Source organism: Impatiens glandulifera, chromosome 3 (assembly GCF_907164915.1).
Source record: "Impatiens glandulifera chromosome 3, dImpGla2.1, whole genome shotgun sequence".
In the NCBI taxonomy this organism is placed as follows: domain Eukaryota; kingdom Viridiplantae; phylum Streptophyta; class Magnoliopsida; order Ericales; family Balsaminaceae; genus Impatiens; species Impatiens glandulifera.
Genome location: NC_061864.1, coordinates 22,447,228 through 22,519,316, shown reverse-complemented (window position 1 = coordinate 22,519,316; position 72,089 = coordinate 22,447,228). Strand labels below are relative to the sequence as shown.

The window sequence follows — 72,089 nt, the reverse complement described above, 5'->3', positions numbered from 1 at the left end:
TCTTAATCTGCTTCGTAATCTTTATTTGATTCAATTGACTCTTCTTCTTAACATCTCGTGCACTCTAATAGACGCTTTATCTGTAATTTTTAAATAAAGAGATTTAAATGGCCTAACATTAACAGCTTTCACCCATGAAGGGCCACAACTCTCTCTCTTCTATTTTTGCAATCAGGTCACATTTAGTCTTCATCTCTAATATAGAATATGGTGAACCCTCGGTAGGAGTGACAATTTGAGTCAATTTCAGGTTGGCGGATTCGGGTTGACAGGTTAACGGGTTGAACGATACTAACTTGAACCTGACCTGTTTAGTAATCCGGGTAAAAAATTTCTAACTTGAACCTGACTTATTTATTTGTGATTGACCCGAACCTAACTTCGTTTAACCCGATTTACTTAATTCAACTCAAATCAAACCCGATGCAATAAATTCACATATCTCTATTTTAAATTAAATAACATAAAAAAAATGAAGTTAGATCAAAATTTGTTTATAAAAAAATTTTAAAAAAAATGAGTGAGTGAATGAATGAATGAATAGGAAAGAATAACACAAAACTCAACAAAATAAACTTATAAACGGGTTATCGGATCTACTTTGGGTCATTTTAGGTTGACCCAATTTTGATCTGTTTATTAATCAAGTTAAACAGGCTGACCTGATTTTGACCTAAACAAAAAAAATACATGACCCTAACTTAATTTTTCCGTGTTCAGTCCGGGTCATGTTTTCGTGTCGGGTCCAAAATTGTTAACCCTACCCCTCAGTTCTTGATACATACCACCTGAAACATATTATGAGGTTTATTAATAATACATGAGTGTAGTGTTGACATTTTTTAAGATTATTCTTTGTATTTGTTTTGCTCTAGATTCGCATGAGAAAAACTGAGACGACATTACTTGTTCCCCACTATTCGGAAATAAACCAACCATCGACGCAAGCGACGCAATTAACGGCCTTTCAGGCCACACTACAACTCGATCTATAAACGGACATACCCTTTTCCACGTCAATCATGTTAAAAAAATGATCAATAGATCCCACGTGAATCCTTACCCACACGACCTCACATTTTAGCCTTATATTTTCATCCATCTCCATAAATCTACCTAACTCATCTCCCGCACTCTTCAAACATTCACTGACAACTTTCCGCATGCATTCTAATATTTGCAATATTAGTGCATCGTTATGAAGACGACGAATTCCTTTATCTATCAAATTTATTAAGATATTGTATGATGCATTATAAAAGTAATGTGAGATCCAATCCAAAGAACAACATACATTCCCTAAAAGTTAAATCAAGACAAAAACTCACCACCCAATGAGCCAGTTTTAAGTCGGTTTCTCGCCCAAACAGACGAAGACAAGAACTTGTAAATCAATTTCAAATGGCCCAATCCAAACTCGATTGTCCTCCGTTTACCATTCTTTTCAGTAATATCTACTATTCACACTAACGAAAAACCAACATTCTTTGTCATTTTACTCGTCGTGCGGACGCACAACCATCAACTTTCACACCAAACTTGGGCCCGACTTTTCGAGTACCCTACCCTACTATTTATTTTTTATTGTTTGATCAGTTAAATCTACTTAAAGACTAACAATGAATTTAAACTTTTATTTTTGTTTATTTATATTATATATTTGCTATTTTTTTGAAATAATGTGAACACATTCATACAGAAACAAAAGAAGTTTCCTCAAACAGTGTCAATAATTTACAACTAAATATCAATTTGGTTAATCATGCAAAAATATAATATATATATAGTATTTTGTGTCCATCTTGTTTGCATTATATGTGATATATCCCATTTCACATTCATCCATATAACTTTTCACTTATTTATCATTATTTGAAAAAACAAAATTGACTTATTTTTATTAATCATTGTACAACTTGGAATGCATTTTATGATTAAAATAGTGCTAAGTTACATAAAAATCAAAAACAAATTCAAAACCAAGTACATATATAAAACTCAACTATCCCTTCATATATCTTATTACCCTTTAAATATATAAAATACAAAATTATCATTTATTTAATTATTTTCTTATTCATTCAAGATATAATATAGAGAGAAAAAATTGTGGATATTTGTCTTTCAAAAATAAAAAATAAAATACTAATTTTATTGAAAATTTAATCAAACTATGTCCAATAAAAATCCAAAAAACCAATTATCAAACTAGAACACAATTTTCATAATTGTCATTGCTTGTCATCCTTCAACTTCCAATTATAAGTGTACTCAATGAATGTCTTTTTAAGCTATGATTTTTTCGGTGTTTGATGATCCATAACGTTTCGATGAATAATTTTAACATCGCTACTTTTTTTCTCATTCATATATTCCTTCACTTAATTACTATTATTACTATTGATGTGATTTTTATTTTTAAATATTAATGTTTTTCTAATAAAATAAACAATATTGGGAATACATTCAATATAAATATTATTAGTTATGTTTTCAAATAAAACGAAAAAACACTAAAAAATTAAAAGGATAGATGCCCCCATCTCATTAATTATATGGTATAATTGTATGTGTTATATTGATATTAAGACGATTATTCACCTCTTGTTACATTGTGAGAACGTAGTTAATATTTATAGATTTTTTTATAGTATTATCAATTGGTGATACGAGATACTATTGACAATATTGAAGAGTTTGAATTGAAGTGACAAAGATGGAATGTATTATCAGTGAGTGGAGTTTTATCCTAGTTATGTTTTAGTATACTATTTTTTTTTTTGTTGTTGGAAATGAATCCCACATTTTTGGAAGGTATGAGTTACCATATTTATATCATTCACAATGTTGTCACTATCTCTCAAGGAACTTGTTGTCCTCTTAGAGATTTTGGATGCATATTGTGGATGGCATGCCCTTTCTATAACAAGGAGATTTCATTCGTTGTGTGAATATCCTTGTTATTATTATGAATTATTTAACGTCATTTTTAAATCTAATTGTAATATTAAAATTAAGTTATGTAATGTAAAATATCTAAAGGATATAGTAAATTATAACTCATATTCGTTCCATAGTTCATTGGGTTGGGTTATTAGTTAACCCATAATATGTCTCATTCTTATTCAAAGCAAAAGCAAACATCATTATAATGTAAATATCAATTCCAATCCATATTTAATGTATATTCATGTTAATGCAAAATTGATCGTGTGAAACGAAATAAAATATGTAGAAAAATTGTTTTGCCTTAAAAGTAACGTGCCGATATGTTTTAAAGAATAAATATGAACTTTTAAAAGTAACGTATTAGTCTACTTTAACGAATAAAGCTTACTTACGACTCACGTAAATCATCAAGTACAGTTCAATTCACGATATAATTAAATTGCAAATGTTTGATGGTGCCTAAATGTGGAATCTCTATACCAACGAATAATTTCAAGAGGGAAACTAAAGTCTCAATTAATGCCCTAGTTAGTCATTTCCTAGTTTGGTACTTAAATCTCATTTGCCCACTATTTTTATATTGTCCATTTTTAATATTTAGACTAAATTCCGATCAACCACTATTTTTTTTTTACTAACCCGTCTTTAACGTTTATTATCATTTGATATTAAATCTTGTTGCACACTATTTTTTGTTACCCGTTTTTAATATTTATTATTTTATGGTACTAAATTCCGCTTACCTAATATTTTGTTCCGTCTTCCATACTTAGTATCACGTTTATAACTAAATCCCGCTTTCCTACCATTTTTATGTTCTCGATTTGGTACTAAATTTTATTGGCCAATATTATTTTTTTATTTTATCTTGTAATCAACCTATTATACATTGAATTTTAAAACATAGTTCCGACCACCACCGAAAAGAATAAATAAATAATATTGTATTTTAAAACAAATTAATAAATAAATGTAGTGACTATTTGTTTATTATTATTATTATTATTATTAAATTTTATAAATAAAATTTAATATTTTATTTCCCAAAAAGACCCTACCTTGTTACTAATAGACGAAACCCTAATTTAGAAGCTATATATATATATGTGTATGTATGTAAGTATTTTTTTTTATGCACGGACAGAATACTCGTCAAGCTCCTTGAAGTCGCAGCCACCTTCACCATCATCGTTGGTCCACTTCTGGTAATCCGTAATCTAAACCGTTCTCTCTCCTAAAACCTAGCTATCTCTTTCAGCTTCTTAGATTGTTGTTTTTTTTCATATTTGCGAATTCTCTGGTGATTCATTCTCCCTATCAGTTCATCCAATTCCGCCGCATTTGCTTTTAGTATCGATCAACTCGTGCTTTCATTTCAGATGATTCTTAGTGTGTGTGTTATTTTATGATCAACAGTTGTTAGAGATTTATTCAGCTGAGAACCATGTCTGACGACGAAAGAGAAGAGAAGGAGTTGGATCTTACATCTCCTGAAGTTGTTACCAAATACAAGTCCGCCGCAGAAATCCTCAACAGTTAATCTCTCTTCCTTATCTATGAAATGCATTTGTTTTTTTTTTTAATTTTAAGCGTCAAAAGTAGTAGTCTTTTCATTTTCTTCATGAGTAAAAACCTAGGTATAGGTTGATAGAGAATTTTGTTCAATTTGTGATGCTTCTTGGTAATTTACGTGACATTATTCTTCTTAACGCAGAGGCCTTGCAACTTGTATTATCTGAATGCAAACCGAAGGCTAAGATAGTTGACATTTGTGAGAAAGGAGATTCTTTCATCACAGAGTAAGCACTTATATCCTGTGATGAATGTTTATATAGCCCATTCATTTGTATGCTTTGATGACAGGCAAACTGGAAACATGTACAAAAATGTTAAAAAGAAGATCGAAAGGGGAATTGCATTTCCAACATGTATATCAGTAAACAACACTGTTTGTCATTTCTCTCCTCTTGCGAGTGATGAGATTGTCTTGGAAGGAGGTGACATGGTGAAGATGTAAGCTTATTCACAAGTATACTGCATAGTCATTTAACTTGATCTTCTGTGATCAATGAATTTTAATTGATTTGTTGTTTGTCTCTTTCAGTGATATGGGGTGTCACATTGATGGATTCATCGCACTAGTTGCTCATACTCATGTCATTCAGGATGGAGCAATTACTGGCAGGCAAGCTGATGTAATTGCAGCAGCAAATACTGCTGCAGAGGTTGCCTTGAGGCTCGTCAGGCCAGGAAAAAAGGTGAGCTTCTTTCTTTGAGCTGCAACTGGTTTAGGTCTAACTATTTGTGGAGTTGTCTTACGATTAAACAATATAAATGTATTTCTATATAAAATATCTATTTGCAATATCTTCGCATTTACGGCGGTGTGTTTGATAACACATCTTCTCACTTAATCTAAATGCCTAAAGGGTTCATTGATATCGGTTACCTAAACAACTTATTTATGTACTAAAAGCGTCCAAAAGACGACTTTTAACTCTGAAAATTAATCAACAAAACGACAAAAAAGTCTTTTAAGTATTTTCCAAACATTAGTTCCGTGTTTTATCAAATCAATAAAACGACAAAATATTTGTTAAGTATTTTCCAAACATTAGTTTCTTGTTTTAACTCAGTCGACACTTCAAATTCCCAACATTCAGACTTTTATCAAAATTTACTTAAATTGCTCCTTCTTAATGCATTTTTCTTATTTATCCATTTTTTGAGTTACATTCAATGATCAGAGGCATAGACTTTTGTCATAATTTGTCTATGATCTTTCTGAATAAAGATTTCCAAAGAACCAGAATACATATGTTTCAATAGTAGTATGGCTTCTTATTGTTCTTTTTTCTTTTTACAGAATAAGGATGTTACTGAAGCAATTCAGAAGGTTGCTGGTGCTTATGACTGCAAGATTGTTGAAGGTGTACTCAGTCATCAGCTCAAACAATTTGTGATTGATGGGAACAAGGTGGTACTAAATGTATCAAATTCGGATACTAGAGTCGATGATGCAGAATTCGAAGAGAATGAAGTTTATGCAATTGACATAGTTGCTAGCACAGGCGATGGAAAGGTAGTTATCTTGTTGTTTGTTTTTTTGAATAACAACTCCCATCACTTTTTCCAGTCGTTAACAAAAATCTTCACCTGCAGCCTAAATTGTTGGATGAGAGGCAGACTACCATATACAAAAGAGCAGTTGATAAGAGCTATCACTTGAAGATGAAAGCATCTAGGTTTATATTCAGCGATATAAGCCAAAAGTTCCCCATAATGCCCTTTACTGCAAGGTTCTTATATCCACTTTAAAAACTAAATATTATTCTTGTATATATCATGATAAATGCTAATACGATTATCTCTCAAATGTATATCCCATCCTAGGGCTTTGGAAGAGAAACGTGCTAGGCTAGGACTTGTCGAGTGTGTGAATCATGGACTTTTGCAACCATACCCTGTTCTTCACGAGAAACCTGGTAAGCAAAATCTCAAACTCCATAATGCTCATCCCTTTGAAAGTGCCATTTATGTCCCCCCATTATTGTTTTGGATACATTACCATCATTAGAATTAAATAAGTGTTTCCAAATGGGATTCTGCCTATAATATTTTAGGGAAACGAAATTAACATTGAGATACGCAATTTGGTAATGCAGGTGATTATGTTGCTCATATTAAGTTCACGGTTCTGCTTATGCCAAATGGATCAGATAGGATCACGTCGCATTCATTGCAGGCATTGGAACCTACTAAGACTATCGATGATCCAGAAATCAAAGCATGGTTAGCTTTAGGGACTAAGACAAAGAAGAAAGGTGGCGGTAAAAAGAAGAAAGGTAAGAAGGACAATAAGGCCGAGGGGTTGACAGAAGCCGAGCCAATGGATACAACATTGAACGGCGCGGCTCCATCTCAGGAATGATAATCTGAAATTGTTTAAAGAAACAAACAGGCGCCCTAAAGAAATTGATATTGAACTTCTTTTTTTTTTTATTTTGTTGTCAGTTAATTAAACTGGTCCAAATTTTGGGTATGTTCCAGTTGTATCGGTTTGTGGCTTGTTTCTGAGACGTTTTGTTTGCAACTGTATCATGCTGCTTTTCTCTTTTTCTTTTTCGGGGGTCTACCTGAAAATTGAAATAGAATGTTTAGACTATTTTTTTTATCGGGTTTATCTGTGTCATGTTTGTGTGTTATTTTTATCGGTTGATCTTACTTGCATTAGATTTAAGGCAGATATTGTGAAGATTGTAGTAGGGAAGTTTTTATTATCTTGATTGTAGGTAGGTTATTATCGTCTTTGTGTCTTTGTTAAGCATCATACAAAGGAGAAGTTTAATGCGGGTTTCAACAAGCGAAGAAGAACCCGATAAGATAAGAAAGTTTTTTTTTTCTTTTCAAATTAAAATGTATTTTATAACCATCTTTGTTAGATTTCTTATCCAGATAGAATGTCTGAAAATATTGTGTATCTTAACTTTATCTTATAAAGATTAAAATAATATATTGGATTGAGTTTCTATTGGATAACATTTCTTTTTGTTGCAATGATCTCAATATATATATAACTGAAAACATCACTTTCTTTATGGGTTATATGTTATGGGCTGTGACTTTTAAATATATATGAGAGTGTTTATTGTCCTTCTATAATGACAAATATTAAAATTTTATATATTAATTATCATAAAATAAGCTAAATTGATCATATATCATTTTATTCTTCAATAAAACAATTATCCACAAATAGTAAAAGTGAAATTTATTAGAATATGATTAATAAGGCAGGTCAAAGTCAGTCAAACATGTCATTTCTATTATTGGCTTCACGATATATTTATATATTCAATTAGGACATTGCTTTCGTTTCAAACATTATTTCTTATTAATCACGTCCCTCCTCAATTGATGAATTAAAATTCTATAAATTTTTAAAAAAACACAAATTTAAACAACACCTAATAACCTAGGGTGTTCTAAATTCAATTATATATTAACCCCATTTATAATTAAATCAATCTTCATAACAATTATATTTTGTATTTATCATTTTTGTTATTCTGTCTGATATTCAAGAGTGTTATTTTATTATTATTATTAATAATTTTAAAAACTGACCCAACTTCATACTACTTAGTGAGACTACTTGTACAATATTATTAAACATTTGTTAATGTTTTACATTTTCAATAAAAAATGGATAAGGGAGGTGAACATACATATGAATGGATAAGAAAAAGAAACATTATTATTATTTTTATTTAAATGAAACAACATTGACAATTTGACAGAACAATATTATAAAATTGATCCTTTCTGCCCACATGCACAATAATAATACAAAAAAAATCAAAAACAGCTCCAGTCAAAAACGAATGTTTGTGTTTGTGTAGGTTTGGTTCGAATTTTCAATTAAATATATATTTAAAATATTAATTGGGTTATATTAAATCTGAAATTCATCATCATATTTCATATCTTAATTTTGAAATAGAACGTTTAGTTGGCTAATTCTGATATTTATATATTATTTTATAATTTTTTTTTTTAAAATTCTAAGATTTTAAACAAATAAAGAAAGACATATTTATACAATAATCTAAAACTTTACAAGTTACATCAACCATAAATTTAATTTAGTATAAATTTTTAATTTTTTTTGTACATGCAACATATAAAATTTGATGTAATCAATTATTTATCAATATTTAATTTTTTAAAATATTTTGATGATTCTTATATAAAGAAATTGGAAACAACTACATTAGTAATATATTTAAATATATATTTAAATATATATATATATATATATATATATATATATATATATTAACAAATATAATAATATTTATTATTTAAATTATTATAGAACAAAGTTTTAATCTTTTTCAACTTTTAATTAATTATTCTTTCTGAATAGAGTTAAATAATTATATAGATTTTAAACTTTTTTTTATTATTTTGATATTAAACTTTTTTATTTTTTATTTTGTTCAGTTAATTAAACTTGTCCAAATTTTGGGTATATTCCAGTTGTATCGGTTTGTGGGTTTTTTTTTTTTTTTTGGGGTGTTTAACCTGAAAATTGAAATAGAATTAAACTATTTTTTATCGGGTTCATCTGTGTCGTGTTTGTGTGTTTCATATTTATCCGTTGACCTTGCGTACATTCGATTTAAAACAGATATTGTGAAGTTTTTTCGTATTTATAGGAAGGAAGTTTTTATTAACTTGATTACAGGTAGGTTATTATTGTCTTTGCTCAGCATCATACAAAGGAGAAGTTTATTGCAGGTTTCAGCAAGCGAAGAAGAATCCGATAAGATAAGAAAGTTTTTTTTCTTTTCAAATTGAACTGTATTTTATAACCAGCTTTGTTAGATTTCTTATCCAAATAGATTCACGTCTGAAAATATTGTGTATCTCAACTTTATCTTATAATGTTAAAATAATATATTTATTGAGTTTCTATTTGGATAACATTTCTTTTAGTTGCAATTATCTCAATATATATAACTGAAAACATCACTTTCTTTATGGGTTTTATGTCATGGGCTGTGACTTAAATATAGGAAGTGTTTGTTGTCCTTCTATAATGACAAATATTAAAAATTTATATATTAATTATTAATTCTCATAAAATAGGCTAAACTGATCATATATGATTTTATTTTTCAATAAGACAATTATCCACAAATAGTAAAAGAGAAATTTATTAGAATATCATTAATAGTATTGAGTAGACTTCAGTCACACCATTTTTTTTTACCTATCTCTCATTAATCAAACCAACTAAAATATCTTCTGATTTATTTTTTTTTATTATAAATTAATACTTTGATGCAGTTTGAAGAGGTGGAATAAAGCTAAGGCAGGTAAAAGTTAGGCAAACATGTCATTTGCATTATTATATATATATATATATATATTCAATTTAAGACATTGTTTGGTTTGTAACATTATTTTCATCATTTTTTTATTAATCAAATCAAACAATTTATTAATTAAATTTTTTCAATTTTTTAAAAACAAAAATCCAAACCACACCTAATAATCCGAGCGTGTTAAAAATTCAAGTATATATTAATCTCATTTATAATTAAATCAATCTTAATAACAATTATCTTTTGTATTTATCATTTTTGTTATTCTGTCTGTCTGATATTAAGAGCGTTATTTTATTTTTTTAATTTTAAAAACTAGCTAGCCCAACTGCATACTACTTAGTGAGACTATTTGTGCAATATTATTGAACATTTTTTTATTGTTTTACATTTCCAATAAAAAAATAGATAAGGGAGGTGAACATACATATGGGGAAATTTGAGGAAATGACCCCAAACTAATGCCAAATAGCCGATGGTGCGGGCCCATGATTTTTATAGCGCTGGTGACCCCCAAATTTTTTAATGACCATTTTACCCATGCGTCACGCACCCTCCAGGTGCGTGACGCACCCTCCAGGTGCGTGACGCACCCTGAACCCTATAAAGACTTAATTTTTTTTTCATTTTCGTTTCAGTTTCTCTCTCATACGTCTTCTCCGCCGTGAAACCCTAATGGTGGCGGAGAAGATTTTCTCTTCTTTTTCAGCGGCCATTCCAATGGAGGACGAATCGAAGAGGATTTCGAACATATTCAACAGCCTATAGCTTCGAAGAACATCCAATGGAGACGAGTTTGCACAGCGCTGAGGATTTCGAACAAATTGACATTTCATTCGACCATTCCACTATATTTTGTCTTTATTTCGTTATTGTTTGTTTTGATTTCCTATTCAGTTCGTGTATATTTCATTTACAGAACGTTCCTCATTGATTCGCTGATTCGTTGAATGCAGGTTGTTTGTTTGGTAGGATGCGTCACGTAGGATGCGTCACGCAGGGTGCGTCAAGATGGATGCGTCAAGAAGGATGCGTCATCTCCGATGCGTCAACTCGGATGCGTCAACTCGGATGCGTCATCTCGGATGCGTCATCTCGGATGCGTCAAGTAGGATACGATGCGTCAACTCGGATGCGTCATCTCGGATGCGTCAAGTAGTATACGATGCGTCACATTTATTTTTATTTTATATAAAAACCCAAATAAGCTTCGACCACTATTCAGGCTCTCTCTCTCTCTCGTACCCGACGACGCACCTGCCTCGACGACGCACCTGCCTCGACGTCTCTTCCTGCTCGTCTTCGTCTTCATCTTCTCGTTCATTCATTGACTTCATGAGGTTAGTTTTAGTTATGTTTGTTTATGTTCATGTTAGGGTTTAGGGTTGGTTGCTTCTTGTTTGCAAATGGTTCATTCATGGTTTATGTTAGGGTTTAGGGTTGCTACATGCTTGCAAATGCTTCATGCATGTTTTATGTTATGTTTTTAGGGTTGCTTCTTGCTTTCAAAAAGTTCATGCATGTTTTATGTTAGGGTTTTAGGGTAGGTTGCTTCCTGCTTTCAAACGGTTCATGCATGTTTTATGTTAGGAATTAGGGTAGGATGCTTCTTGATTTCAAATGGTTCATGCACGGTTTATGGGTTGGGTTGCGTCAAGCAGCTGCGTCAAGCAGCTGCTTGACGCATCTGACAGTTGTTTCTAGCTATTTTGACGGTTGCTTTTCTTCTCGTTTGTTTATATTTGTTGTTTATATCTGTTTACATTGTTGTTTTTCTTTTCCCTTTTGTAGATGGCAGACTTCACGGTTCATGATTTTCCTGGTAGGATTTCATTGAAATCTGTCCTAGCCTTGAAAAAAGTATCTGATAGGTTTGAAGCGCTGGGTCTTATGGAGAGGGCTCTAAATTCTCAATTTCAGTATTTATTGAGAGGAGTCCCAGACTTGTTGTTCTCAGGGACCATTTTACATCAGTTGCTGGTTCGGAAGGTGAAGGCCAATTTGAATAGGATGATTTTCAACTTTAATGGGGAGGAATATACTTTTGGTCTGAAAGAGTACGCATTGATTACAAGCCTCAACTTCGACAGATTGCCTGAATACAAAGATGAATGCCGAGGTTGTCCACCCTTGCTGATAAAATATTTCAAAAGGAATACGTCAATTCGAATGATGGATTTGGAATCTATTTTCATGAAATGCACCGATAAGGAAGACGCATGGAAGATCGGGTTGATCTGCTTGATTAACCAGTACCTCTTCTCATATGACCCAAAACGGCTTTTAAATCTCAAAATCATCCATATGGTTGAAGATGTTGAAGATTTCCTCCGATTTCCATGGGGGAAGGTGTCCTTTAGATTCACCATGAGGGGTCTTGACCAGGACATGAAACACCACAGGTCCGTATATATGTCCAGGAAAGGGAGTGGAGTTACTAATTCTTTTGCTTATAACGTGTATGGGTTTGTACTAGCACTACAAGTGTGGAGCTATGAGATCATTCAAAACCTGGTCCCTAAATTCGCCACAAGGAAAGACGTTGATGGCCCTTTTCGCCCAAGGATACTGTTGTATCAATCGAAAAGGAAGAATACATTTCAGGAGATGCAATCTGCCTTTAACAGCGCTGTGTTTTCTAAGATGCAAGAGTCCTCCGAGGAGACGAGTTTGTACAGTGGGGAGGATTTTGAACACATTAACAATTCATACGATGATTTGTTTGAGGGAGTTACTGATGGGGGAAAAAAGAGAAAGGCTGATGAAGATGTTGCTGAAGATGATGATGATGAAGATGTTGATGAAGAACCTACTACTGTCCAACCTTCCAAGAGGAAGAGGAATGTTGAATATGATGATATATCCCCCCCCAGCAAAGCAGCCATCAAGCGTCGTAGCCTGCGTAACATGAGTCCCCCATCCGCAACTTCAACACCTCCATCATCACCTGCACGTGAACCGGCACCAGCATCTCATGTTCAGATAAAGGATGCCGAAGTGATAAAGAAGGATGTCGAAGAGATAAAGAAAGATGTCGAAGAAATCAAGAGAGACATAAGAGACATCAAATTGAATCAACAAAACTACTTTACGAGGTTTGAAAAGATGATTCTCAGTCTAAGCAACCAGTTCGCCAGCCATGTCACCAACCAGGTAATTCTGTTAGAGCTTTCTGTTTTTTACTACTTTATGTCTTTGACCCCGCTGCTTGACGCAGCTGCTTGACGCAGCTGCTTGCTTGACGCAGCTGCTTGACGCAGCTGATTGACGCAGCTGCTTGACGCAGCTGCTTGACGCAGCTGCTTGACGCATCCTTGATTTAAATTCTTTTCACTTTTGTAGCAGGAGCAGAAGGAGAATGACATCGGTCTGAATGACAATCGTGACAATGAAGAGGAAGATAAGCAGAATGATATTCGTGTTGAAGAAGAGGAAGAAAAGCAGAATGACATTCGTGACGAAGAAGATGAGAATGCCATTGGTCTGAATGACATTCTCGATGAAGAAGAGGAGCAAAAGGAGAATGAGAAGGTTAATAATGTTGAATTGGAGCAAGACAATGTTGAATTGGAGCAGAAGAAGATTGAGAATGAGATTGTTGAGGATCCGCCGATAGAGAATGTTGAGGCCGTTGTCGAGAAAGAGGCCGTTGTTGAAGAAGGGGAGAAGAAAGAAGAAGGGGAGATTGAAGAAGAAGGGGAGAAGAAAGAAGAAGGGGAGATTGAAGAAGAAGGGGAGAAGAAAGAAGAAGTGGAGAAGAAAGAAGAAGTGAAGAGAAAACCCATACAAAAGACTTTTCAGAAAAAGGTTAGGAAGAAGAAAGACGAAAAGGACGAAGATGAAGTGGAAATAATGAATACTCCTCCTCCTCTTCCTAAGAAAGTAGTATTGGTCACGAGAAGGAGTAGGAGGCCGAAGAATGATCCAGATTTCACCGACCCCAATCTGAAACAGCCCAAGTTAAAAGATCCTATCACCGTCAATCCACTTCTAAAATATGACGATCAACTTCTTCATCAATTGCAAACATGGCTTAAAGATCCAAAGACTGACAACAACAGAATTGAGCTCCATACTACAGAAGGTGATAAGGCATTATTTCGCCGAATGCTAAAAAGGTTCACCTGGCTGAATGATGATGTAAGTAATATTTATGTTAGAATAATTTTAGATTTGCAGATTGTATTTTAAATGTGTTTCTCTTGTGTAGGAAATCGATGCATGTTGCTTCATTCTGAGAAGAAGAGCTTGGGTATATCCAAAGACATATAAGAAGAACTTCTTTATTGGAGATTGTTGGCTCCACACCAGGTTCACTTCTTTATAATGTGCCTCATTATCATGCACATACAACTCAAATCGGTTAAGGGATGATATGGTATAGAATCTTGCTTTCTCAAAACCATCACATAATAACTTTTCATACGTTGGAGATAAAAATTCTTGGTGGTTGGACGCTTTTTCTCTTCTATCATTAAACCACCCTTGTAATGTTGTTCTTAAAAACTCAAGCATTGCTGAAATTGGATACTTTCTGGCTTCCCTGCACTGACTATTCAAACTCTCTGCATAATTGCTTGTGAGTTGATTGTATCGTTTACCGGGGAAATATGCTCTACTCCATCTTTGAAACCCAATCTCTTCCAAATAGGCAGCAATCCTATGATCTTTAACCCTGATCTTGTCAAAAAACCGATTAAATTGGGGGATAGTGTACGCACGAGAAGCCAAATCAAACTCGATATGGCAATTATCAGTTTTGAATTTGGCATTAATATTCATCTTTATGTGATATGTGCACGCACCGTGGTCTGCTTCTGGAAAAACAGCACACAAGGCATTGGCTATACTTGGGTGTCTATCGGATACGAAGACGAGATCATCAACTAATCCAATTGCTTCTCTAAGTTTTTGCATGAAATAAGTCCACGAGTTATTATTCTCTGAATCAACAACGCCGAATGCAACAGGATACAGTTGCTAATTGGCATCCAATGCAACAGCCACCAATAGTTGACCTCCCACCTTGTGCTTGAGAAAACTTGCATCAACACACAATACGGGACGACAGAAGGCTTTGAAACCCCTAATTGAGAGGCCTAGAGACATGAACATATATTTGAAATGCCCGTGCTCGTCTGTCTGAATATCTGTTATGGTACCCGGATTATTCTTCTCCAACATGTATAGGTATGAAGGCAATTTTCCATAGGAATCCTCTACCGTTCCTCGCACCGCCGTTAAAGCCGTTTCCCTTGCCCTCCAAGCCTTATTATAAGTCAAAAACATCCCATAATCTGACTGCATGTCTTCAATTATTTTTTTAGGCAAGTGGTTATGGTGATGATCCATGTACTTACCCTTCATGCACTGCCCAATAACCCATGCCGGTGTTTGCATTTTTTTTTCCGGCCTCGTCAAAACTGAGCATGAGTGTTGTCGATTGAATTTCCGAATCTCAAACATCTCGGAAAACTTACCTTTCACAGCACGTAAGCTCCACTTGCATGTCTCATCCATACATTTCACATACCAAAGATGTTTTCGAGACTTTTTCACTTTGAATTCAAAATGATAAGTCATCGCATATTTATATAGCGTCAGTTGAAGTTCTTTTTTAGTATCAAATAACGTACCGACTTCCAATACGGTTTCACTAGTTAACGCCAATGCAAATGAAGGGTCTGTCGGTGATACGTCTGTAGGGTCTGTCGATGGTGTACCCATTGACGCTCTTGCACTAGATGGTGTACCCATTGACGCTCTTGCACTAGATGGTGTACCCATTGACGCTCTTGCACTAGATGGTGTACCCATTGCTCTTGCACTAGATGGTGTACCCATTGGTGTAGGTATTGACCGGTGCGGCGTGCGTGCAACTACTGATGCAGGACTAGTAGTAGCTTGGAAATCACTAACCCGTTCATAATTAAAGTCAATAACGCGTTCATGATTAATCAGTTCATGATGAGCTCGTTCATCTTCTTCTCCTCCTCCTTCATTATCACTTTCAAATAAAATCTGTTGAGAAACAACTCGAGAAACAACGCCGGGTATACTTTTTTGAGTAATGATTGGTAGTGTAGTATCTTGACTTGGGTACTTCTCTACTAATGAGACACAAAGTGGTGACGAAGATGACGAACTTCGACCCGATATCAACCGTGATAAATACATGCCCACATCTTTATCTCCCTCAATAACAACAGGGGGAAGTTTTGCAGAAAGATCATACATGACTTTAATCACTAAATCATATGCAGACTTTTGCACGTTAATCGTCTCATAGATTGTATCAACTAATTGAGCAAATGTAGTACATTGAGGTATATCCATGGTTTTGCATGATTGTGCAGAGAAAGACCTGGTACCATTGGCTGCAATTTGTCACTCTCCATTGTACACAACAAATACGTCAGCAAATACTTCAGCTGCAATTGAAAAAATTATAGTATCAATCGAGAGACACCGTAACAATGAAATGCAAGTAATAGTTATAAATGGTCTGGGGTGCGTTACGCATCTGCGTAACGCAACTACGTGACGCAACTGCGTTACGCAACTACGTGACGCAACTGCGTTACGCACCCGGTTTCCGCCGCGACGGTGGCATTCCACCTACTCATTCCCTAATCACTACACCCTAACAAACAAAGCAATCCAAGAGATAAATGAAGAAGGAGAAGAATACCTGTAGCAGCAGAAAGAGACATGGTGAAGGAAGAGAGGATTCCGCCGTCGTCTTCGTCGATCGGTGGTTGGGTTTTTTAGAGAGAAGGAGGAGAAGGGAAGTGAAGAAAGAGAAGAAGAAAGAAAGAATGAAAAGAACTGATATTTTTTTTCTTATATAGTAAGGGCATTGTGGACTTTTCACAATGCCCTCAGGTGCGTCACGCAACGGGAGGGTGCGTGACGCAACGGGGGTATTTTCGGCAGAAAAATGTTTAGGGGTCACCAGCGCTATAAAAATCATGGGCCCGCACCATCGGCTATTAGGCCTTAGTTTGGGGTCATTTCCTCAAATTTCCCTACATATGAATGGATAAGAAAAGGAAACATTATTATTATTATTTAAATGAAACAGCATTGACAGAACAATATTATAAAATTGACCCTTTCTGTCCACATGCACAATAATAATACAAAAAAAGCAGCCGCTAGCAGTTTTTTTTTCCTATAAAAAAAATGAATGTTTGTGTTTGTGTTTGTTTAGTTTGAATTTTCAATTAAATATATATGTAAAATATTAATTGGGTTATATTAAATCTAAAATTCATAATCATATTCTATATCTCTTAATTTTGAAATAGATAGTTTAGTTGGCTAATTCTGATATTTATATATTATTTTATATATATTTTTTAAAAATTCTAAGATTTTTAAACAAATAAAGAAAAAAACGGATGTTTATACAATAATATTTTATAGTTACATCAACCATAAATTTAATTTATTGTAAATTTTTAAAAAAATTTTTTGTACATGCAACATATATATAATTTGATGTAATCAATTATTTATCAATATTTAATTTTTTTAATATATTATTGATGATTCTTATATAAAGACATTGGAAACAACTACATTAGTAATATATTTAATTATATATATATATCAATAAATTTAATAATATTTATTCTTTAAATTAAATTACTATGAAACAAAGTTTTAATCTTTTTCAACTTTCAATTAATTATTCTTTCTGAATAGAGTTAAATAATTATATAGATTTTGATTATTATTACAAGAAAAACTAAATTAACTAGCAATGAAACAAAACAACATAGGACTCTTTTTTAATTTTATTTTTATTTTTATTTTAGAAGATTAAAAATATGTACAACATGACTGAGTTGATGAACTTAAAGCTATCATCTTCTTCAGCTGTTCTATCTAAAAAACAAGAAAAGAAAAGATGGCCAAAAATTTGAAAGTGGAAAGAAGGAAATCTCTCTCTCCTTTCTGTTTGATGGGTCATAACCTAATTACGAAAAAAGGCCAAAAAAACACCAACTTTTGACCTAAGATTGCAAAAATCAAACGTTAGTTGAGATTGGAACATCATCAACTTCCGGGTGAACAACAGAGTCAACTCGGACAACCGATCCTCTACAAAGCGGGCAACTGGGTCGATTCTTGAGCCACGTGTCAACACATTCAGAGTGAAACCCATGTTTACAAAGTGGCAAAACCTTCACCTTTTCTCCTTCCTGAAAACAACCCAAACAAATTGAGCATTCACCGTCTTTAGAAGGACCATATCCATGGCTCGACCCGTAAGAAACGACGGGAAGACGATCAATCTCCGCCTTGTCTAAGCCACCGGTGGCGGGACAACTGGTTCGAACCCTAGACAAGAACATGTAACGGCGAGTGCAGGAATAGATGAAGTAAAGGAAACAGAAGATGGAAAGGACGATGAAGAACAAGAAGAGGATTAGAAAAATTAGTGTTTTGCCATCGGCTTTGAAGGTTTTGGTACTGATTTCGACGAAATTAAAGGGATGTGGGTCTTGAAATCCCATGATTATCAGACATGTGAAGTTAGTTTGCAAATTTGGATCAAGAACAAGAGAGAGAGAGAGAGTGGGGAGTGTTGAGTGGGGGGAGAAGGGTTGATTTATAATAGTGGGGAAGGTGATGGGTATTGAGTGGTGGGGTATATCATCCATGTGAAGAAGAAGAAAAAGGAAGATTAGACCAATGGGATTCTTCATCACATCACATGGCAATGAGTTAGCTCAAAGTGAGAAAAAAAAAAGTGCTTTGCAAAAGGGAGATGGAAGGAAATTCAAAGTTGGTAAAATGACCCTACTTACAATTCTATTATATTGTTTTCTAACTTTTGTTTTTTTACTTATAAATATATACATATACCCATTTCAAATCATTTTCTATATTTTGTATTTGGATGAAAAAATGTCAATAATTATAATAGTTAATTAAATGTGATGATGGTATCTCATCCAAGTCAATAGTGAGATATTGTCTAAGAAAAACTAAAACTCAAACTTAAATCTATATTTAGAGAGTTATTTCAATCTTATAGAGTTTATATTAGAAAATGTAAAATAGTATTGTTTGAATTTATAACAATTGAGGTGTTTGATTTAGGTGAATTAATGTTCTAGAATATTTTTTAATTATATATTATTAAATTTAATAATATTTGTTTGTTCAATAGTTTGCGTTTCCAAACAAAGTCGTCTTAAAGAGGTTTAAAGCTATAAATTCAAAAGTAAAGTTAAGATTTTAACTAAAAAAACATTTATAAACTTGTTAAAGTTTTCTTGTTTAAACTTTAACCGAATTGTTAAAATGGACTCTTTATTGTCTATGTAATTCAGTGGCTGTAATTTTCAATTCGCTAAAATTTAATAGTTAAATTAGTAATATAAACATTTTATTTATTTATAATAAATAATAATTTTGAATGAAATAATATAAAACTGATCATGACAAAATTAAAATTCAATTTAATAATAGAATATAAGAAAGTATAATTATTTTCTCTTTTATTTATTTTATGAAATTTAAAAAGTCACAATGAATTAGGACAATTAAAAAGATAGTGGACTTACTATCTTTGCCCCCTATTTCTTTTGGTATTCGTTTTTACTGTCATCTCCACTCGGTTTTATTACGATGAATTTTGCCAGCATAGTTTATTTATTTTTTTTAATAAATTATATTTGTCTATAATAAAATTATTTTTAAAATTATAGTTCATTAGAGATGAGCTGATTTTGAGGAGGCTAGGTGAGAATGTTTTTTATTAAAAAAAATTTAAAGGGTCTAAATATATATAAATAAAATAAAAAATAATAATTTTAAATAAAGATATTTTAATAATTTAATTAATAAATTAATAATTTATTTTGGTTAATTATTTAAATAACTCAAAACATATAATATGACATATGAAATTCATATTATTACAAAAAAAATAATTTAATTAATTTTTTAATAAAATATAAAATATATATATATATATTAATAATGTTATATATTTATTTGTTTTTAGTGTATATTATTTTGTCCAATTTTCGGTCTGGTCAAATCGGAAAACGATGACAAATTGAAAGTTTAAGATGATTGTGAATGGAGTTATTTATAAAGTATATAATTATATATATTTTGAATATTAAGATGGTAGTGATCTTTTGTTATCATATACTTCTTGTTTAGGTATTGTCCAGCATCATTTTCCAGCATTAACTTTTCATCATGTCATCAACATTTTCAGAAATAGATTAATCGTGTCACTTTCTTTGCCGTTCATATTTATCAATGCGGGTTCGATATGATAAGTAAGTAGTGCATATGCACACTTTTTGTTCCAAAATAATTTTATAAATAAAATAAAAATAGTGTTAAAAAAAACAAAAGATTAAGAGTTAGAAATTGTTTAAATAATTTTAATTTATTTAAAAAATGTAGAGTGGAACAACTATACAAGTATATATATAAATATATATATATATACTTTTTATATAAGACTTATAATAAATTAATTTATAATAATAATATATATATATTTTTAAATAGAGAATAGTTTAATATTTTGATTAATAAATTTAATTATTTGATTGAATTTTAGTATTTTAAGTAACAAATTAAGTGATTTAATTATTTGATGAAATATTGATATTTGAGTATGGTTTAATTTTTTTAAATACAATCATAATTATACATTATTTTATTTATTCTCTCACAAATTACATTATTCAATTTATTAATCAAAATACGTCTTTCGAGTTATTTGTATAACATATTGTATTATTTAAATAATTCATCGTGTTCTCACATATTTTTCATCCATTAATTAATCAACCAAAATATTATAATACCTTTAACAACTTAAAAAAAAGTAATATTAAATATCAATACATTTTATTTTTTTAAACAAATAAACTAACTTTTAATAATCATAAACAATATTATTTAAATAACTCCAATTAATTGTTTAAATAGTCTTAATATGAAAAGGCTTAAAATATATCCGGTCTTCTGTTTAAAACAAAAATATTTTATTATTATATAATATATATATATATATATATATATATATATATAACTAATTATGTTTAATTTCAAAGTGTTTGTATTGTTGGGTCGAGAGTTGCGGTTAATTTGAATATATATGTGAGAGTAAATTAATACTTGAGTTGGATTGTGGGTTGAACCATTTATAAATTTAAAACGGTTAAAAATAAAATTAAAACTATTATATGTATGTTTCGAATTTGCAACCTAACAAAAACAAATACATTAGAAAAAAATATGTGATGAAATATGTGAAAAGATGAGTTATTTGATCAAAGTGAATAAAATGTAGAATAAAAGTGTTTTATTTTTTATTTTAATATATTATTCATAATTTATTAAAAAAATCAATACATATTATTATAATTTTTTTAATTAATTTTATTTATATTTGGTCTTTGTGTATAGCCTTGTAATCTTTCTAGTATCAATTAAGTATTTTTTTTTTAAAAAAAAAACCATTACTTTCAAAATTATTATTATTAAATAAATTAAAATTTATTTAAATAAGTTATCACCGAACAAGTTTTTTTTAAATGGTCCAAGTATATTAAAAATGATAAGATTCGTTTAATAACAACGACAAAGCATGATATTAAAAAAAATGTTACTTAATATGTTATCGAGTTCGTAAGTACTCGAGAAAAACGATTAACTCTTTGATCGACTCTACCGATTTTTCAGAACGAATATCAGAAAACGTCATAATATTAGCATTATGAATGATAGACATCGGATGACTATGTTCATTGAAAGTTTGTCGATTTCTCTCTAGTCAAATATTCAACCAAAAAATAATTTGAATGGTAACCCAATTATGTAGGTCTGCCATATCATTCGCATCAATTCAAACTTCTCAACAACTACCTAAAGACTCGGAAATCACTCAATAAATCTTCGTAACACTCTATAAAAGACTCTAGATACTGATCACCCCTCAACAATGCAAAAGTAAGTGAATCGTCGATTCAACCTCATCATAACACATACGATAACGACTAATTACAATACAATATTTTTTAATGCAAATATCATCCGTAAAATTCCATTTTGAATAACGTTCCATCCAAATAACGCAGTCTTAGATAGAAATTTTGACTCTCAAAGTTTCTCCCAACAAAAATTATATGAAATTATCTTAACGAATAAATTATAGCAATGTCTCACATGAAAATTATTCATGTCTTGTCAATACATAATGTCTTGTTTAGACGTGTACACTTGTTTACGTCCTACTAAAAATAAAACTTTATTATATGACGAACTTTCTATAATATTTCATCTTTTTTTATATCTAATTCAACTAGTGAAACTATTAAATTGAGGGACAAATATATTATAAAATATATAAAATTGTAAAAGAAAATTAATGAATTAATGAATGTCATCAATTTTCAGATTTTATAATCTATAAAGACATCAATACAGAAAACACTGACACATCAAAATTTTTATAAAAAAAATTGCACACCCATTGATATCATTTAAATTAAGTAAGATTTGCATTGATACTATATAATTATATATAGTTAAGAAAACTTAGTTTATTTTAGTAAAGTAGATAAATTAATATATTCAAGTTTTAGTGATCATTTTAAAATATAATATAAAGAAAGAGACTTGCATTCTTAATAAATCAATTTCATGTAATATTCTCTTAATATAAACTTTTGAGAGATTATACTAGAAAGCATAACTATCTTAGATTTACTATTAAGAAAAAAAATTATTCAGTTAATCAGAGACCTATTGTTGAGGTTCATGTTTTTTTTTTTTATAATTTGTAGAGTTTCATGTTAATTTTGTTGTTGTTGGTTTTATGTTATTTTTTTTAATTGTTGAGTTTTATGTTTTTTTTTTATTGGATCATATAATGTGTACTCATATTTTATTGTTTGATAAATAATTCACGAATTCATAACCTTGAGAACATGAGTTCTAACACTATATCAACGAACTATGAGTCTCCATCATACATATTTTATTATTAATATCAATGAAAATATTGGAATTTTTTTAAAAGGATACAAAGAACTAATGAAAAATATTATTCTTTCACCTCATTTTTTCTTGTGTTAAATTGCATATCGGTTGATCTGATTACTTATAACACTCCTTTCATTATTATCCCAAATGTAAAAACATTAACTTTGAGTGTTCACTTGGTTAAATATACCATTCATTTTAATGAGAAACAACTATATAGATGAAGTGTTCTTTAAGATATAAAAAACACTTTGGACATCTTTAATAAGATCCTAACACAAACTCTAGTTCTATAATAGTTTTCATCTTTAATATGGTAATATTCAAAATGAACAATAAAATTTCAAATTCATAATCATAGTAGTTAAATATAACAAACAACTGTCACCAAAATAAATATTCTCACTCCACAGATGAAAACTTAGTCTTGTGACTATTATGGATGGATTCAAATATTATAACATATACTTATAGTTTTGTATCTCACATATAATCCTTCTTGGTATGACCAATTTTATATAGTGACAAAAATCTAGAAAAAATAAAATACAATTGGCATAGAAGTGATTATGTGAACTAATATTTTTCTTCATTAATCATTACCATTCAAAAATTTATCAACTTTTGTAATATATTTTTCACCAAATGAAATTGTAACATTTTTCACTGAATAAAGTTTAAAGAAAATCACTTCACGAACAAATGCAGGAAAATTACAAGACCTATTTACAACTCTTTTTTAGAGTTGTATTTCAGTCTTATCGAAAAAATATTAATAAATTTATAAATAAATTATGCTTTAAAATATTATCTCATCTAAATAAATATTCGATTTAGATATTTGTTTCTAAGTAAATTATAAAAAAAAAATCTTATCCAAAGATGTTGTTTTCAAATAAACCCAAAGTTAATTATAAATTGGGTTTCCCTCAATAATGTTTATCATTGAGTTTCACAGGTATATATCAAATCAAAGGACCGACCAATTCATATTCGTTTACCAAAACAATTCTTGTACCAGATTGTATTTAGGTCACTTTCACTAATTAAAAATAATTATTAATTTCAAAAAAAAAATATTGTTTGGTAGTTTGATTAATTAGCAAATGAAATACATGTAGGCTTACATCATACTCCTTGTCCTATATTCTCTAGTTATTGAACGACAAACGATGAATAATAAATTTAGAATACTAGTGAGTGCGACACTACATTTTCATGTAAAAACGTTAAAAAATGTATGAAAATGGAATCCGCAAAATGACACTCAAACACCCACTTAGTACTAATATTACTAAGTAGCTAGTGTTTGTTACTTTTTTTACCATTTATGGACCATGTCATTGATATTTGCTTAGTATGTAATGTAAGGTATTCAAATTTTGTGCGCAATTAGGTTTTCCTTTTATAATAAAAAGAGAATATAAATTATACAAGCGAATGAAAGAACGGAAAAGATATTTCTTTACTTTGTTAAAAGAGAATACGAGAGGGACGGTTGTGCATAACACGAAAGGATCATAGTGAATGTCCTTTTATACAATTATACAATTATACAATAATCAATGTCACTATATATAGTATATATATAGTGACATTTAGTTTTTCACGATCTTATTAATTTAAATGGGTGTTTAATCTTTTTTCTAAATCATAAAACTATTTTAATTAACTATTTGATCACTAAGGTTGTGAATCCTTGAAAAACAAATTAAGAGTGACAACATCACAAAATCATTAGACATACAAACACTCAAAGAAGATTCTTACATTTGTTTATTTATTTTTTGTAAGTGAGACTTTCATTTATACATAGTCAATATAAAACTTGTATCAATCTTAAAACAAATTCAATATAACTTATCTGAATTAAGTTAAACATAAAAAAAAAACATAAATTAGAGAGCTCATACTGAAATCATATATATTCTCAAATGATATTAGGTCAACATATATGTTTCCATCACCGAACTTAGGTTTTGTAACCATCTCTACTAATATTTTGTTTTGTTTTCTTATTAATTTTCGATTTTGCAGCACTTACTTCTCATTCTGAGACGAACAATTAATATAAATTAAACATAAAAAAAAATATAAATTAGAGAGCTCATACAGAAATCATATAAATTCTTAAATGATATTAGGTCAACATAAACTTTTCAACAATTCATACAAACCATAATCTCGACGCCTTTTTACATGATAATTTATCTTCTCTTAGTCAATTCAGACTATTTTTTCTTCTTTAAACTTCAATATAATATGAATAAATGTATGTGATAAGAACAGTATAAAGCACTTAACATAAATACCATCCAAAATACGTCTAGAATAAAAGAACATCAGGCAAGAATACCATCATATGAGCCCTGATATCTTTAAAAGATGGATCTAACATATATGCATAAAGAATATTGTGAAAATGAAAAGATAGTTTATAACTTAAAAATATTTTGTTTTGTTTTCTTATTGATTTTCGATTTTGCAGCACTTGCTTCGGAGACGAACAATTCAATATAAATTAAACATAAAAAAACATAAATTAGAGAGCTCATACAGAAATCATATAAATTCTCAAATGATATTAGGTCAACATAAATTTTTCAACATTTCATACAAAATCATAATTCTCATCGCCTTTTTACATGATAATTTATCTTCTATTAGTCAATTCATACTATTTTTTCTTCTTTAAACTTCAATATAATATGAATAAATGTATGTGAAAAGAACACTATAAAGCACTTAACATAAATATCATCCAAAATACGCCTAGAATGAAAGAACATCAGGCGAGAATACCATCATATCGAGCCCTGATATCTTTCAATAGATGGATCTAACATATATGTATAAAGAATATTGTGAAAATGAAAAGATAGTTTATAACTTAAAAATATTTTGTTTTGTTTATTTATTGAGTTTCGATTTTGCACCACTTGCTTCTGAGACTAACAATTCAATATAAATTAAACATAAAAAATTATAAATTAGAGAGCTCATACAGAAATCATATAAATTCTCAAATGATATTAAGTCAACATAAACTTTTCAACAATTCATACAAAATCATAATTCTCAACGCCTTTTTTACATGATAATTTATATTTTGTTAGTCAATTTAGACTACTTTTTCTTCTTTAAACTTTAATATAATGTGAATAAATACACTATAAAACACTTAACATAAATACCATCCAAAATACACCTAGCATGAAAGAACATCAGGCGAGAATACCATCATATTGAGCCCTGATGTCTTTCATTGATGGATCTAACATATATGTATAAAGAATATTGTGAAAATGAAAAGATAGTTTATAACTTAAAAATATTTTGTTTTGTTTTCTTATTGATTTTCGATTTTGCAACACTTGCTTCTGAGACGAACAATTCAACATAAATTAAACATAAATTAGAGAGCTCATACAAAAATCATATAAATTCTCAAATGATATTAGGTCAACATAAAATTTTCAACAATTCATACAAACCATAATTCTCAACGCCTTTTTACATGATAATTTATCTTCTATTAATCAATTTAGACTATTTTTTCTTCTTTAAACTTCAATATAATATGAATAAATGTATGTGAAAAGAACACTATAAAGCACTTAACATAAATATCATCCAAAATACGCCTAGAATGAAAAATGAAAGAACATCAGGCGAGAATACCATCATATCGAGCCCTGATATCTTTCAACAGATGGATCTAACATATATGTATAAAGAATATTGTGAAAAAATATTGTGAAAATGAAAAGATAGTTTATAACTTAAAAATGATAACTTGTATATGCTATAGAAAAGTAGGAAAAAAGTAGTATGAAAAAAAGAAAGTGAAAGAAAAAGCAAAGAGAAATGGCTTTTTACTTTGTTGCAACAGTTTTAAAGTCAAGGGTATCTCTCATATCATGTCCTTTGATCCCCACTTCCACTACCACTACCATCCCCACTATCCTACACCATCCATTCTAAACTTCTGCCACGTGTATCTCTATTCCTCATCACACGTGTCACTTTAACCTATTTCATCTCATTTTTCAATTATCATATGTTTCAAAACTAATCCTCAATCTCCACCTTAGTCTTCATATTGTCTAAGATATTTTAGTTCAATTCTTACTAAAACACCTAAACTGAAATGAGGGCTCTTACTAAGAACGCCTAAACTGAAAATGAGGGCATTAATGGTAAGAGATCAAAAAATGGATTCAAGTATTCATATTTCATAGTAGAAAGAAATAAAAATAGAGTAAATTCTTGAACATCTTTTCAATTACACAACCTAATTTCTTCGACATTAATAGAGTTGATATGAAAAAATGATGACATAAACCTTTTGAAAGGATACGTAGACACAAATGATGAAAATAGTTAATTTGAAAACTTCACTTTAATATACATTACATGTGAAGCTTTGATTAAGAGAAGATACATCATCAACACAATTGTCTTATTATTTTTTTTTAAGTATTCAAACAAAATGCAAATTGACATTGACATTGAAGAAAAAGAAGACAATATTAAAACTTGTCTACACTTACCCCATCTCTAAGGACCTCATAAGCAGCACGGTTTCTGGTTTTCTTCATTCCAGCCGAGAAATGAAGTTTCCCTCCTTCCGATGTTATCGATGTGACTTTCACCCAAATCAATACCTTCGTCTTCATCCCTTCTATATCCGCTAGCTTCCCTTTCTCCAGATAGCCGCTAACTGTCGTTGAAAGCCTCAAGACTGATGAATCTTTGTAACCAACCTCACATATTGAAGGTACATATACTGTCAGCTTCCCTGTTTCTTCGTTGAATTCATAGTTAGTTGAGTCTCGTGGGAAGATTCCTACTGCCATGTCATACTCTTTTAACAGATCTGCTAAAGGCTTCTGCATTTTCCCTGCAAACATGAAGTTAAACTCCCAAATGATACAACATACAGATAATCCTACTTATCCATCAGTTAAGAAAAAGAGAGACCAACCTTTGATTTTGTTAACAAGCCATGAGGCCCCTCCTTCTATGCTTGTTGACAATGACTAAAGAAGAATTATGTCCATGACAAAAACAGGGAACAAGTTAGGATACATTCGATCAAACTGTAAGTTAAGTGTCAGATTAGTTAAGTATCTAGAAAATAAATGTTGAATAAACCAAATCATTTAAGTACTTGGAATTGGAATTGGAATTGGAATGTAAGTTGTTTTGATAAAATGTGTAAGCTTAAAAAAGGTCTTTTGGATGTTCTTAAACTAGCTTAGTTTGGACTGAATCTAAATAATTAAGTAACAGCTATCAATTAATCATTTAGATTAAGAAGTATAAGTTGCGTTATCAAACAACTGCCTTAGACTTGCATCATAAAGCTCGAGTAAATCAAACAAATGGAACACAAATTTGGCTACTGAAAAACACTTTAATAATCCAAGCAAATGTGTTTTAATATCATCTGATTCTTTATTGTTAGAATTTTGGGTTATCTGGTGATTGAAATTAGTTGAAGAATCCCAAAGTAACATCATAGAATCCAATCCAATCCAAACCAAATCCAATTCAATCCAAGCCAAACAATTCACTATTCTTCTAAGTTGGAAAGTTATTAATAGATGAAGATCCCTTGTTCATCATGTCATTATATAATAATGCATTTATATATAATTGATTCAGTATATCACAAAATCATCCTCTTCCTCTCTCCACAGATCAGAATCTGAGAATAAACAAGCTCTTACTAAATCATGCAAGGCTACATTAGCAAATTCATTTAACCTTAGATGGTGGATACATCTATCTGTACTCAATTCGGGGAATCATACTAAACCTAATTCCATCAAAGACGATCGACGGAATTCTTAAATCACTTTATTAATTGACAATTTCCCCAAATCGAACTTGTTACGAAAACCCCTAGATTGTTTAGAACGTAATGGAAGAGAATCAAATGAACAAGTATGGCTAATTGATTAGAGAAAAGCAAAAAGAAAGAAAGAAAGAGAGGAATACATACGTTGATATCACTTCCGACAGAATTGAACTCCTTGTTCGCTTTCTGACCTATCCAGTATGATCCAACCTTGTTCAATATCTGATCCATTGTTGCATACACAATTCAACAACCGGATGATCTTCTTCTTTCTCTCTCTCTCTGAAGCGCGATTGATACAAGATCAGATTCAACTCCTTTCTTCAAATTGAAGAGAGAGAGAGATAAGATCAGATTCTTTTAGAAACTTCTCTGTGCCTGGTTAACTATCCTAGTTGGGATAGAAAATGGAAAAACTAGGACTTTAATTTTTCATCAAATTTAATTGACAATGACAAATTAATTTACTTTCTTTTTTTTTATAATTTTAAATTTATGAAATTAAAAATTAAAATGAGACATTAAATAAATTATAAAATGAAGAAGTATCATACATCAAACATTATATAGTTTCATTTTGATCTCAAAACTTTAACTTTGAAATCTGTTAAACTTTAGTATTTCTCAATATTTATTATTTCAGAATATTGTATAAGATTAAAATAAGAATAATTTAATATTTTAATTGATGGGATTGAAAAAGTAACTGTTGATGGGATAATTATTTATTTGAAAATAATCTTAATTTATTATCGTTAACACTTTCCAAATTCGGCTAATAAGTGTTTCTAAATGAATATAAAAATTTTAAAAAAATCTAGAGGTTGTGCTGATAGTAAGGGAAATTTGATGAAATAACCCAGGGTTATTATCGTGTATATAGTATGTATTTACTAATTTTTTCATTTTTAACCTTTTGTCAAGGTAAAATGTCATTTTTGTCTTTTATTTAAAAAAAAAATTGATGAAATAACCCAGGGTTATTACCGTTTCCCTTTCCTTCTCCTTTCCCCCCTCTCTCTCTTTTAACTTCCCTTATCCCCGAAGACGATCGATGACGACGAAGCGGAAGGAACCAACGAAGCCACCATCATCTTCTTCTTCTCCTCTCCCCCGACGACGAAGCCGAAAGAACCAACGAAGCAACTCAGAACGAAACCACCATCATCATCTTCTTCTTCTTCTCTCCCCCGACGACTATCCGGACCCCGACGACGGAAAAAAGCAGAACGAACGAAGGTTGAGGTTGAGGGTGAGTTTTCTCCGAAGCAACGAACTCCGAGGTTGAGCCCCCGATCCTGTCGTAGACGAATGCGCATCCGTCTGCGACAGATGCGCATTCGTCTGCGACAGATGCGCATTCGTCTGCGACAGCCTGCAACAGCCTTCGACATATGCATTTTAAACCCAAAACGATTCAGTCAGCCAATAAACTTAAACCTAAACCTAAACAATAAACACTAAAACCCTAAACCTAAAACGGGAAAACTCGGATAGAAACGGGAAAACATGAAAGATAAACTCACCTTTGTCGTTCTGATTCTCGTCGGAGGCTCTTATTTGTCGTCGGAGGCTCGTCGGGGTTCGGAGGAGAGGACGCCGTCGATGTTTCAGGGGCTTTTCATTGTCGTCGTCGTCTTCGGCTTGATCGATCGTCTCCGGGGTAGGGGAAGTTGAAAAGAGAGAGGAAGGGAAAGGAGAAGGGAAACGGAAAAGAAAATCAATTTTTTTTTTTTTTTTAAAAAGGGCAAAAGTGACATTTTTCCTTAGCAAAAGGTTAAAAATGAAAAAATTAATAAAAGAATGCTATATATGGTAAATAACCGTCTTTTCATCAAATTTCCCGATGGTAACTTAAATTACAATTATAAAATCTAGAGGATGTGCTCCCTTCTAAAAAAAAAAAATTAAATACTTCGGTCTTAAAAAAAATATATTTAACCTGATCCCCTATGTAGATTGGCCTGTACACTCAACCAATATAAATATAAATATTTTTTTTTTATTTTAACATATACTGAGAAGCTTGAGTTGAGAAGAAAATCATTCAAATTATAAAAAGATAGTATGAACAAAAAAAAAAATCAATAATCATAATAATCCAGAAAGATAGATAGCTAGATTTATGAAGATGATAGTTAGTTAGATAATTAACTAAATAGAACAAGAAAAAGAAAGAAGCTAAATTTTCCTTTTAAGTTCATCACCTATGCAATTGTATCTATATTGCATTCTGTATTATCAACAACTTTGAAATCCCTCAAAGATCAAGCAGCAGCAAGCAGCAAATAGATAGTTATGTTCATCAACCATGCAACTAAGGTCTTGCTTTCTAATAAGCAATATACTCTTCCAATCAGATCAATCGATAAATAAACGTTAGTGGCTGTTTACCTAAATAATCTAATATGGAAAAAACCAGTTAGTCAAATAACCCAAAATAAAACAAGGACTAGATTTATACTACAATTTGGAAATCCTTCAAACAAAGATCAGCAAGCACATCTGTTCATATCAACAAAAAAGAGTCTGATATGATCAAATATTCCAACATCAAGACAATAAGAAAGCCATTTATGCTTTTAACATTATCCTTCTAGTGGGGACTTGTTCTAATTAAAACAACACACATGAACATTTTACATATATTATATTACCTTTGTTGAAGGAAATTACAAAAGAAATATCCGAACTACTACTACTACTCCATACCAGCAACCTTATACCTTAACTTCATATTCAGATTCTCCTGAAAACATTAAACAAATCATTAACTATCTCCTCCATTCCATTAGAGATAAATTATTAAGGCATGATCATTTCTGCTTATAAGGATCAGGATTCTAGCTAGTTTAGTATCAGCAAATCAACAATTTTTACCTGCTCAGACACCTTAGCCGAGCTCTTCTCCACAAGTCTACCCAACTTTTCCAATTTAGCCAGCATTTTCACATACAGATTATCCAATTCGGAAGTGTAATTTGCAGCTTCTGGACCCATCAAGCTGTTCAAACGGCTGATATGAAACCCATCAGCAACCATGTCAAGTTCTTTTTGATCCTTGGAGAATTTCTTCATACCCATCAAACTTTCTTTATCAATCTTTCCATCATCAGATGTGGAGGAGCCGGATGCTTTCATTTCACAATGGATAGCTGGGAAAGGTGAATTAGGGCTAAACGAACCATAATGCCCACGAAAAGCCGGACCAAGGTTAACCACATCAATGGTCTTCGGCTCAAAGCTATCAGTAGATAATCGAAACTGATAAGCTCTATATTCATGAGTATGGATAAGTTGATCTTGAATCGGAGTAGTAAATAGAAAGAATAAGCAAGGGGGAATGTTGTAGGAGGAGTTATCAACCTGTAGAGAGAACTGGGTATCTGAAGAGAAAGAAGCAGTGAGAGATGAATCACGAAGAGAAGGTCGAATGGGGGTTTTGCGGCGGCCGGAAAACCATCCGAGGAGGGAATTGTTGTGATCGGAGAAAGGGGGTGATGAGAGAAGGCGGCGTACGGAAGTGGGTGAGAGATCGCCGGAAGAGTTGAAGGAGAGAAAGGAGGTTACTGTTGCGAGGAGAGTAGGGGAATCGGGAGTGGAAGTGGAAGTATCGTCGGAGAAATTGGTGATGGTGAGATGAGTAACTCGGCCGAAGAGAAGACCTTCGATGTCGCCTGGGGAAGAGATGAATCGTTGAATCATTGATGCTAAGATCGGACCTGAGATCGAGACTTTATGCAATGGAAGATCGTCCATGGCTTTTTGCCCTTTTGCTTTGCTATAGAGAGAACCCCTCCTCCGTCTCTTATGAGCTTTCTTCACCAAGTGTTCGTTTTTTTATTAACCTTCTTTTATTCATAGCTTAATTTATTTTTAAATGACTAATGACATATAAGATTGTGCGAAATTCAGCGAAAATAAAATATTCAAATAGTGAATATTATTATTTATCTCTTTACTATCAATTAATTAATTTTTTTCTTTTTTTTAACGAATTAATTAATTTATCTCTTTCATCTCTATTTAATTAATTTATTTTCTGATTAATAAATTATATTTTTTTTTTTTTTTATTTTTTACTACTCATATTTTTTCCAATAAAATCAACTTAAAAATTAAAAATAAATTTTACATATAACTCGAAAATTAAAAATAATATCATAATAATATTTTTTAAATAAAAAATAATGTGATATAATAAAATTACAAGAATAATGAACACAAAATTAGAATGAATTTTATCATTTCACGAGTAAAGAGATATATTAATTAGGGTTTAGAGTTTAAAATTTAAAATTTAGGGTTTAGATTTATCGAAAAAAAGAAATTAATTAATAAATATAACACATTATATTTTATTTAAATATATTATTAAAATATTTAATGTGAGAGATGGTTGTAAAAGGTTAAGTTTAGTTAAATAGTTAAATAAGAGAATAAATATCAAAGAAATAAATGAAAAAAAATTCATTTATTAATAATTAGTTATCAATTGAAGGAGAAAATAATTAATCGTGAGAATAGGGATAAATTAATTGGTAGAGGTAGAGAGATAAATTAATTACTAAAACGAAAAAAATATTAGGTGTTTAAATAGAATATTCCGCAGAATTCCGCGACTTTCGTGTTCCCTATCATTACTCTTTTTAAATATATATAAGAAAGGATAGCGGGTAAGAATTGAGGTGTTCAACCTGTCGGTTAACGGTTTAAAAGTCTGATTTTATCTCTTATTTTAAAAACCAGTTGGTTAACTAATATTGATATCGGTTTTAGCCGATTGATTGATCGGTTAACCGATTTAACCATAATTAAAAGATGCATAGAGAAATTTTAAATTGTATAATATTAAAAACAATTTAAAAAAGTTTATTTGTTTAGGCTTATTACCACTTGTATTATTTTTATTAATTTTTCTATATGTAATAATGTAACTATTACTTGAAATTAAATAATGCAAGTTGTAAAGACTCAAAACAAACAAGAGTTCATGTATTAGTCAATTAAAATTATAAAATTACATTATTCTATATAATAAAATTTATTTATTTTTATCAAATTTAAATCATTAATTAAGTTGTTTAATATTTTGAACTAAAATGAATAATATAAAATATTTAAATTCATATATATATTTATATATAAATACAAAATAATATATATAAATTAATTTAAAATTTACAAAGTAACAATAATTTATTTATCTTATAAACTTACAAAATTACCTCAGTTACTATTTAAATGTTAAATTTTAATCGTTTCACAGTGGATTTCTTAAAAATCATTCTTACAGTGGATTATTAGTTCAATGTATCTTCCAAGGAAACATAACCTATTTTCAAAACAAAAGTTTGTTGCTATTGGTTTACGACATAAGTATTTGCAATCTCCTTTTAAGTTTTGTTCGATGTTCCAAACCTCGATTCTCTTATGAATGTAGGGCAAAACCAAAATGAAGCACAAAGTGCAGGCTTTGTGAAAAATCATAATACTCTATAAAATTGATACTATAAATATAACCAATACCGTGATCAATGATCATCAATCATAAACTGATACATCTGTGAATTAATTTGCACCCCTTTTAATCTCATCTCTTTAACAATCTCCCTTCCTTTATCCAATTCCCCGCCTTCGCACAAACTCTCGAGCAACATATTATACGTCGTCGTATCAGCCTTACATCCTAACCCTTCAATACTAGCAACCATCTTCATCCCCTCATCAAACTTCTTCTGTTTACACAGCCCATTAATATACACATTATAACACTCAATATCAGGAACCAAACCTATTACAAGCAATTCATCGAACACCTTATCTACCAACTTAAACTCCCTTTTTTCAACAAGTCCTTTCATAACTAAACAGTAACAGTTAACATCAGGCTTAACTCCATCACTCTTCATCTCCTCCAGACAATTAAAAGCTTCAATTCCTTTCCCTTCTCTACATACCAAAACCCTAATCACATTACACCAATCCACTCTTCCAGGACAAAACCCTAATTTCTTCATTTCTTTCAAGAACCCTAATATGTCAACCACACTCGGGCATCTATTCTCAACAATTGACGATAGAATCAAAGAACATAATTCACCATCAAGATTGTACCCACCTTCAACCACATTGTTCAATAGCTTTACTGCGTAATCCACCTTCCCGATTCTGCAGAGTGCTTTTACTAATATTTTGAAAGTCGATTCATCAGCACGGATTTGCATTGACTCGCTCTTGAGAAGAATGCGCGGCGCAATTTGAATGCCCTCGCGGTTCCAGCAAAGAATGTTGAGCAGTGAATTGAGAGAATTGACGGTTGGATTGCATCTGAATTTGGGTATTCTGAAGAAGATGTCTATGGCGTCTCCGATCATGTTTGCGTGACCGTAGATTTGGATGAAATCTATGAGGATTTCTTCGGGTGTATTGAATTTCTCGAATTTTTCTATATGATTGAGAACTTCGGAAGCTTGGATCCATTTGGCGGAGCTGGTTAGCTTTCTGAATACGAATTGATAGGCTTCTGGAGTTGGGGTGCAGGCGTAGGTAGCGAAGGATTCAATGAGGGAGGGGAGGAGATTATTAGAGGTGGATTTAGACAAGAGTTTGAGGGCTTGGAGGGCTTCTTCGCAGTCAAACTGTTGGTGTAATTTGGTTCTGTATGGATTGAGTGTCGGCCATTTTTTGCCTTTTCTGAGATAATAAATGTAAGCAGAGGGAGTTCTGGTTGAGTATGATAATCTGAAAACGAAAGCGATATGAGAAACGTAACGAGCTTGGCTTTGCCTCGAGATGGTGCTGGCCATTGTAGAAAACAATTCCAACTGAGACAAGTAGAGGACCAGATGTTAAAATGTTGATATCAGAGTTCAGAAGGCAAGGGAAGGGGATATAACAAACCTTAAAGTCATCACAATCGTAATAAAAGAAAGTACAGTTGAATTTATCATCAATCATAATCCAAATCAAATTCTCAAAAGATCATGCATATATCAACTCAAGATCCCTATTGAATATAAGCATACGATCAATCATTTGACAATCAAATTGATCTATAAAATGTGTTAACTTTATCAATAAATCACAACTGATTCAAGACAAGGGATGCAATCAAGCTCGTCAAATTGTGTCATTTTAACACATTCAAGTTAATTCGAGACAATCATGCATAATCAACCAATGGCATACACCTAATTCATCAACATCAATTTGATTCAATCATTTTCATGTTTGGAAAGTATTGAGGCGTGGAGGTTTCTGATTTTTGTAGTTTTTTTATTTTCCAGATTCATCAAAATCATGGCAAGAACCATAACATAAACTTAGTCATTGATTCCAATTATCATTTCAAAGCTAATTTAGGCTAATTCAGACTTCTCAAAGCCTTGTCACAACCAGCCTAATCATAAGAGGTCAAAATGCCTTACAAGAATGATGAGTCAGTCTGCTGGACGAATTTTACACCAAATAGCTCCTAATGAATCAATCAAACAGCTTCTACTACCAATGAATTGAAATTGGTAACACACAGCATGTACATTCTATGAATGTATGTTCTCACTCAGTAATGCATCTTAGCTAATTCATAACTCACGGATGGAGTCCAGAAATGCTTAGAACAAGCATATTCCAGCAAATAAAGCATCATATCATATCATACTAAAGTATTCACAGGATATTCGACATTGATATAGCAGCAGTAGTAAGCACGGATTGCTCAAGTAGATTTAGGCATGCTTTATCTAAATTGACAGGGAAGGTACCTGATGCGCTGAAGAGTCTGCTCTCGAAAAATGTCAGGAGTTCTGTGCTTCAATGGCAGAAACGTTGGAACGAAAGCTTTGTCCACGATCCGGAGCCTTGCAGTCTCTCGGTTTCTTCTGACTATCAGAATAAATCAGTCGTAGATATTGAAGTCTCGCCGGAGAAGTCTCTGCTGATGATGAGAAGAAGAAGAAGAAATCACTTCTTTATCTCCGACCATTAGCCAAAAACCCTCTAAGCCTCCTCTATTGGAAAATTTTATTAAATAGCCTCAATGATGAGTTTATTTGATGTGGTGGCTTGCTAATTTTGTTGCGCTCGTGGTCTTTTTATTTTTTTTGAACGATATTGCCCTCGTCTCGCTAAGTCTCTTAGCGTTTCGCTAAGTGGATTATGGTTAATATAAATACTCTAATATTTTCATTTCCTTAGTTTCTTTCTCTCTCTTCTCCTGTTCTCTCTTTCACGGCGGTCGGCGGCGGTTCAGTTCATACAGATTTACAAGATCTAACCTAATCCATTTATGTTTTTATCTATACATATTTACAAGATCTATATAGAACTAACCCTAAATCTATTTTGCATGCAGGTCTCCGATTCTAGGGTTTAGTGTATGCAGGTCTCCGATTCTAAGGATTTGAAGGTCGAGGAAGATGTTCATTTCAAAATCTAATTCGAGTTATGTTCATGTTTACAGTTTCTTCATTTCAAAAATCTTTTCATATTTCGTTCTGGTTCATATTTGGTCATATTTGTGGATTCTTATTTGTTATTTAGTTCATATTGGTTCATGTTTGAACATTTCGTTAGGTTATTATTTGTTGATATTTGCAGAAAATCTCTGATTAGATCGTATGTGTTTCCGTTTCAGATCTGCTTATCGTTTCGCTAAGTGCGTTTCGCTAAGTGCGTTTCGCTAAGTGCATTTCGCTAAGTGCATTTCGCTAAGTGCTTATTTATTTTGATTAATAAATAGGTAATGTAATGCTTATTTAGTTTGCTAATGATGTTTGAAGGATGAATATTGTGCTAATTTAAAATATATTTTAAATAATTTGGTGCAAAAAATTACTTTAAAATGTAATTTAATTTATACTTTAATTTTTGACAAACATAATTTTTTTTAAAAATTTACCCATTTATCATAATCAAGATGAAAATAATAATCTATAAGAAATAGTCCAATAAAATTTCATATAAAGAAAGTAGACTATTATTGGTTAGATATATCATATATATCCTGATCATAATGCACTCATTTCATTACAAAGTTGTATACATGCATTTAAAACAGGAAAACACGGATAAAATCAAACATAAAACCAAAAAAGCTAATAAAAATAGGAAAGAAATTCAAATAAGTTCTCCATTGAAGAACCAAAAGATGAATTTTAGATGATTAAAGTCATGAAACAAGTGAGAATTACACACATACATACATATTATTACATACATAGAAAAGAGCAAAATCTATTAAGGTTCAAGCTTCAGCGACACAACTCTAGCTTGCCGATTACTCTTCGCAGACTTGACGAAAACAACCGCCAAACAAGGAGGTGTCCACCATGGCCTTCGTACTCTTTGTTCTCCTTTCAAACAAGCCACTGAAAAAAAGTTTATTTTTTTATTATCAACAAACTAAAGCTAATAAAATTATAGTTTTGTAAGAGAGTAAAGGAAGGACAAGAAATCGACCAACCTTTAATTCGCCTCAGTTCCTTGCAAAGGGTTATAAAGTCACCCCATTTCATGTGACATCGTCTTATAAACCTAAGTATATGTTATATCGTGAACATTGACATGCATTCTAAGTATTCCCCATTTACACCAATTTCTTTGAATATTTGACATAACTTCCTAGATTTATCTCTTCTAAATTTTTGCACCAAATTATTTAAAATATATTTTAAATTAGCACAATATTTATCCTTCAAACATCATTAGCAAAATAAATAAACATTACATTACTTATTTATTAATCAAAATAAATAAGCACTTAGCGAAATGCACTTAGCGAAATTCACTTAGCGAAATGCACTTAGCGAAATACACTTAGCGAAATGCACTTAGCGAAATGCACTTAGCGAAATGCACTTAGCGAAACGCTAAGCACTTAGCGAAATGCTCAAATATGAAACGCTAAGTCCGTAGCGAAACGGTAAGTCCGTAGCGAAACGTTTAGCAGATCTGAAACGGAAACACATACGATCTAATCAGAGATTTTCTACAAATATCAACCAATAACAAATAATAACCTAACGAAATGCTCAAACATGAACCAAATAACAAATAAGAATCCATAAATATGACTAAATATGAACCAGAACGAAATATGAAAAGATTTTTGAAATGAAGAAAATGTAAACATGAACATAACTCGAATTAGATTTTGAAATGAACATCTTCCTCGACCTTTAAATTCTTAGAATCGGAGACCTGCATACACTAAACCCTAGAATCGGAGACCTGCATGCAAAATAGATTTAGGGTTAGTTCTATATAGATCTTGTAAATATGTATAGATAAAAACATAAATGGATTAGGTTAGATCTTGTAAATCTGTATAGATCTGTATGAACTGAACCGCCACCTGCAACCTCCGTCGCCGTCGGCGCCGTGAAAGAGAGAACAGGAGAAGAGAGAGAAAGAAAACTAAGGAACTGAAAATATTAGAGTATTTATACTAACCCTAATCCACTTAGCGAAACGCTAAGGGACTTAGCGTTTCGCTACAAGGGCAATATCGTCCAAAAAAAATAAAAAAACCACGAGCGCAAAAAAAATAGCAAGCCACCACCAGATCAAATAACCTCATCTTTGAGGTTATTTAATCAAATTTCCCCCTCTCTTTTACTTTTTCTTTTTTTTTTCTTTTCCTAAATATATAGTATCAATCATTTTATCAACTCTAAATCCTAAACTTGGTTGAAATCAATAAAAACATTTTGAACCTAATTTTATCTGGCTTATTTTGAGATAACATCTGATTTTTTTTTTAATTTAAGAAAAAATAGATTTTATAAATTTTACATCCAGAAATACCCTTCACTTACTATCCAACCACCCATTTATTATTTGGTTAACTTTTATCCTAGAGCTCAACGATGGAGGCGATTCTTTGGTTTTCGATTAATCAACTTATTTGAGGATTGTTGTTAGCTAGTCGCAACTAAGACAACATTGCAGTAGAAACAGAGGCGACGAACTCATAAAATTTATCATTTTGTCGGTACACATTTACATTACTTTCTAATGTTCAACGATTATTTATTGCAAGAGTATGTTCATTTTGTGCAATATATTACCAGCAAATCACAAAAATCAATAAGTTTTACTAACTATAACATTTGCATACTTTTATCTAATATAACAAGAGGAGTCATAACAATAAATAAATAATCCACATGATAATTATAAGAGTATGTGACACATTATCAACTAATTAAAACAGTAGGTCACATTAGTTAGTAAAACTTATTGATTTTTGTGATTTGCTGGTAATATATTGCACAAAATGAACATACTCTTGTACATTTGTTTTTTTAAAAAAAAATCATGTTTGATTAAATTAATAAAATATTAATTTTTATGGTTATAGTAAAAAATATATTTTATTTTTAAAGATAAATTAATTTTATATAATTAAATAAAAGGTAATTTTAATATTTAAATATATAAAAAGAATTATTAAATGGTTAAAAGATTGATAGAATGATAGTTTGAGAATTTGGTTCTGAACTTGTCATGATCACGAAGTAAATCATTTGCCAATTCAAAATCTGTTTCGAGCAAAATTGGACTCATTCGACAAAGCTGAATACGAGGAAATTATTTTGTGGTCGGTTGGTGTCATGAGGGAGTTCTACAAGTGCTCCAAAACTTATGCATACACTACACAAACAAATGTAAACCGAACATGACAAACCAACAAGGTTTGGGGCAAAAACGGGACAGCTAATGGAAGCAAGCTCAATGTGGATCCTAGCCTAAAAATTAATACGCTCGAACACCCGCTCCAAATTGAACTCCCCCTGGAAAATGAAGAGGGACGCGTCAACGATTGGAAGCGAGTTATCGTCGGTCACTTCATGAGCACCCACAAGGTCCCATTCCGAGCAATCAAGGCCACCCTTTTCCGACAATGGGGTGAAAAGGGACTCAAAAAAGTCAATGACTTTGACTATTTCTTCCTCACTTTTGGCATGGAGCGTAAAGCCCAAGCCATTGCCGACTCAGATTTCACCTTCATGTTCAGCTTATGTTTCAAGCTCGCCAAATGGAATGAAGAAATGGAAATCAATAGCAAACCGCCACAATCCGAACAAGTGTGGGTGAGACTAAGAAACATCCATCGCACCTTTGTAATGCCAAAACACTTGTCTACCTCACCGGACTCATTGGAAAGCCTCGTAAGCTCGATCCCAACTTTGACTTGTTTGAATGGGTCACGTTTGCCCGCGTTTGTATTGAGATCGACTCAACAAGTACAAAACCGAAAAAAATCGAGTTAAGATGTCGGAATGGAAACATGGCCACCATTGAGGTCATGTACGAGAGAGGACGAGGAAAAGCAAAAGAAGTTTGTGGCCACTCCCTAACAAGAGAATGTCAATGTGGTCAAGAAATCTTATATTGAAATACTCAAAAACAAATGAAAGCCACAACGAACACGTGAACAAGAACCAAATTGATCCCGATCCCACTAAGCCTGAAACCGAGGCCATTTTCCCAATAATTAGGTTCGAAAAGCCCAACGTTGACGTGGATGATAGTGAAAACCAAAGAATCTCGAAACCTTGAGCTCCAAAATCAAAGTAAGTCGCAATGTTGTCAAAGAAATCACCTTAAGGGAAACAACTCACACTCTCAACTCCAAACTCAAGCCCAAAAGAAAAAAAAGTGACAAGAGAAGCTAGCGAAGACGAAGAAGCCGGAACTCTATCCGGAAATATATCCCAAAAAGACCTAAGGGTGACAAGAAAGAAGGAAAAAAAGAACAAGGACAAAGACAAGAGAGACGAGTCCGAGGAAATCAACTCATATCGTCTTGTTTTAGTTGATTGATTGCTAGTTTCATTCCTTATTCACTTTTGTATTTTGATTTAATGTTCGTGTGTGTTTCTTAAGTCAACTGTGGATTTTTCATGATCATCGTGTGTTGACTTTGAGCAAATTGTTGTAAGCTCAATTTCAGCTCTTGTACTCCTTTTACCCTTTTCGGGTCTTTTTAATTAATAGCGTAAGCTATTTCTAAAAAAATAGCATTATTTTATGTATGAGTAAGTTAAATTTAAATTTATTCAAAACCCCAACTTCCAATCCAATTCAATCCAACCCTCATCCCAGCCCAGCCCAGCCCATTGTCACTCTAAGTCTACGTAAGGATTAAGGCATGTAGAGGTGAGCATTGGGTGGTTTAATCCGAAATTCAATCCAATCTGAATCCTAAATACTAATTCGGATTGGATATTTCGGATTGGACTGAGATCGGATCGGACTGAGATCGGATTGAATTAAATCGGATTTGATTAGGATTATCCAAATTATCCAAACTATCTAAATAAAAATATATTTTTTAATTAATTTTCTTTAAATTAAATTTCATCTCAATATAATATATATTTTACTTATCATCACTTGACAACTATATTTATTTTTATTTTATTATTATTATTATTTTCAGGTTTAAATTTAATAATAATAAAAATTCGAATTTAAAAAAAAAAAAAAAAATTTAAAAATTTGTTGACTAATTTCAAGCTGATATATATAAATATTTTTTAGTTTGGATTATCCAAACCATTTTCAATCTAATCTGTATTCGATCCGTATTAATTAGTAAAATGGTTTGGATTACGGATTAGATAAACTTAGTTTAGATTTAATACGGATCGGACAAAACGGATTGGTTTTACCCATTTGATCACTCCTAAAGGTATGTGAGCTTTTTTTTTTTTTAAATCAATTGGGCATGTTTGATTGTTGATTTTTTATGTTATTTTATTCTCAATATAAAATTGTTGAAATAATTTGTGTATTATTTTAATAATCTTGTTTGATATAAAAAATTAATTAATTTTTTTATAAAAATACTTGAAGGTAATAATATATAATGATAAAATAAATTTTAAATAAAATAATATAAAATATTTTAGTTAATACTCAATTACTATTTAAGGCTCGAACTTTGATAGTTTTCATAAAATGGGACTAAATTTTGAATTGGGTCATTTTTAGTCATTTGAAGTTTTTCTTTCAAATTGACAAAAATGTTCATTTTCTTATTTTTAACATAACATATTTATTTTTCTAATTAATTTATCACGTTTATAAATGACATGATATTTTGAGACACTTTGGATTTTTTTTTTTAACGGGTATTTTTTTGATATTAATGTATTCTAATTTGTCTATTGGTTTGGATGACTAAAAAATTGTGTAATATAAAGAATTATTTTGAAAAGAATAAAATTTGTGTTATTTTTCATATAAATATAGATATTTAAATTTTATATTAAAAAATATAAATAATTTGCTTGATGATGGGAAAAGAATAAAGAAGAGAGATAATCATTAACCACCTAACCTACTGCCTCTAAATCTTTACAACCTGCTCAAATCAATAAAAAAAAAATACAAATTCATATTGAAAAGGTATTATTATTATTATTATTATTTTGATAATTGAAGTCTAGAGATAATATTGTCTTAAAAAAAATATAAATTTTATATTCAATTATAGCTATTAAAACATAACATGCTTAAGAATCATTAGTTGACTAGTCCCATTATCTTTTTTTTCAAATAATAAATTAACCATGTTATCTTTCTCTTGATAATAAAATATAAAAAAAATAAAATTAGATGAAATAGTCTTTTGAAATACTCTTTTGTCAACTATTGAAGATCTGAATTTTTATTTTTTAATAGAGGATAAATGTTTTAAATAATGTTAAACTTGTATTAATAAAATAAATATTAACCCATATTTTATTTGAAAAATGTGCAAGAAGTTGACATTAATGATGTTTGGATTAAAAATTTAATAGAAAAAAATAACAAATAATTTTTAAACTTTTTTTGTCATATTATTTCAATCTATTACCATTTTGTATTTTGTATTTATCTTTGCTAATAAAAGAAACAAACTGAAATTGAATAGGATAAATATGAAAAGGCCAAATAAACATTATATTATTATATTTTTGGTTTAGTAAAAAAGTTGGATAAATATGAAAACGCAATCGCCATCGCTACGTCTCTTTTAAAAGTCAAATGATGCCTGAACCACGAATCAAAGATCCATTTGGTGGTCCGTCGCTTTCAAGTGAAACAAATACCTTCCCTCCTTGTATATAGGGCAAAGGCCAAGAACGAACGAAGCAAAATCAGCATTCTTTCTTTCTTGCGTCAATCAAACCCAGAAAAGCTTTTCTCATCATCGTCTCTAAAGGTTCGTTCTTTCTTTCTTTTCTGATTATCAATGAACGACGACATATCTCTCTAGGGTTTATCTGACAAAGTGAATACTGTTTTTTCTTGACAGACATAATCATGGATTCATCTCCCTTCCTTGTTCTTCTTTTTCTACTCTTGAGCTTTTTCTGTGTATCTAATGCCAGAGAACTAAAAACTACCCATTCTACATCTGTTTATGATGATTCAGGTGCTGCTTCCTAGAATCATCCCCTCCCCCCCTTTATGATGTCAATTTTCACTGACACTTGACACAATTTCTATCTCAGGTTTAGAAATCAACCGGAAGCCTAATTTATGCTCATTGTGTGAAGAATATACTGCAGAGGCAGTTCTTTACATTTCTCAGAACAAGACACAGACTCAGATCATTGAAACCCTACACAAATCATGTTCTCGCATGCTTACTTTTGAGAAGCAGGTAAAGAGATTTATTTACTTAGATTCAAGATTTAACTCAGAATTTCAAATAATTTAATGTGATTATTGGAATGGAATGGGCAGTGCATAACATTGGTGAACTATTATGCACCCATCTTCTTCTTGGAGCTACAAACAACACAACCTAAAACCTTATGCCAGAAATTCAATCTTTGTCAAGAAGAAAAACAAGTAATGGTTGTTTATCAACACCTTCGTGAGGATAAGTGTGAAATCTGCCAACATGTAATATCAGAAGCTCGAACTAAACTAAAAGATCCCGACACTCAGGTATGTATGTCTCTTTCTATTGTTGGTCACCAATCACCATGGTTTTTAAACCTTTTCTTTGCAATGTGGATTTCAGTTGGAGATTATTGAAGTGCTTCTCAAGGCATGTAATTCTATCAAGGGACAAGTGAAAAAGGTTTGATTTTTATTTCATTTTTGTTTCTAGACCTAAACTTTGATGAGTATCTATCTGAGTTTTCTTGTTTGTGCTTGTGACTTTCAGTGTAAAACAATGGTGTTAGAGTATTTACCGCTGATCCTTGTCAATGCCGAGCATCTTCTCGAGTCAACAGATATCTGTAAAACAATGCACGTTTGCCCTTCATCGTCATCCATCATCATTAGGCAAGCAGCACCATTAATGGAAGATAAAACATCTGTTGTCTCTGTATTGTAAAACAATGCATGAATATACAGCCTCTGAAAAAGAAGAACAGTGTGTATTTTGCTTGTACAAAAATAAGATTCACATTTGAAAATACTCTACCGTTGTGTTGTTTATCTAATACATTTTAAAATTTATGAAGTTCAACAATTACTCACTAGTTTTGTGTGATTTACAATTCTCGAAACTAACCCAGAATGAGGTGTGATAAAAACACTTATCTAAAACAAAAATCCTGAAACTTCATATCATATCCTTTATCCCAAATGTAACATTATCACAAGTAACAAAAAAAACAATACACATATCCACCAGTTCAGCCTTCTGCAACAGTTAAAGAGAATCGGAAAACAAGATTTACTGAAATACTAAGATTTTATGTCCTTGGATTCTTTGGAGGACCCATATCACCAACATCTGCCTTGCGTATTCCAAGGAAGTGTTCAACCTAAAAAAAGAAGTGAACAATACAAATAAGCAAAACCTTTTTCTGAGAATAAAAAGAGGCAAAATTTTGTTTTGTTTTCAGTTGTTTTTACCTTCCGATCTCCGAGCATGGGGGTCAGGCTCCCTTGAAGGTTCTTTTCAACTGTAGCAAACCCACTTTGAGGATCGCTGGTTTGCCTGAGAAAACACAGATGGGAATATTTTTAGGAAAAACAAAATCAGAGAAGAAAATAGTTGTGAGGCCTTGTTTGATCAAGGTTATTGAGTAAAGTGTTGATTGGACAGTGAGTTAGTGAGTTATTTGAAATTAATCTCAAATAACAGACATCAAACAAGGTCTAAGATGTAACAAGTAAAGGAAAATAACAAAGATTATGTATACCCTGGCTTAACGTTTCCACTGAGGACAAGATATGGCGTCTTTAATCGAGATTGTGCTTCCCTCATCCTCTCTACAGAAAGTGAAGGCGTATCATCGTTCTTCATTTTCTTCCTTTTCAGTTCTTCTTGGTATTCCCTCTGCCGCTTTTCTATCTTCATTTTCCCAGGACCCTTGCCATGGAATTTGTGTGAAAGTTGACGAAAAGCTTCTTTCGGGGTCAACTGTCAAGTAATTAAACATAGAATCAAATAACAGACAAATACTAAAACTAACAGCAGCTGAGCGAAGCAAGAACTTACAATTCGACCATATTCGTCAGTCCTTTCTATTCGTATCTCTTTTTGTGCATTTGCATCATAGATTCCAACAAGCTTGCTCTTCTTCTTGTCCATGTTTCTTCCACCCCACTCAATAGTTTCCTTAAGTGTTCCACGATCTTTCAACAGCTTGAGAGCACCTGATAATCCTTTTCCAACTGCAGTTTCATGTAGGGTATCATCCGGTGATATTTCCTGCTTATCCTCACTAACAGGTTCGTCTTTATTTCCATTTTTTAATTCTGTCGTACTGTTTTTCTTGTCATCCATTTCCACATCAGTGGATCTGGGGATCTCATCTTCTTCCATGAACACATCACCACCATCTGTATTATGGGATTCTGTCAAAGCAAAAGCAGCATTACAGAATTCAGAATATTTTCAAGTTGGAGTCACCATATGACATGGGCTATTTCTATTCTGAACTTGATTGCTATCATATTCCTACCACTACAAACTTCGACTACAATTTTGTTCTAACTGGCTTAGATGTTGACCATTCTTCATCTCACTATTATACCCACTTGAGCTCTCCATTCTAATACCTAAACAAGGAAAGATACTAACTCAAGCTTCATATGTCAAAAGATCATTAATGATATAATATGTGGGTAATGGATTCTGCACAAAGTTAGACATTTCTTTTCATAATCATCTAGTTGATTTGCATTATTGGACCATTTAAGAGTGTCTCCGAAAAATTTGAACTAGAAAATAGATCAAAATTAATGTGCATCAACAGGAACCTTATTTTTACCTTAGAGATCTTATCTTCACCTATGGATGTTGATCCAGTTATTCTCATCCTGTGAAGGTTTACGCTACTTACTAAATATACAATCCTTAAAATCTTTCCTTATTCATAACTGTATCACCACAAAATGCCTGGATAAAGTTGTGGAATTTATAATACAACGTAATCTCACTTTTTTCTGGGTGAATTAGCATGCGTGGCACATGCAATTTGTGTGTGATTTGTGTAACTTTTAATTTGTATAAACTCACTAGTAAGTCACGATGTAAATATTTAGCTGAGTGGATAAGGTGTATGTTGTTTAAGCAAGAGGTTATGAGTTCGACCCAACTCTAATCATTTTTTAATGCATGTCTCTTATTTAGTTGTTCTGTCTTTTTCAAAGACTAAACTATAAAAAGAAAAAGAACTGAAATTAAAATGGAAATAATTACTTAATAATCATAATATTTTCTTTAATCAGCAAACCAAGATGTAGATTGATTATATAAACAGTTAAACGTTTGCACCTAACATAACCAACCATCACCTACTAGAATTAAGGAAATGCAGAAGCTTGGGAAATTCAACTCATTATATCCTCTCATATGTTTATCTTTTGGGCTATATTACTTTTGCTTTTATATCCCTTAAATGTCCTGGTATTTAAAGGTTAATCTATGTATGAGAAAAAACCATTTTTATAACACCATAATATAGAATTATTTTATAAGTGGGGTATAGATTGTGAAAGAAACTAAGTGAGAATCATACCTTCATCAAGCTGAAGTCCCCAAACAAACTCTTCCATCTCTGTAAAGACAACCTTGTTTTCTTCTGGTTCTCCTGATGCAGGGTTCAGGTCATCTGCATTTGATATTTGGGCAGCAGATGAGGCAAGGGAAGCAGCAATGGCCTGAGGACCAGATACAACTGTCTCATCTTGTTTTTTAAGAGCTAACTTTCTGGCTCTTTCCAATGATCTACGAAGATCTTCATCATCATCACCAAATAGTGGCTCATCATCATCCTCTGTCTTAATGGTAAGAGTCTGCTCCATCCTTAGCGCCTTAGATGCCTCATCAGCTTTAGCATAAGCAGTTTTATATGCATTACTCTTCATCTCAGCCTCGGATCGTTCTCGTTCCTCTTTGACAGCCTTTCTTTTCACATCGTTACGTGAACCAAGATCTCCAGAACCCAATCCAGTAGAGACAGCTTCTGCTTCAAGAGCCTCTATGTCAAGTTTTTCCTTTTTCCTTATTGATTTCTTTTTCTTTGGTTTTCTAAACTGAAGCATTTCATCTGTAGTATAGTAATCTGATGAAAGCTTTCCTGATGAGTTAAGATCTTCATAATTATGGGTCATAGATGATGCTCCTTGAATTCTTTTTCGAAGCTGGTAAATGAACAGGTAATGCATAAGTCACTGAAAAAATAAACCATAATAAGATTGGTTGACAGAAAGATAAGCAAATAATACCTCTTCAAGTTTCTTTGCTGCATCACCAGTAAAGTGCCCACTAGCATCAAGAGTCACCCCCTGTTATAAACTCATATTAGAATATAACTAAAAAAAGTAACACTTTGCAAATGCAAGACAAAGCATAACATAACCTCATCTGCTATTGAATCATCATATTGTGGAAGCATTTTTCTCTCAGCACCAGGATCGTCGTTGAACCTGAAAATCAGAACAAGCAGGAATTTGTCAAGCAAAAGCATCTGTAGCGACAATCTTGACAGATTTTTTTCAAAGCACATTTTTGTTAGACAATATGCACTTGAAAATCTTCTTGTTCAACGCAAAAGGTAAATCACACAGAGAATAATTGAAGTAAATCTTACTTGTCCTCAAATGTCCCCGTTTTCTTTTTTGCAGCTTTATATGCATCATCTCTTCTCTTCTGTTCTCCTATTTCTACATTTTCAAGCATGTCCAACTCTGACACATACAACATAAATCACTTCAGTCAGGGAACCTGTGTCCAAAGAAGCAGAATGACAAAAAGAGACAACTTTTTGCATGCTTCTGATATGTTAACTGTTGATTTAAGACCACGTGCTAAAAAATTACCTTCATTAATATCACCATCAGCAAGTATGCTCTGATCTTTGAGTGTTAAAACAACCGCACCACCCTGAATTACTTTTTCAATCCCATGAAGGACTTTAACACCACCAAGATCATCTGTAAAAGAGATTGAAGGAAAAAATTATTGTCCTGATACAAGTTTCTTTCAAAGAAGAAAACAGAGTTCTACAATCCTTCAGACAAGGTAAAGTTTCAAAGAACTTGATACCTACGGAATAAAATAAAATCAAGAAATGATACTAATGAAAGACATAATTCAAAATGGAAGAACTGAAAGAAAATCTCGTGTCACCTCAAAATAGGGTCTTGTTTGCATAACACTAAATGGTATTTGATAATTCCCTGTGTAAATTTATTTAAAAAGACTTAATAACTACCAAGAACACTAAAATTTGGTAGACATTTCCAAAATCTGGAGTAGAAGTCTCATCAGGAAGTCTTTAGTATAAATGCAATAACTTTTATGTATTATTAATCTTTTGAACCGTTTTCTTTATTGAAAACTAGACATATGGTAGCAATTTGTCCCGTAATTTGTTTCCTACCAATGTAGTTTAATCTTTGAAGTTACCAGAACATCATGGTTGCTTCTAGTTTTTTCGGGTGTTAATATGAAACATTAATAATACATTACCTAACATTGCATGTTTTCAGTTATACCAAGTTTCCAATGCTTTGGATTATACAACAGTACAACTAAAATGAGGCTTCATGAATTTGCTTTTCCAAGCAATGGCTCATAGGAAAACTTGTCATTTATTACTTATAACATACAAAATCAAAACAATTTGTTATTTCCTTCCTCTTCTTGATATTTACTTAGTATAGCTGTGACTATACACAGATTGCAATCAACACATTGTGGGCATGGAGCTGAAATAAATATATAAAATAGCATAGAACAAAATAATTAAGAGAGAAAAGGAGCATACGATTAGAACGCTGAGAAGAAATGCCATCCTCGTTCTCCCTTTGATTGAGATCATCCTAAAAAGTGGTACAATGAGACATTAGGCTAAATGAAAACTTTGGAAAACCAAGAAAATGTCAAAATATGATAACGAACCAACCTGCTCCTCAAAATTCCTTGAAAACATCAAAGCTTTCTCCTTCTCAGAATTCCTTTTCACTGGAATCTTTCGGCTCCTGTTAACCCATGATAAAATTTCAGAAGTGCCTTCCGACTTCAGTCTTTCTTCCTTCATCCTGATAAAGTTAGGTCAAATTAGCATATATAACGTTCACGTCACTAAGATCTCAAATAAAAATTGCAATCATGTAGAGTACTCACTGGATTGACTAAATATGCTACCCATCAAAATAGAAACATACTAGGGATACAATTCAGATGATGTATAAATCATTTGACAGGAACCATTTAAAAGAAATTTGTAAGAAAAACTAAAAACTATTCCAGGTGGACACAACACACAATGATGAGTAATGACAAGGGCAGTCATTATTTTTGTGCATAGTCTAATTTGGGTATGTCCAGAGTCTATATTGTGCTTAACGTAACATAGAAGTAAAAGCTGGACCTTTAAAAGTTATGGAATGTCTAGAAATACTAATTTATATGATGTTCAGGTAATTTCTGGTTTTCTCATACTTAAAAATGTTCTAGAAATTCACACATTACCATCATTAACAAGATAAATAAATGAAAAGGAAAGTAAACTCACTTAGAAATGCGTTGTTCCAGTGATGATTGTGCTCCATCTAAGTTGTGTTTTACTTTTTCTTGTTTGCCAGACACAACGAAATCCTCATCATTTTTGGAAATATTACTAGCTTCACCTTGCAATTTTAAGACGTCTTCCCTCTCAGACTTCATTTCGACGTCATGACCTTCATCCCTCAGTTTTTGACTACCCTTTTCTCTTTCTCTGGACCTCTCTTTATCTTCATCTGCCCCTCTCTCCTTTTCCCTACTTTTATCCTTTGTAGATGCATCTCTATATTTATCCTTGTCATTTTCCCTTTCAGTATCGCGGTGTTTATGCTTATGTCTATCCTTTTCATAACCTCTATCTCTTCCCCTATCTCGTTCTTTCTCTCTTTCTCTTTCTCTGTCTTTGTCTCTACTTTTTTCTTTTCCCCTATCTTTGTCCCTCCCTCTTTCATTCTCAATCTCTTCATCTCCTTCTTTCTCAAGGTCCCTTTCTCTTCCTCCATCTTTGTGACCCTTACTTTTCTCGTATTCTTTATCTCTATATTTGTCATGATCTTTCTCCCTCCTTTTATCTTTGGACCTTTTTCTTTCATGTTCGCTTGGATCTTCTTTCTCTCTTTCTTTAGAAGCATCGACATTCTTTGATCGTTCTCTTTCTCGACCTCTAATATCCTCATCTTCTCTTCTCTTACTTTTATTCCTATCCTCCCGCCTGCTAGAGTCTTCCTGGTTCCTCGTCTCATTGTTCTTCTCCATGTGATCTGAAGTTATAACAAATGCAACACCTTATTTATAATACACACAGCCTTGAAATTGTCAATTGTTACATAAAAGGAAATGCAAATGTTATGTTTTCCACATGATCATAGAGATTACAAGGTTTAATAACAATATATTAGGTTCACAAAAAAAATACACTATACATTACATAATATTGTTAAAGTCTAAGAAACCTAGATATATAGGATTTGGGTTTAAAATATCCATAGAAATGAAGTAGGATTAAAAGCAACCAGTTACATCTCAAGAGTTTTGCGTGGTACAACTAATGATGCAATGTCTTCTATCGATTAATCTATCCAACCCAGTTGAACTATCGAACTAATCTCACTGAATAATCTTTTCTATTACCAAACCAATACATTCTTCCTCCATTTGCTGATTCCAGTGCAACAGATAGAGAAATAGAAAGAGGGATGGAAATGGGCAGAGCTAGAAGCAAAATCCAATTGTTTTCATTCCTTATATTACACAATCAATTAAACAAACATATAGATAATCTAGGCTGGATTTTAGAAAGAAAACTGAACTAACCTGAAGGCTGGACAGTGGACGACGGTTCACGGCAGAAGGTGGACGATTGTGCGGCGTCGACGGTCAGCGCAGGCACCAAGGTACTAGCCGGCGCCGGGCGAGATTCGTTATCGGAAGAAGACTGAAGATCGGGAAAAGGAAGGGTTTGGGGGAAAATGGGTTAAAACAATATTTACGATTTTAGCAACAAGAACAAAAAGAAAAAGGAAACAATTGCGAAAATAAGCCTAAATTGTCCTTAAAAGTTGTAAGTTCTATTCATTTAACCCTAAACTTTTATTCTACCCAATTTACTATGAATTTTTTTTATCATGAACGTTTTTTTAAAGTTTTATTGGTTACAATCACTTTTGTTAAATATTTTTGAAGTAAAGGACTTGTTTGATCATTTAGATTTATTGGGATAAATTAATCATTTTTATTAATTAAAATATCAAAATTATTCTTTACTTAAATATTTTATTTTATATTATTAAAAAATAATATTAATATATATATCTTATATTTATTGGATTGCATTATAAAATTTATTTTCATATAAAATAAATTAATAACTTATTTCATTTTAAAACATTATATTAAATAAAATAAATTCAAAATAAAAATAAAATTATATATCTAATATAACATTTAAATTTTAAATAGTTTAAATAAACAATTATACTAGAAATAAAGTTAAATATATTTAAATAAAAAATATTAATTAATTTATATACATATCTCATTTAAATTAAATATTTATAAAAAAATTATTTGATTTTTTTTATATAAACTAAGTTTAAACAATTATTCTAAATAAATATTATAATAAACTTGTTTAATTTTTTATTATTATTTTATCAAATTTATTTCATATAAATATTGTATATTAAATAAAAATATACACAATATAAATAAAATTATAATATACTATATTATCTTATATAATATTTAAATTATAATAGTGGAGTGATTTATAAAAAATTATTTATTTTAATTTTTATTTATGTATTAATAAAAATTAATATTAACAATATTTATAACTTTTTAAATATTTTTTTATTCTATTTTAAATTTTAATTTAATATAAATTAAATTATTTTATTTACAAAGTTATTATTCATCTATAGAATAGAGAGGAAGGTATAATTGAAAGAAAAAAAAAATTAAAAACCTAGTTTTTACCAATTCCATCAAACATAGATTATTTGAAAAAAAAAATACAAACTTTATACAAATAACTCATTCATCAAACAAGCCATTCACATGCATAAATCCAACCCATATTACCTAATTCATATTCATATTCAACCCAAATTAAATTTATTCAATCCATATTAACAAATAATACGAGCTAAGTATGGGTTGGGTAATCCCAATTTAAATTTTAGTTTGTAACACATTTATTATGTTTTTGACTTATTTTAACATTTAACACGTTTTTATCCTAGTTAACACGATTTTATCCCGATTAACACATTTTGATCCGTTTAACAATTATTTAATTCATTTTATATCATTTACTACGTTTTGACTTATTCAATATGTTTTTAACACGTTTAACTAAAATTTGATTCATTTTAAATTGTTTGACTTATTTTGACTCGTTTAATACATTTTTAGTTTTAATAAGCATGTAACTCGTTTAAATCTGTTTCATACATTTTGACACGTTGAACGCATTTTTGGCACATTTTGGCTTGTTTAATACACTTGTGACATATTTAACATTTTCGATCCGTTTAAGTTGTCTTTTGTTCCGTCTAATACGTCTTTGAAATTATTATACATTTTTTTATCTGTTTAATATAATCTTGATTTGTTTAAAATGATTTTGATATTTTAATTATAAATTAGTTGAAGAAATAATATGTGAGATTAATATGGATTATATAAATAATATTTAAATAATTCTTACTAAACAAAGTCTAAAATCTAATAAACTCTTTATTTTCATAAACAAACTAAGTCATTAAAGAGTTTTAAAACAATAATAATATATAATTTCTTTATGAATAGATTATAATTAATAAATATATTATTAATTATGAATTTTAAAATTTTATTTATTTTTGGTTTGATTGTAATTGGAGATTAATGTAGTGAAAATTAAGAACATATATTGAAGTCGGAAGATAGTTAGTTATATTAGATTGATAAGAGATAATTAAATTAAATTAATTTAGATAATTTGAGTAACCCTAATCTAGTCTGAAATAAATTCAACCCAAATTCAACCCAACCTAAATTCAACTCAAACCAAATTAACTTACCCAAATTAATATTTTAGATTTTGGTTAAGCCAAACTATGTTTGGCCCTAATAAAATTAATTATAAGAAAAATTAATCATGTTATTAAAAATAATTGTTTGTTTAGATTTTTTTTTTATCAAATCCAACTTTTCTTTATTTATTTGCAATGTAAAAAGTTTTTTTTTAATCAGAGAAGCAGAATTTTCCGTCTGACGGGTTTGAACCTTACCAAGGACCCACAGAGTTTGGGGTCTAAGGATATTCACATTCTTTTGTCGCTGGACAAAAGGGATAAAAGAGTAGGTTAACAAATAAACAAAAAATGATCAAATAATATTATGGGTGAGATTATCGGATCGATGAGTTGGTTAAGTTGACGTGAATGATATTTTTATTCATTGTCTTTTTATTTCATTTAAACACAGTGTATTATTGTATCTCTATTTTAATTTCTTTTTTTCAGAGCATAGTCAATTTTCTAATTATTAATATTTTATATACCCAATTCACGAATTTTATGATAAATCTTTTTAAATAGGGTGAGAGTTTATTATTTTTCAGTTTCTTATATCCACTAAGGTAGCAAGTATCAAAAGTTTTCTTAAGAAATTAAATGTCAAAAGTTCGATTATCAATTAAAACACCTCAAATAAAAATAAAATCATGGTTGTCAGTGTTATTTTAGTTTCCTACACTAAAAAATAAAATCTAGAGATTTTATTTGTTATGATTTTATAAATGTGTAAATTATAAAAAGAAAGACCTAGCTCTAAAAAAACAAATGATTAAATTAAGTTTAACGGTGTTGTCTAATCTATTCTAAAATGGTTAGAAACTATAATATTACAAACATTTAAGCAGAATCGCGTCAAGTTGGGATATCTCCTGGTATAATATGGATTCCAAGTATTCATGAGTTAGAAGTGAATAAGTCGAATTACTTTATCCCTCGGTTTATTAGTGTTCAGTCACCCTTGCTCGAAACCCAGCCTTTTTTCTTCCTCAAGAAGTAAGATCTTACAATACTTTTATTAAAGAATTGGATATATAAAACAACCAAAACGTTCATAATAATCTCAACCAAACTAAAAGAGAATCTAAATTTCAAATATTATAATGAAAAATTTAACATTCATGTCAAATATTAATTAACATAAATAATAACACTTTTTAAAGCTCTTTGGTAAGAATCTTTTAAGCTATCATGGATTTCAATAGAAAAATCTACTAAACAATTGCTAACAACATATATTGAGCTTATTTCCTAAAAAAATATATTTTTTTTTATCAAAAATCAATTATGACTTTGTTCAATTTAGGTTATTTAAATAACTACTGGTGGTGAATTTTGAGGAGATGATAATGTTTGTTTGGTGTATTTGGTAACTTTGGAATTGATATTAAAATTGGAATTAAAAGGTTCAATTATAATGCTTAAGTTTGGTAGACACTTTTATATTAAGAATTAAAATTAAAATTACAATAAAATACAGTGTAATTTTATAGCTCTCAATTCCATTATTTTTAGGTTGAATTGTAATTTCAATTTTTATTTTTTTAATGTTTTTTTAAATAAAATAATTTATTATTTTATCATTTAAAACACAATTAAATTTTCAATTGATAATATTTTTTTTAAATTTAAGATGTTAAAAAATATTAAATCGATATTTTTTTATTTTAGTAAGTTAATATTTTGAACTAAACTATATATATATAAAGTGGAATAATTTCATAAAATATTTATTAAACGTTAAATTAACCATATATATATATATCATTTAAATTGATAAAATACTTAATAAATTAAAATTTGAGATTGAAAAAAAAGATCGCAAATGAGAGACAAGCAAGCAAGCAAAAAGCATCAAGTCCCAATCGACGTTGAACTGAAAGGCATCACTCACTCACACAGTAGTCTTTTTCTCAGCAGTATTTGTCAGAAAGATTTTCTCTTTTTAATATTATATGGGAGAATAAAATATCTATATACCAATTCTTTTATTTATTATTTCTTAACCAATTCCATAACACAATTAATTACTTGTTATAAGAATCAAAATAATTTATTAAAGTAATACATGATACAATTTATTGTTATGTAAGTTTAATAATATTTCAAATACATTTTATAGAATTTTTATTACATTATATTTTTGCATGTAAACATGACATTCATAATTTATTTTTTTAAATTGAAGAAAAGTGTGAGCTAATTAACTATACTTAATCTCTATTCATTATTACTGTTTAATTTATAATATTTTTTTTCTAATTAGCTAATTTGATGTTTGCTTTTTGTTTTAACGAAAAAAAAAGTAAGAAACCATTGTATATCTAATTTATTTTAGATGGTTCAATCATTCAATTATATAATAAATTAATAAAAAAAACTCAAATCATCTAAGTGATAAAAGTGTTTTCTAAAAAAAATAAATGTGACAAATTAAATATCAATTAAAAATTAAAATAACTCAATAATAAAAAAATAAAATAATTTATATTTTTTTTCAAATTTCCTTAAATCAAAATTTATCTTGCAATTATTCAATTTATACTAAAATAATAATTTTAATTATTTATTTGTATTAAATTTAAATATAAAATATATTATAATAATTTTAATAAATTAAAGACTCAAATAATTTAATTTTTATTTAGAGTTAAGAATTTGATAAATTATTCAACTAGAATAACTAAACTATAACTAAAATATCATTTAATTAAAAAAATTAAAATTATTTTATCATTAATATATGAATACTATTTTCAAATACTATACTTATACTTTGCTTGATATTGAGTAATTTAAATTATTTTGAATTTTTTAAGTTTTAAAAAAATATGTCTAATCATATAATTGTTTGTCTTTTAATAAAAGTACTAAAATATTTTTATTTTTATTAAATTTTAAATAAAAAATATATTTTAATTAATTTTCTTACATAAATTTAAATTATTTATTAAACAATGTATTTTATTTTATTTTAAATATATATATATATATATTTTATATAAAATCCAAATGTTTAATTTATTTAAATTATTTAAATAATATTTTCATCAAATCAAATATTAATTATTATTTTTTATTTTATCATTATATTAAATTTATTTAATTTTAAATTATTATTTTTTTATATTTTATAATTATATATCAATTAATTTTAAATCTTTAAAATTATTAAATTATTTACCTCTCAAAATCTTTTTTTTTCTTAAATAAAAAACCCAATAAATACCTTAATAACCCAACATCAAACAAACTCATAAAAGGTAAAAGTAAATTTCATTACACTGTTAAGTAAACAGTAATTAAAAATCCCCCAAAAGTAATCATATCATTCATTACATGATCGTCAATATTCATCATCATCATGGATCATTAGTTCATGTTACATGCAGATATATTGCTAAACTAAACCCCATTAATTAAACATGTCATAACACAAAATACATATATATATTATAACAGTAATTTAAAGATGAAAACCAAGATTCAAGTCAATCTCCATTAACCCCGGCCCCTTATTCTTCTTCTCCCCACCACTATTCACCACCATCTGATCACCGGAAAAAGAACCAATCCCCGCCGGAACACAACCGCTAAAAAGCTGCGCCACCGATGTCACCACCGCACATTTCCTCACATTTTTCTTCTTCTTATTATTACTCCCGCCGCGCGACCTTTTCCTCCCGCCGTTAATCATCTGATCATCCCCATCCGACGAACTACAAGTGATCAACGGAAGAACAGATGGGATCTCGAAATTAGTCCTCGCCTTAGATCCCCTCAGCCTTCTAGCCGCCGAATCATAAGCACGTGCCGCTTCCTCAGCCGTATCGAATGTTCCAAGCCAGTGACGACACCGACCAATCCTGTCCCTTATCTCCGCCGACCACCGCCCCCACGGCCTCTTCCTTACTCCTCTGTAGTTCTTCTGTCCCGGCTCATTATCAGACACAACACTAGTACTACTATTAGGTCTACATGATTTGCCTCCGAACAGAATGTGTTCGCCGACCACGGCGGCGATTCCGTCGAGGACAGGATTGTTAGTTCCTTCTTCACCCATTGTTGTGTTGTTACAGTAGTAGTACATTTTTAAGAGAGAGTTTTAGTTGTGTAATTGGTGAAGAAAGTTGTCAAATTTATACAAGTGAAATAATAATAATAATAATTATATTTTGTGGGTATTATTAATTGAATTTAATAAATTATGCAGAAAATAAGGGGGGCAGAGATTGTATGGAGAAATTGCAAAGATATTTGATATGACTCCAGTCCTTGTTTTTGCAGGAGGGATATCCGCGCGCCCTCTCTGAAATCTCATCACTGCCCTACTGCTTCTTTAATGCTACACAACTAAATCATTTTTATTATTTTTTTAATTTCATTTACTTTTTAAGTTCCATATGAAAAAATAAATAAATAAGCATAATGACAAATTAAAAATTTATAAAGAATTTCAGGTAGAAATATATAATAATTGTAATAGAAATGTTATTAAGCATTGTAATGAAAAAGATAATTTAAGGGAAAGTCATGATTGTGAAATGTTACGATATCTTCGTAGTTACAATTAAAAAAATGTATAAACTCTGAAAGTATAATCTATATAAAGGGATAGTAATATGGATCGTGATCATTGGAATATTTTAGGGTTTACGAAGTCTTTCTTAATAAACTCGACTTTGATTAAAATCGAAGAAGATATATAAACAATAATATTTTAATATTTTCACTTCTCAAATCCCAAAACTAAGCAACAATCAAACAGTCATTGTTGGGTTGTCTAATACTACACTCTTATGCAAAGTATAAAAATAAAATTTGAAAAAAAGTAATTTTGAAAAGATTAAAAAGCATCAAATGACCACATTTGAGATGTTGAAAGCCATTACTGATATCACTCACAACTAGTCATTTTGGATGCAGTCTTGTCAGGCTATAAAACTGAAAGATCTCTTATCTCTTACTACATCATAATTCATATCCATAAACACAAATTACTTTAGTTTTTTTTCATTATTTATAATCATTTTTTTTTTATTATTAACCCAAATTTAAGTATTCATAAATCAATTTGATTTTTTTTAACAAGTACATTTTTACATGTAGAGTTGGTTCAATAGGGAGTTAATTGAGATATTCATTAGTTTTTTAAAAAGATTTGTTGGATGAAAAAGGGAGTTATTTGAGTTTTTAATACGTGTTTTTATTTATTTAAAATTTAAAATAAAATAAAAATATTTTAATTAATAAATTAATTAGATACTTAAAAGAAAGAAAACCAATATACTTAAACTTTTGTTAATATCAAACAAACTCATTTGTTAGTGCGATGGAGATTTAAAATTTATAACTTTTTAAACATTTACATTTTAACCTCTTAATTTATAAAATTAAAATATTAAAATAACTTTATTTTATATTTACAAAATTTAAATAAAAAATAGAGAGTTGGTTTAATAGGGCGTTATTTGAAATATTTATTAGTTTTTGTAAAGAAAAATATTTGATGAAAAGTAATTTATTTGAATTTTTAATATTTTAAATTAATATAATTTTTGTTTAAAATAAAATAAAAATATTTTGATTAATAAATTAATTAAATACTTAAAAGAAATAAGACGTTATATTTAAATATTTGTTTAAATCCAAAAAAAACAAAAATCAAACAAGCTCATTTGCTAGTGTGAATGGAGATTTAAAATTTGTAACATTTTAAACATTTTTATTTTTTAACCACTTGATTCATAAAATTAAAATATTAAAATAACCTTATTTTATTTTTATAAAATTTAAATAAAAAAGTATTATAATAATCAAATAATTCTTTAAAAAACATGATAGAAATCCAAAATAACCCAACAATTAAACTATTAGAAAACAAAAGTCATATAAGAAACATAAATAATAGCCCAAGCATAACCCAAATAAAAAACATAAATAACTTGAAAGAAGGACCTTTATTGAATTATTGAATTCAGGTAGTCTATTTCGATAGAACTTAAAATAAGAGTTCATTAGATTCAACATAAATACAACACAAAGATGAAATCGACAACTTAATTTTATAACAGAAGCTATTCATCTTTAAAATACTAACTTTTCGCAAACAAGCGAGAACTTACAACTTACTCTTCGAGTGCAGGTAAACATTTAAGCAAGATTTCAACAGCTAGGTCAATCTCCTCCTCTGAAATCACCAATGGCGGTACAATCCTAACAACGTTTCCTTTTCCCGCAGTTAATACCAAAAGTCCAGCATTCCGACAAGCATCCACAAGAGGAGAAGCCGATACATCCAGCTCAATTCCAACAATCAGCCCAAAACCTCGTACTTCTTTCACATGAGGATTGCCCCCAATTCTCTCTTTCAGTTTTTCAATCAGGTGTTGGCCTTTCTTGGCTACACTGGCTAAGAATTCAGGTTCGGAGATTTTGTCGAATACAGTTATGGCTGCATTACAGACAAGAGGGTTTCCAGCAAATGTACTCCCATGATCCCCTGGTTTGATTGCAGAAGCAACTCTTTCGGTTATCAGTGCAGCTCCGATTGGCAAACCACCCGCAAGTGGTTTCGCAAGAGTCATTATATCTGGGTAAACACCATAGGCTTCGTGTGCCCAAAGATAACCTGTTCTACCTAAACCACATTGAACCTGAGAAAACACAGAAGATGTCATGAATACAATCAACAAGGAAAATCAACAAATCTTATGAAATTTGGAAGGAAAGTGTTCAGAGTTTTGGTGACCCGAATGGATTTTGGTTATTACGTGTCCTGCGCTAGGGTTTTGTCGCCCTTCTTGTTTTTCTCTAATCTCCATTGTAACCTGTTTTTTCAACCTATATTGAAAGTTTTATGCTTTGTCCTTGGTTTTCTCCAGTCTTGGATTTCTAAGTATATATTGTGTTATTTATGTAATTTAAATGATTCTTTTTTCATCTATTTATAGCTGAAAGGAATACAAAAGTGTTTAGGAGCAAATCAATGAAGCAAATTTGTTCAAGTTCCTACTAAGAACAACTTAAATTGAAGTGGAAAGTGGGATCGTGATAACTTCTTAAATTCAAAAACTGAACGAAGAATGGTGTATCGATCTATCAAATGATTATTAACTAGTTGATTTGAAGAATGAATAAGTATAGTACTTATAGTACTATAAACAAGTGTCTTTGTGGATGTATCCATTGATGAACAAAAGGAATTCCTTTACTGAAAAAAAACTACCAAAGCTAGGGTTTTACCTCATCAAAAACTAAGAGAGAACCAGCATCATCGCAAGCAGATCGAAGCGACTGCAGGAATTCCTTGGTGGAACCATAAATGCCACCTTCTCCTTGTATGGGTTCAACGAAAACAGCAGCAATTTTCCCAGATCGAATCAATTCAGTTGAAGCTTCAATGTCGCCATATTCAAGGAAAGTAACTCCAGGCATAATGGGTTCAAACGGAGTTCTGTAATGCTCTTTGCTTGTTAAAGCTAGAGCTCCAATTGTTCTGCCATGGAAACAATTGGTAAATGCAATGAAATCTGTTGGTGGTGGATTCTTCTTCTCCTTAGAATGATAAAACTTCTGAAACTTTCTAGAGAATTTGATAGCAGCCTCATTTGCTTCTGTTCCACTGTTTGAGAAGAATACCCTATCAGCAAAAGAAGAACCCACTAACCGCTTCGCAAGTTCCACCTTTAAGCAATAATGGATACATAAATAGATTAAAGGGTTTGAATCTGATTAACCCACCTAAATCTCAGTAAACAAATTGAAAATACGATTAATTTCTTACCATAGGAACTGTATAGAAGACATTGCTGACATGAGTAAGAACATTAGCCTGTTCTGTAACGGCTCTAATCCAATCAGGATCGCCATGGCCAAGAGCATTCACTGCGATTCCAGAGGTCATGTCTAAGTATTCTTTCCCTTCAGCATCGTACAATTTACATCCTTTACCACTCGTGAGAACCAAAGGAGTTCTCGCGTACGTGCCAACAATCACAGACGCCTCCTCCTCCATTAACTCCTTGCTCGATAGCTTCCTTGAAGCCGTCGTCTTTTCGGTCACCGACAAACCAGCAGCGGTGGTAGCGGCTGGGCTGCCAACATGAAGTTGGACAGAAATAATCCTTTTACCTAGATTTTTCCTGTGGGTCAGGCCAGTTCTAGATAAGGAAATCGATTTGTCTAGAGACAAATTCATCGTAGCCATTGTTGAAAGGTTCAGCGCTAGAGGAGGTAGAAGAAGGGTTACAGTCTGAAGACGAATTTGTTTGATTACAGTATATAATAACGCAAGGTGGTCTGCGTTCACCGCTATTTGAGTGATATTACTTTTTATAGGGTTGCGTTTTATAGCAGCGATATTTTGTTGATTTTTTTTTATTATTACTTTTCTCAAATAAAACTAGAAGATGTCTTAAACTTAAAGATAAAAATAATAGTAAAAATTAAAATTATTACCTAAAATATGACAAACAATATTTAAATATATTAATAATAATTGAATCCAAAAAATCTAAATTTGTTATTTTAACGAAGAAGGTGTAATTTATATGTATGAATTCCTTAAAAAAATGTAGAATGTATTAATATTTGTTTTTATTAAAACGTGCCATGATGATAACTTATATAATTTATTTATATTCAAAATTTATATAGATGTGAAACACTTACTTAAGTCCGTCAGTTTGAATTTTCAAAGTATAATTTCTTTGTGCATATGAAGACAAAGATGGAACTCATGTATCTTGTGTATTCACTTCAGACATAATCTTCATGGAAAAAAATAAAACAAGTTATAACAAGCTCTAAAATTAAAGTTTTAATAATTCACATAAGAAAATTTACGAAGCAGAATTAAGAAGGCTTTGTAAACAATTATTTGGCATGTTTTTACTCTAATATAAATAATTATCATTATCTTTATAGAACTAATAGAATTTCATTTTCACCTACTTAAAGAGTATGAATGATGAACAACTGATCCATTTCATTCATTTTGTGTAGTTGGATTCGTGTGAACACAAATAAGCTTGAGTTTGTTGTTAGATGCTTTTAAACTTGTTATCTATCAATCTCTTATCACTATAACTAGAAGTTAGGTCTATTGAAGTATCACATTGAATTGTCAATCCTCTACTGCTAATTAAGTCATTTATAGTAAAAGGTGGATGTTCCTTTCAGAAATAAAAATAAATAGATTAAGATGAGATTTCCTGGCTGATCAAGGAAATCTATTTGGTTGATTTGTACTTTAACTCTTGAATGTTGAAAATGGATAGTGAACTACTTTCACCACCAACAAGAAAAAGAAGAAGGCATTTGCATATAGTCTAAATTGATAGGTACTTTTATCTGAAATTGCAGTTCTTTGGCCATGTGTAAGAGATGTGGAGATGTGAAATTGATAGCATGCTCAAGTTGTAAATGAGCAGATGTATTGAAAGAAGGTTATGTAAAAAATTATGTAGAATATTAGGAAAAACTAACTGCAAAAACACATAAAGAAAATGGTCTAAAAAAAATTGTTCGTTTGTAAAAAACATACACGATTCCTTTGACATAATCCTGAACTTAGAGAATTTCAAAGTCAGTCTAGAAATGTAAGTTGATAACATTTGTATAGCATAAAAATAAGGAAAAAGTTTAGAGAAATTGACCCAATTAGAAAATCTACCATATTATTATCAAAAGACTTACAAAATTTTTTCAAGACAAGCTTCTCAAGCAAATTTGGATCACATTTGTTTTGAACTGAAATTTGGGGACTTAACCAGCACATGAGATAAGGTGGATGAGATGCGAGAAGATGGACAACTATAAACAAACTAATAAAGTAGATGTTAGTAAAAAATAAAAAAAAATAAAAAAAATACAACCACCCAACAAGTACCAACCTTCCTAATATCACCAATAAGAACTTGAGAATCCTTGAAAAAAAAATAAACATGTAAGCACCTGAGAATCCTTAATGTAAATGTTAAATTATATTATCACTTTAAAAAAACCATGAATTCATTGTCTAATTAATCTATTTACAAAAGGAGGGATTAAACTTAATTTGTTAAATAATTAGTAAAAACTGATTAAACCAGCTAGCTTACTATGTCATGATTGATATATTTTTAGGAATCAAACTAGCCTACTTACGTGATTAGCAAACAATCTGAATCTGATTAAGGAGGAGATATCCGGAGAAGTTATTACTCCGAGCTTAAACGAATCAAACAATCTATCTGATTAATGAAGGAGATATCTGGAGTAGTAATACTTCGAGCTTAAACGAAATGAGAATGGCCGAAAATCAAGACATTTGTTTGATATTTCCAAACACGAGAAATTTGTTACTATTTATAAATATGAATTCTAATTAAAAAAAATAAATATTAATTCAATACGATAATTTATTAAATTAAAAACAAATATTAATTTATTATGTTAAGTTCCTAAATAAATAAAAAATTTAATTCGAAATATTAACTTACCAACATTTAAAATATATATATATAAGTTGAGTTCAACCGTTTACCTTCCTAAATTCAAAAAATAAATATCGGAGAACTAAAAAGAATGTAATTAAGAATTATAAAATTAATTAATTTGAATTTGATTAAAATTCTAATTTTAATTTAAAATGGTCTTCTACTGTGCCAATCATTTGAATTAAACCCTTAAATTCACACTAAAATAGTTTAAATTATAATTACAAATTGATTATGTATACATTATTTCTCTATCATATCATTTCACACTAATTTTACAATTAAATTACTAAAATGTTGTTACTTATTTTTTATTCAGTTTTAAATAAAAAATATTTTAGTGATTAAACCAATTAAAAATCTATATAATTTGTTTTTTATCAATCAATATCTTTTAAAAAATCATAAAAAAAAAATCATAATGAAACAAACTTCTGCTTGATTTTAGTGACATATAGCCCTCAATGCACTGACCTCAAAACCATAATACAATTAACTAAACAATTTGTATTTTTTACATATAATGGTAAGAGCGGGTTAGAATTTAGATGTTGGTTATTTGATTTTTTTGTGTGTGAGTTTGTTTGAAAACTTTGTTTATCAAAAATATATTATTTGGTTGAATTATTATAATGTTATTTTTGTATTTAAATATTACATTTTATATAAATAAAATATTTTATATTTTTGAGTTTATTAAATTAGTAATTCAATGATTATAATAATAATAATAATAATAATAATAATGATGATGTAATAGAAAAAAATTTATATTTGTTTTTGATAAAATCCCAAAACAAATAAAAAAACATATCAAATCAGGCATATATATTAAAAGATAAAATAAAATTATTTATAAATTTAAAATTTTTCATAAACACAACAGTAACTATATTTATTACTCTAGTCAATAATTCAACGTTCTTCCTATACAATCTTTATTTAAAAAAAACAAAAGTGCAAGGATTATATATATACTATCCTTATAAATAACAATATTTATACTTAAAAATTTAAAATATTCCACTGACAATAATGTTATATAAGACTATCCAGATTTTTTTTCTCTAAAATTATCTGAATTAAAGTGGTGTAAATTATTTATCCAGAAATAAACACTATAAACAAAAGAATTACATAATACACCACAATAATTATATTATAATTTTATATCAAATCAGGCATATATATTATAATTTTATCACTTTAGATTATATTATATTTTACAAAATTAATTAATATATTAATAAAATATACTTTGTTCCTGTTTAGAAAGATCTAAAACTCTAGATTAAAACTAAGTTAAAAATTTAATTTTAAAAAATTTAATTATCACTTAAAAAACTTATATGTAGGTAAGGGTAATAAATTAGTATTTTATTTATAAAAAAATAAATTATAAATCATATATAATATAATTTTAGTAATTGATGCCATTGTAAACAAAATTAGTTTAGTTACTTATTTTTTTTATAATTTAACAAATTAAAATATAATATAATTAAACAAAAGTAAATTTATTATTAATAAATCTAAATTTATAAAAATATTAATATTAATATTTTATCAAATTTTATTATAATCTAAATTAAATAATAAATACAATTATATTATATTATATTTTACACAATTAATTATATATTTATAAATATACATTAAAAATAAATTAGATTTAAATCTGATAAATTATAAAATTTCATAACTAAATATATTAAATAATGTTATTAAAAAAAATATTTTCATAATTAATGTTAGTAATAATTAAATCAATTTATCATATAAAAATTAAAAAAGAAGAGTAAATTATTCTTTATAAAAGAAAGTATTGATATTTCTAGAAAATATTTAAAAAAATACTAATAAAATTAAATTTTATTTAATAAAAAAAATAAAAATTATTTTTATTTATTTTTATTAATATATATTGTTTTATTTTTATTAATTTTATTTTATTTATTATTATTATTAATATTTATTGATTTTAGTATTTTTATTAATCTTATTATACATCATATTATACATCAGATTCAATAAATTTTAAATAATATATAAAAATTAATTATAATATATATTTATATGTATTCAATTAACTTAGATTTAGTATTATTATAATATTTTTTATGTTTATAATTATAATTTTTATTAAAATGAAATAATATTAAATTTATTATATTTTTAAAATATTAATTTAAATTGTTTTATTATTTTCTAATAATAATATTAATTTAATAAAACATATAATTATATATTATTTAAATAAATATAATTTAATAACTATATTTAACTAAATAATATTTTCAAATATAATAATAATATTTAGTTAGAAAATAAGTTTAAAACTATTATTTTTATTGTATATAACAATATAACACTCAAATATATAAATATATGTCATTAAAAATATTTAATTTATTAGATTTTAATATATATTTATGATGTGCTTAAACATCTTCTTCTTAGAGTTATGTGATAGAATATGAATTAACGATTTCTTAAAATATATATAATTAATTATTAAATGTTTTAAAAAATATTTAATTCAAATCCAAATAAATAAATTGATTTATTAATAAATCTAATCCAAATATACAATTTTCCTTCATTAAAAAAATTAAGATTATTTAATTATATCATCCATTATATAATAAAATTAATCTTAAATAGAAAAAAAAATAGTTATGAAAGATAATTAATATTTTTAGTTATATATATCACTTTTATATATATTATAATTTTTTTAATTAATTAAAAAAGATAAATTAATATTTTAGTTATATATATTATATTTAAATATATTATAAATTAATTTTTAAATATATTATATATAATATATTTATAAAAATTATAAAATAATTAAATCAAATAAATTATAAAATATATATAATTTTTTTTAGAGATGCAACTACCTTATCAAATTATTTATATATATATATATTATAAGTGATAAAATAAATAATTAATTTAAAAAGAAAGTGATTTTAGAATAAAATATATATTTATATTAAAAAAATAAAAAATAAAATATTTTATTTACAAATTTATATAATATAATAAAAACATATATTAATATTTTTTATATAAAATAAATTATAAATTATATATAATATAATTTTAGTAATTGATAAATTTAGTTACTGATTTTTTTAATAATTTAACAAATAATTTAGTTTCGAATTTTTTAAATATTAGTATTTAAAAAAAACAAATTATTATTTTTTATATAAAAACATTTTAATAATTTTATTTCAGGAAATCTAACTTTACCTTATTTTATATTATATTTTACACAATTAATTATTTATTTATAAATATACATTAAAAATAAATTATATTTAAAATATGATAAATTATAAAATTTCATAACTAAAAATATTAAATAATGTTATTAAATAAAAAATATTTTAATAATTAATGTTAGTAAGAATTCAAATGATTTTTTAATATAAAAATTAAAAAATAAAATAAAATTATTCTTTATAAAAGAAAGTATTGAAATTTCTAAAAAATATTTTAAAAAAATTAATAAAATTAATAAAATTAAAATTTATTTGATAAAAAAACTAAAAATTATTTTATTTTATTTATTATTATTAATATTTATTAATTTTAATATTTTTATTAATCTTATTATATATCATATTCAATAAATTTTAAATAATATATAAAAATTAATTATAATATTTATTTATATATATTAAAAACAGATTTTTCAATTAACTTAGATTTAATATTATTATAATATTTTTTAAGCTTATAATTATAATTTTTATTAAAATGAAATAATATTAAATTTATTATATTTTTAAAATACTAATTTAAATTGTTTTATTATTTTCTAACAATAAAATTAATTATTAAAAACATATAATTATATATTAATATAAATAAATATAATTTAATAATTATATTTAACTAAATAATATTTTAAATATAATAATAATATTTAATTAAGAAATAAGTTTAAAATTATTATTTTTATTGTATATAACACTCAAATATATCTCATTAAAAATATTTAATTTATTAGATTTTAATATATATTTATGATGGGTTTAAACATGTTCTCATATGTCATAGAATATGAATTAACTATTTATTAATATATATATATATATATAATTATTTATTAAATGTTTAAAAAAAATTATTTAATTCAAATTTAAATAAATTAAACTGATTTATTCAAAAATCATCATACAAGTTTCTTAGTGTTTATGTACATTGTTTTGAGATTGTGACTTAGGAATCAAGCTCAGAACCATTAGCCTTTTAAATTTTTTTTTTTTATAATTTTAAAAAATTAGTTTAGTTAAATTTTTTTAAATATTAATATTTAAAAACATAGATTAGTATTTTTTTTATAAATGAATAAATTATAAATCATATATAATATAATTTTAGTAATTGATGCCTTCTAGAAAAATTAGTTTTAGTTACTGATTTTTTTTTTATAATCTAACAAATTAAAATATAATACAATTAAACAAAAATAAATTTATTATTAATAAATCTAAATTTATAAAAATATTAATCTTAATATTTTATCAAATTTTATTATAATCTAGATTATATAATAAACATAATTATATTATATTATATTTTACACAATTAATTATATATTTATAAATATAAGTTAAAAATAAATTATATTTAAAATCTGATAAATTATAAAATTTCATAACTAAAAATATTGAATAATGTTATTAAATAAATACAAAATTAATAATTAATGTTAGAAATTAAATGATTTTATCATATATATTTTTTTTTAAAAAGTAAATTATTCTTTATAAAAGAAAGTATTGAAATTTATAGAAAATATTTTAAAAAAAACTAATAAAATTAAAATTTATTTAATAAAAAACTAAAAATTATTTTTATTTATTTTTATTAATATATATTGTATTATTTTTATTAATTTAATTTAATTTATTATTATTAATATTTATTGATTTTAGTATTTTTATTAATCTTATTATATATCATATTCAATAAATTTTAAATAATATATAAAAATTAATTATAATATATATTTATATATATTAAAAAACTGATTTTTCAATTAACTTAGATTTATTATTATTATAATATTTTTTATGTTTATAATTATAATTTTATTAAAATGAAATAATATTAAATTTATTATATTTTTAAAATATTAATTTAAATTGTTTTATTATTTTCTAATAATAATATTGATTAATAAAAACATATAATTATATATTAATTTAAATAAATATAATATAAACGGGTATTGATCGTGACAAATAATCTAGTGGAGATGGAGACAATCAACTAAAGAGTCGGAGCGAAGAGACCAACGAGTATTCGATCTCCCCATGGAACCGAAGAACCTAAGGGGCCTTTCATTTTCCGTGGGCCTTGTCGAAAGAACCAAACCACATGGATAATTTAGGATTGGGTCAAGGCTTTGTTAGAGGCAGTGTCTCCGAGAAAACCCTAAATTGGAGCTGACTTTGCCCTCGCCCCTCGAGGTTGAAGGTTGTCTACAAAAGAAAGCAAAAGAGAATAGAAGAATGGTAGGATTGCTTGAGAAGAGGAGTTTTGGGATGATAGTCTTTTTGAAGCTAGAAGCCTCGGCTGTGTCGGGGTTGATTGAAACGGGAGGTTTCACATTTGTATTTTGTATGTTCTTTGTTTGTCTTGAATGAAATAGATCATATGTTCTATATATATGGTATATATTTTGGAACATCTAGTATGGTTTCCATTTTTTCTTTAATTTTAATACTCTAACTAAATATATATATATATATATAAAATATTAGAAAATATTTTTTCAACAAAAAATTGGAAACGACATTGTATAAGTGGATGTCCAACTTAATTAATGGGTAGACATTTTTAAATAAAACTGATGAGTAAAAAAGTAAAAATATATAAAATAAAATAATTAATTAATTTGTGAATTGGCCTTCTTTGTCAAATTTCGGATTTAAACCTTTTCCTAGAAATTTGTAAGAGGTAACATATCTTATGTACAGTTAGTTCGAAAAATTGGTGAATTTTGAGTATAATATTGTTTTTTATATTTTTTCAAAGGAGTCTATCGCTGGGAAAGAAGTCGACAAAAAAAGAGTGAATGAATGGTGTAAATATTTAGCCTAGCTAGGTAACTGTTCCCAATTAAAAAGGAGAATAATCTTCGGGTGTCAATGCAAACATAAATAGAGAAACAAATGTCAATGCAACTATAAATGAAAGAGAGGAGACCCAACATTTTTAGAAGATAGAGAACCTAAGACAATTTTTGACTTCTTAAAACTCTCTAAGTAAATATTTTCTCAAGGAAAGAGATAAAAGAATGTGGGAAAGAGAGAGGAGATCATCATTGGAGACTTGAAAGCTCGTCGGAGTTCATCATCGGTCTTAGAAAGCTTCTATAGGCCCTTGTAAGTTGAATTCATCATTTGAAAACATAATTTTTGATTTTAAACTTGATTTGTGTGTTCTCGTTTGGTGTTTATGTGTATGTTGTTTGTATTATTATTATACTATTATATAATTGTTAGCTAATTAAATGGTGAACGTTATGTTAAAATTTAATTCTCAATTAGACTTTTCAATTATGGTAGAAAGTTTTATAGTTGTTAGTTTAAGGTTGTTAATGGCTCAAGACCAACTATCTTAAGATTAATCAAATTAATATCAGATCATTGAAAAGAAAGATTAAAAATATAATATAATATACAAATTCTTCAGCGACGAACTATCTGATGTGAGACTTCGGATTTCCTCAAAGTAGTAGACCTTAGGTTGCGAGAGTCCCCATCAAAATGAAGAAGATCGCGGTCCAAAGCCTTTATAAATTCCTAAAATAATTTATAAAAATTTAAAAATTATATTAAATGACATCAAATAATTAATTTAACCAGAAAAAAAAAAAATTCCATAATTTTTAAGAACCATATAAAATACTTCTCAATTTCCTCAAATTTCAGGAACCTAACTTAAACTCTACAACTCCAAAAACCATGAGAAAAATTCTTATATTATCCTCGTAACTTAGGTGTCGACTTTACAAATGTCAAAACTAATATATATATATATATATATATATATAAACAATTTTAAATGTACTATAGTTAAGTCTACCATTTTTGTTCCTTATTTCACTCGAGACTCGAAAGAAATGTAAGTTATGAAATGCGACTTTTAGGTATAAAAACCTTTTTTAAGGGTTACAATAATATATAATATATAATATATACACCTTGAATAATAAATGTGATAATGTAGGGTAAAAAATATAAAATATAAAATATATAATATATAATATATAATCAATATAATATCTATAAT

General features: G+C 29.2%; 9 protein-coding genes across 10 annotated transcripts; 2 read left to right on the top strand and 7 right to left on the bottom strand.

Moving 5' to 3' along the window:
* Window positions 1-4,067: 4,067 nt before the first annotated feature.
* Window positions 4,068-7,120, top strand: LOC124929332 (ERBB-3 BINDING PROTEIN 1-like). 2 transcript variants are annotated; one of them, XM_047469664.1, is made up of 9 exons: window positions 4,068-4,154; window positions 4,366-4,484; window positions 4,664-4,748; window positions 4,813-4,962; window positions 5,054-5,207; window positions 5,816-6,031; window positions 6,112-6,248; window positions 6,343-6,434; window positions 6,615-7,120. In XM_047469664.1, the coding sequence occupies exons 2-9, from the start codon at window positions 4,394-4,396 to the stop codon at window positions 6,878-6,880; spliced, it is 1,191 nt and encodes a 396-aa protein (XP_047325620.1). In that variant the 5' UTR covers window positions 4,068-4,154; window positions 4,366-4,393; the 3' UTR covers window positions 6,881-7,120. The 2 variants fall into 2 exon arrangements, with proteins under 2 accessions (XP_047325620.1, XP_047325621.1); XM_047469665.1 differs by lacking the exon at window positions 4,068-4,154 and adding an exon at window positions 4,231-4,249.
* Window positions 7,121-17,642: 10,522 nt separating this feature from the next.
* LOC124932779 (RING-H2 finger protein ATL66-like) lies at window positions 17,643-18,432 on the bottom strand. The gene has a single exon (XM_047473457.1). The coding sequence runs from the start codon at window positions 18,365-18,367 to the stop codon at window positions 17,879-17,881; it is 489 nt and encodes a 162-aa protein (XP_047329413.1). The 5' UTR covers window positions 18,368-18,432; the 3' UTR covers window positions 17,643-17,878.
* Window positions 18,433-27,245: 8,813 nt separating this feature from the next.
* LOC124930843 (uncharacterized protein At5g01610-like) lies at window positions 27,246-29,091 on the bottom strand. The gene is made up of 3 exons (XM_047471204.1): window positions 28,885-29,091; window positions 27,862-27,916; window positions 27,246-27,777 (listed from the first exon to the last, which is right to left on the bottom strand). The coding sequence occupies exons 1-3, from the start codon at window positions 28,969-28,971 to the stop codon at window positions 27,407-27,409; spliced, it is 513 nt and encodes a 170-aa protein (XP_047327160.1). The 5' UTR covers window positions 28,972-29,091; the 3' UTR covers window positions 27,246-27,406.
* Window positions 29,092-31,171: 2,080 nt separating this feature from the next.
* On the bottom strand, window positions 31,172-32,566 carry LOC124931595. The gene is made up of 2 exons (XM_047472102.1): window positions 31,621-32,566; window positions 31,172-31,489 (listed from the first exon to the last, which is right to left on the bottom strand). Exons 1-2 carry the CDS (start codon window positions 32,497-32,499, stop codon window positions 31,442-31,444), a joined length of 927 nt encoding a protein of 308 aa, XP_047328058.1. The 5' UTR covers window positions 32,500-32,566; the 3' UTR covers window positions 31,172-31,441.
* A 1,708-nt stretch (window positions 32,567-34,274) lies between these two features.
* On the bottom strand, window positions 34,275-35,549 carry LOC124929999 (pentatricopeptide repeat-containing protein At2g38420, mitochondrial). Its single transcript, XM_047470370.1, has one exon. It carries the CDS (start codon window positions 35,547-35,549, stop codon window positions 34,275-34,277), a length of 1,275 nt encoding a protein of 424 aa, XP_047326326.1.
* Window positions 35,550-43,812: 8,263 nt separating this feature from the next.
* On the top strand, window positions 43,813-45,250 carry LOC124928686 (prosaposin-like). Its single transcript, XM_047468942.1, has 6 exons — window positions 43,813-43,960; window positions 44,054-44,173; window positions 44,253-44,404; window positions 44,488-44,694; window positions 44,771-44,830; window positions 44,918-45,250. The coding sequence occupies exons 2-6, from the start codon at window positions 44,062-44,064 to the stop codon at window positions 45,089-45,091; spliced, it is 705 nt and encodes a 234-aa protein (XP_047324898.1). The 5' UTR covers window positions 43,813-43,960; window positions 44,054-44,061; the 3' UTR covers window positions 45,092-45,250.
* A 51-nt stretch (window positions 45,251-45,301) lies between these two features.
* Window positions 45,302-52,195, bottom strand: LOC124928684 (SART-1 family protein DOT2). The gene is made up of 13 exons (XM_047468941.1): window positions 52,040-52,195; window positions 50,736-51,486; window positions 50,124-50,259; window positions 49,986-50,040; window positions 49,036-49,149; window positions 48,807-48,903; window positions 48,576-48,642; window positions 48,442-48,501; window positions 47,733-48,357; window positions 46,208-46,566; window positions 45,909-46,129; window positions 45,619-45,703; window positions 45,302-45,527 (listed from the first exon to the last, which is right to left on the bottom strand). Exons 2-13 carry the CDS (start codon window positions 51,479-51,481, stop codon window positions 45,456-45,458), a joined length of 2,637 nt encoding a protein of 878 aa, XP_047324897.1. The 5' UTR covers window positions 51,482-51,486; window positions 52,040-52,195; the 3' UTR covers window positions 45,302-45,455.
* A 5,556-nt stretch (window positions 52,196-57,751) lies between these two features.
* On the bottom strand, window positions 57,752-58,348 carry LOC124929998 (ethylene-responsive transcription factor ERF084). The gene has a single exon (XM_047470369.1). The coding sequence runs from the start codon at window positions 58,346-58,348 to the stop codon at window positions 57,752-57,754; it is 597 nt and encodes a 198-aa protein (XP_047326325.1).
* A 1,878-nt stretch (window positions 58,349-60,226) lies between these two features.
* On the bottom strand, window positions 60,227-62,552 carry LOC124931421 (acetylornithine aminotransferase, chloroplastic/mitochondrial). The gene is made up of 3 exons (XM_047471879.1): window positions 62,072-62,552; window positions 61,531-61,971; window positions 60,227-60,941 (listed from the first exon to the last, which is right to left on the bottom strand). The coding sequence occupies exons 1-3, from the start codon at window positions 62,492-62,494 to the stop codon at window positions 60,414-60,416; spliced, it is 1,392 nt and encodes a 463-aa protein (XP_047327835.1). The 5' UTR covers window positions 62,495-62,552; the 3' UTR covers window positions 60,227-60,413.
* Window positions 62,553-72,089: the final 9,537 nt, after the last annotated feature.

Bases quoted from the DNA above. Each gene is read 5' to 3' on its own strand.
- LOC124932779 (XM_047473457.1), bottom strand. From the start codon at position 18,367: ATGGGATTTCAAGACCCACATCCCTTTAATTTCGTCGAAATCAGTACC.
- LOC124929998 (XM_047470369.1), bottom strand. From the start codon at position 58,348: ATGGGTGAAGAAGGAACTAACAATCCTGTCCTCGACGGAATCGCCGCC.
- LOC124931595 (XM_047472102.1), bottom strand. From the start codon at position 32,499: ATGGACGATCTTCCATTGCATAAAGTCTCGATCTCAGGTCCGATCTTA. The intron at 31,490-31,620 runs GTAAAAATTGTT...TAATGTTTTCAG, and splicing joins CGGCTAAGGTGTCTGAGCAG to GAGAATCTGAATATGAAGTT.
- LOC124931421 (XM_047471879.1), bottom strand. From the start codon at position 62,494: ATGGCTACGATGAATTTGTCTCTAGACAAATCGATTTCCTTATCTAGA. The intron at 61,972-62,071 runs GTAAGAAATTAA...TATTGCTTAAAG, and splicing joins TCTTCTATACAGTTCCTATG to GTGGAACTTGCGAAGCGGTT. The intron at 60,942-61,530 runs GTAAAACCCTAG...GTGTTTTCTCAG, and splicing joins CTCTCTTAGTTTTTGATGAG to GTTCAATGTGGTTTAGGTAG.
- LOC124928686 (XM_047468942.1), top strand. From the start codon at position 44,062: ATGGATTCATCTCCCTTCCTTGTTCTTCTTTTTCTACTCTTGAGCTTT. The intron at 44,695-44,770 runs GTATGTATGTCT...TGTGGATTTCAG, and splicing joins TAAAAGATCCCGACACTCAG to TTGGAGATTATTGAAGTGCT. The intron at 44,831-44,917 runs GTTTGATTTTTA...TGTGACTTTCAG, and splicing joins TCAAGGGACAAGTGAAAAAG to TGTAAAACAATGGTGTTAGA.
- LOC124929332 (XM_047469664.1), top strand. From the start codon at position 4,394: ATGTCTGACGACGAAAGAGAAGAGAAGGAGTTGGATCTTACATCTCCT. The intron at 4,749-4,812 runs GTAAGCACTTAT...CTTTGATGACAG, and splicing joins GGAGATTCTTTCATCACAGA to GCAAACTGGAAACATGTACA. The intron at 5,208-5,815 runs GTGAGCTTCTTT...TTCTTTTTACAG, and splicing joins TCGTCAGGCCAGGAAAAAAG to AATAAGGATGTTACTGAAGC.
- LOC124929999 (XM_047470370.1), bottom strand. From the start codon at position 35,549: ATGGCCAGCACCATCTCGAGGCAAAGCCAAGCTCGTTACGTTTCTCAT.
- LOC124928684 (XM_047468941.1), bottom strand. From the start codon at position 51,481: ATGGAGAAGAACAATGAGACGAGGAACCAGGAAGACTCTAGCAGGCGG. The intron at 48,904-49,035 runs GTAATTTTTTAG...TGTATGTGTCAG, and splicing joins TGATGGTGATATTAATGAAG to AGTTGGACATGCTTGAAAAT. The intron at 46,567-47,732 runs GTATGATTCTCA...TTGCTTTGACAG, and splicing joins GGGACTTCAGCTTGATGAAG to AATCCCATAATACAGATGGT.
- LOC124930843 (XM_047471204.1), bottom strand. From the start codon at position 28,971: ATGGATCAGATATTGAACAAGGTTGGATCATACTGGATAGGTCAGAAA. The intron at 27,917-28,884 runs GTATGTATTCCT...ATTCTTCTTTAG, and splicing joins CTGTCGGAAGTGATATCAAC to TCATTGTCAACAAGCATAGA. The intron at 27,778-27,861 runs GTTGGTCTCTCT...TCATGTTTGCAG, and splicing joins GCTTGTTAACAAAATCAAAG to GGAAAATGCAGAAGCCTTTA.